The 72,089-nt window shown below is 34.6% G+C and overlaps 1 protein-coding gene across 5 annotated transcripts; it reads right to left on the bottom strand.

Annotated features, from left to right (window-relative positions):
- Nucleotides 1-832: 832 nt before the first annotated feature.
- On the bottom strand, nt 833-44,529 carry LOC120766784. 5 transcript variants are annotated; one of them, XM_040092480.1, is made up of 9 exons: nt 24,243-24,660; nt 5,157-5,517; nt 4,820-5,049; nt 4,275-4,753; nt 4,164-4,214; nt 3,902-4,094; nt 2,609-2,864; nt 2,217-2,497; nt 833-2,162 (listed from the first exon to the last, which is right to left on the bottom strand). In XM_040092480.1, the coding sequence occupies exons 1-9, from the start codon at nt 24,428-24,430 to the stop codon at nt 1,193-1,195; spliced, it is 3,009 nt and encodes a 1,002-aa protein (XP_039948414.1). In that variant the 5' UTR covers nt 24,431-24,660; the 3' UTR covers nt 833-1,192. The 5 variants fall into 5 exon arrangements, with proteins under 5 accessions (XP_039948414.1, XP_039948415.1, XP_039948413.1 ...); XM_040092481.1 differs by lacking the exon at nt 24,243-24,660 and adding an exon at nt 44,342-44,529 and having other exon boundaries at nt 4,164-4,753; XM_040092479.1 differs by having other exon boundaries at nt 2,609-2,846; nt 4,164-4,753.
- Nucleotides 44,530-72,089: the final 27,560 nt, after the last annotated feature.

Below are 72,089 nucleotides of genomic sequence, written 5' to 3' on the forward strand. Positions count from 1 at the left end.
TAGTAATACTTTGTTCATCATTTTAAAATTCTTAATATGTTCTTCAAAGTCTATGTCGTCCCCTCAAAGTAATCTCCCTTGTCCCCAATCTTCGAAACAGGAGTTGAAGTCACTTTTCGGAATAGTCTTCATTGCGCGTATCGATTAACGTTTAATGTCTTCAATTGACTCAAAACTGTTTACCCGGTGCGGTCGTTTGAGTTTGCTGAACAGCCAGAAGTCACACGGAGCTAAATCAGACGAATACGGTGGTTGCGGCACGATAGTGATTGAAAATTTGGCGAAAAACTCACGAAGAACCAATGCAGTATGCGACAAAGAGTTGTCGACCTACAATTCCGACCTCTTTTTACAAATAGCTACGTGCAAACGACGCAAAACACTCAAATAGAATTCCTTGTTGACAGTTTGGCCGGTTGGAAGGAATTCGGAGTGCATCACACCACGATAATCGATGAAAACTGGCAAAATAACCTTGATTTTTTACCTTTTTCTTGACAGCCTGGTAGTCGGAAAACATTGTTTCCCAAACGTTAACGAGACGCGGTTTTCGAAAAAATTTAGGAACTATTAATCGTCGATGCTCAAGCAACAATTCTTTTATTTTATTGAGGTGTTGATCATCAGTTTATGGTGATGGCCGTGCTGGACGTGGTTCGTCGTCAACGACACTTGAGCTTCTTTGAATAATTTATATCAATCAAAAACTCTTGCTAGTGACTAACAATTATCACCAAAGGTCTTTTCCAACATTTTGAACATTTCGGCACCAGAAATTTAATTCTGAACACAAAATTTAAGGGAAATTCTTTGTTGAATAATTTCACTCATCGTAAAAGTCTCCTAGTGAACTTTATGTACTTCAGAAAGACTAACACTAGTGATTATTACGTTGTGAAAGTGTGCACGGATGTCATAGTCATACGAGCCTAGGAAAAAAATATTTCGACAAATGGTTTTCACGCGAAATTTAAATTTAAAAGCCTTACTATTTTTGCTCACAGTAACAATTTAAACACATATTTTTATGTGACAAAATTAAGAAGCCAATTGTTTGAACCTCGCGCAATCGTTCCTTCTTAGAGGTGTCGAGCGAAATTCAAAGAAGTTGAATTTTTCCATTACATAAGTATATATGTACAATGAATATTAATATACGTAGAAGTTTATTTAAATACATCATAACTTCGATTTATGGCAAATACCCTAAAGTGTCTTCCAAAGAGGCATTCACAGCTTGCATCGACTGATAATTACAATGCAAACTGCCATGTTTTTCAAACTCTGTAAGCAAAGTTTGACCTTTGTCGCGAGCACTCTTCAACGATTCTGATTTTGAGTTTTTTTCCATTGCTCTCAATTTTCCCAATAAATCTTCAGCGCTATGAGATTTTTGGGATGAACTCGACGATAAAACACCGGTACTATGATGTTTGTGCCGTCGATCGATACTAGAGGAATCACGCTTCTTTACGGACTGAACAAACTTCTTTCCTTGCTCGCTGTGCGCACTTCTTACCGATAAACTAGTCTTAGACTTAATCGAAGGTGGTGGACACATGCTTTTAATGTCAGTTGTTTGACTAAGTTTCATATCGGCAAAAATAGCAGCTGCTTCTACACTTTTTTTTACACTTAAAGCTTCATGTGGTTGGACCGACTTTCCATTACTGCTTATCGTAAAGAGCTCGTAATCCAAAGCTAGCTTCTCTGCGGTGGTTCGACTTTTAGTCCTACTTTTGTGCGAAAAACGAGTGCTCGTGTCACCACGAATAGATCTTTGCTGACGATCACGCTGGCTGCGTTGGCAATAACATTTGCTAGTGCTGACACAACTATCAGTATCACACCACGTAGTATCCGAATGTGTGTTTGTAAAATCACACACGGGCAAAGCACTCTCTTCTTCCACCATGGAACAGTAGCATTTTTCATCCGACTTGCAAGATATTAAGGAATCCCTATTAATATTACCTCCGGAAGAGTTATTTGTATTTCGTCTGCTGATGCTAGTTGTATTATTTGACGTAATAATGTTTCGTTCACTTTTGTGGCGTAATCTGCTGTCGACGTGATCCGTTCGTAGACTGCAGTAACATCGGTCCGCTGATGTACACGTGCATGATTCTGAATCATAGCTGCACTCGGAACAAGACACGTAGCTGCAATTGCAATCATTGTAATCTGATAAGTAACTTCTAGGACCTGCTACGTACCCGCTGCTGCTGTTTCTATTTAGCCCACGAAGGGTGTTGTCTTTGCGCACCACCGATACGTCCGAACCACTGGTTGCTACTCGCATCCGCTGATGGTCATTTGACTGCCCTGTGACGGATGGTTTAACTGCATGCGCTCTACTCTTACTGAGATTTTGGACTTCTTCTTTTTTATTCGGGGGAAATTTTGACATTGGTTTGCCGCGACAAGATCTAAATTGGCCTAAGTGGAGAACTTTTTTTAAACTCCTCGTTCCAAACATAAACGTTTTGGATTTTTTCTAAAATAGATAAGCATAAATGATATTTACATATGTATCTGTAAACAAATGTAAACTAATGCACGAATATAATCAATGTTTCTTTGATATTTTAAAGTACTTTGTAATCACCTGTGTTACTGGAGCGTTACTTCGATGCTTCAACTTTTTTTTCCTTTGTCGCCGCATAATATTCTTTGATCGCTGGAAGAGTTCATCCTTTGTGAGAGTTACCGCCAATTTCATAAGGAATTCTTTGTAGATTGGCTTAAGATCGTTGAATGACATACCATCGGCGTCAATTATGGCATAAAGAATTTCGTCCAATGAATGAAGGTTTTCATGCAAGCGGAATTCATTAAACAGTTCGCTGAAACCAAGTGGTGAACTAGAAATAAAATTCAAACAATTCGAATACTAAGGGAGTTGATCAAGAATTATACACCACATATGCCCAAAACAGTAGACATTAGAGAAAGAAATGAGAAAATAATGGGTTGGTCCTAAATTGAGGGATGCAAGTTTGTATGCATCTAACATACAGATGCTCGTACTATTTTATTCAATAGTAAATTTAAATGGATCCTAGATTTTGTGCACATGTTTTAACAACATTTAAAACCTTTTCATCAATACTAATTCATAATGACCGAATCGTTTCTGATAAGCCATAAAATGGACAAATGCGTAAAAACTGCCATAGTCTAAAGGAAATCAAATAACTCCCCAGTTTTGAGGTTATATGTATAGTAGGATAAAAGTAACCGCATTCGATGGAACGATGAGCTGTACGAGATATACGACGAGATCGACATAGTTCAGCGAATTAAAAGACAGCGGCTACGCTGGCTAGGTCATGTTGTCCGGATGGACGAAAATACTCCAGCTCTTAAAGTATTCGACGCAGTACCCGCCGAGGGAAGCAGAGGAAGAGGAAGACCTCCACTCCGTTGGAAGGACCAAGTGGAGAAGGACCTGGCTTCGCTTGGAATATCCAATTGGCGCCACGTAGCGAAAAGAAGAAACGACTGGCGCGCTGTTGTTAACTCGGCTATAATCGCGTAAGCGGTGAAGAAGGATAAAAGTAAGAAAATATTAATCTACAGAGTCAATTGTGGAATTATAAAACTTTTGTTTGATTTTCGTGCACAAAATATATATGTATATGATTATCCCACCTTCTGTGCCAATTACTGCGGTAAAAGTAGATAAAAGGAAGGAGTTTAAGAATCTAATAACATTTGAAACAGCGACGGTGAAAATGAGTGGCACGAACTTTATAATGACTTTGCCATAGTTTTATGAAATTTTGTTACTTTGAACAGGTGTTAAGTTGAGAAAGAAACAATCACATAATAGAATGGTTTAGGTTGATATTCTAAAAAGCGGTGTAATTACTTGAGTAGAAAATGAAATGGCACTTACCCACCACCTCCGCCTAGTTTACCAGAATGTCTACGCGCAGCTCTTGATTTATACCGCGTAAGTCCTCCCGTGTTTAGGAAGCTACCGGATCGAGGTATTGCCACGCGCGTTAGTATATCTCCATTATTATCGTTACGTAGGACGCTGTTAGAGTTACTACCCAATGAATCCGCAACCGATAAGAAGCCGCCACCTAAAATTTCGGAATAGTAAGCACTCGCTATCGAATTTACAAGTAAAAAAAAGTTACTAATATTATTACCTCCACAACCATCACAAAATGCGTCTTTGAGAGCAATGCCAGCTTGATTACCTATGTTACGTACAGAGTTATTAGAGTGTAAACTGTTAGGAACCGGAGGGGCACGTTTACTTTTTTGAGATTTACGTCTTCGTTCTTCAGTTGTAGTTTCCGTCTCGTTAATAACATTATTGCTAGAAGTAAGAAAGCTGTTGGAACCACGCTTTTTCCGCCCAGATCTAGGAGGTGTAGCAATTTCTGCGGCGCCCATGCTTTCACTAGAACTACGCAGGGAACTTTTCCGACCATTAGATAAGGCTTGGGATTGTGATAAATAATTTGACCCCGTTCGAGCCGAACTACTAGCAATACTTATACAACTAACGCCGTTTTGATTACGTGGTGTACGTCGTTTAGTGCTTCGATGCGAACTAGAATTTACGTGGGCCATTAAGCTCTGGTACAATGTGGCAGCGATAACAATTGCATCTTCGGTACTTTTACAAATGAATGCATGGCATTTTAGAACCTTTGGCAAACCGGGGGCCCGCATAACGACTGCAAAAATTGGAGAATGCCCATTATTTGGAACATGATTTTTTTCATTGCCACTGCAAAATAAATAATATTTTTTTAATTAAGTCAAAAACGCTGAATTAAATTTTCTATTCTCTTACTCCAATGGACGAAATAAGGACGTTTTGTCAATATTGTCCGGATCTGTAATCAACGGTAAAAAAGCAGCACCGCCATCACTATCTGAGACAACGAATTTCACTGCGGACCAAACTGCTATGTTGTGAAATGGAGTGATATTCTCTTCACTTTGAGTGTTGGTGTTATAATTAGCATTAATTTTAACTCGCAATCCAGTTGTACAGATTTCCAGAAAACCAAAGCACTTTTTCTAAATGATTTGTATAAAATGAATTCTCGCTTAGTCTATTTCATTCACTAATATATTATATACATATTTAACTACATATATGTATGTACATATATGTATTCAAATACCTTAGTATTCAACTCCTTTAAATAAAGTTCACGAAGAGGTGGCTGAAGCCCTTGAAGGCTAGTTACTTTATCTTTTAGCGGTAATGAGCCCAAGTATATAACTGTAAAGCTGCTGGTGGCATCTTTAGCCACATCAGTAAAAAGCTGCTCGATTTGTTCCTGAACACTATTACTCATACGTTGCACATCTTTTTTAGTGGAAGTTGCAAGGTTTTTCGTCGACTCGGTAGATTCCTGCAGCAAACTTGTAATGGATCGAGCACTCTGCCCTGTGCTTGCCAACTCACTTCGTCCATACATGATTATGGAACGAGTTCGATGTGATCCTCTGGTGTCATCAAGTCGATTGCTGCGTAGAGATCTACAGAAAGTGGTATAAAGAGACAAATCAATATTTGAATTTAATCATAAGATTTATGGTATTTCGTATTAACACAAATGTAAGTAAGTTAACACAAATCAAGTAAAGAAGGTCTAAGTTTAAATGTAATCGAACGTTTTATACTATCGCAATTTGATAATGTTGGGGAAATACTTTCAGGTGTAGCAAAACTTTATATTAAACAAGCAAGAGAGGGCTAAGTCCGGCTGTAACCGAACATTTTATACTCTTGCAGAGTTCAAATCCAGAGAAATACTGGTGGCAAAACTGTATAATAAAAATTGTTGCGAAGAGAATAAGTTTAAGGAATCTCAATAAACATTCTCTAAAATTTTTAAATCGAAATTCAAATTATTACGGTCGATACTTTTTTTCAAACCGCCGCCATTTTGTCAAATTTCAAACAAAAAAAATAAAACTTCCATATCGCGATAGCGACTTTTCTACAGCTTAACAAAATTTTTGAAATTTTTGCTTTAGAACAAAAATGGGGCCGCAATCGCGGACATCGTACAGGACCTTTTCTGTCTTTGCGTGTCATTTTAACCATTATTTAACTATTATACATCCAATAAATAAACATAAAAAAATCATTTTGTATTCGTCAAGAATGTATAAAACAAAATCGGTCCGATTAGTCACACTAAGCCGATCCCTTAATAAATTGAGTAGATGCGGTAAACGTCTACCAGAGGATCGAAATTCATTATATTAGGGATTTAAGATAAACACAAAGTTCTCAGGTATACTCGAAAACATGCCCTGAAAACGAACGAAAATGATTATATGTAATTTATGGGAGTGGAGGTAATTCGTTATGGCCAACCGGAAGTTCGAAAATTGTATTTTAGGTATGTAAATGCAGACCAATGGACGTATTGACCAATTTTAACCATTTTGCAATACCATATGCTACTAACATGTCACATATAAATAATTAGCTTCCTTAGTTTCATTAAGGTACACTTACCATCACCAATATATTAATTATATGGGGGTCAGGGCAAGTTTTTATTCGATTTTATCCATTTTAGGCCCTAATATACGTATACACAGTTATTAGTAAAACACACTTACTGATTTTCATTTAAAAACACCACATATTGGTCGATATATGCGGTATAAAGTAAACAGAAAGTTCGAAAATTTTTGAATTAGGTATATGGCGGCTAGGAGAAGAATTCATTCGATTCAATCCCTTTTTGACATACTGGAAATAATTTGCTATGAGTTTCTGTAACATATCTCACATATTAACCGATATTTTCGATAAAAAGTTCGCTCTAAAGACTAAGATCCACATTATCTTTATGTGGTGGCAGTTATGGTCCGATTTTGAGACCGTTATATTGCGAGTGGGCGTGACTATGGTCTGATTTCACTTTTCTTGGCGATTTTTACTTAATGTACAGCTTGCACAGACGGACTCCTACCGATAGTTTGCAAATGGATGAAATCGGATGAAAACCACCTTCACCCCCCATATAACGGTACTGTTCAAAACTGCAAAAAGTGCGATAAATCAATAACTAAATGCAGACGTTAAAACTTATTGCCGGGATGGTATGACAAGGCTTTATAGGCACCGTGATAAAAATTGGACGATGGGCGTGGCCTACGTTTTGGTGAAATTCCATATCTCGGGACTCGACTTACCCATTTACCAAACTTGGTACGTACCATTGTTTTCATATTCCTATGTTATGTTGTGAAAATGAGCAACATCGGACAACAACTACGCCTACTTCCCATATATTACACTTTTAAATTCCACTTGATTATTTTACTTACCAGTACACGAATCAAGAAGCAATTAATAAAACGGGACTAAACTTCCTAATAATGCTTTTAAAATATGCCACCTTATGACCAAAAATTGGCCACATCCAACCAAACCTATTCAAGCCCATAGGAACCGGATATGTGGACCGCAGTACCTATAGTTGACTTTCGTTTGAAAATATGGGTCAATGTCTGAGATATTTAATTGAAATTCAGGTCAAAAATAGGTTGAATCTGACCAATACTTCCCTGAGCCCCCATATACCTAATATACTAAAGATTTTCGAACTTCCAGGTGACTTTAGGCTGCATATATCGGCCAATATTTGAGTTATCTCAATAAAAATTACAAAGTGTGTTTTGCTCATAACAGTGTTCTTAGTGCTTAAAATGGATATTTTTGAGCGAAAACTTGACCCAATGCCCTTATAATAATTACAAAAATTTTCGAATATCCGGCTGACTTTACTCCATATGATTGCTGATTGTATGTGAGGTACTTTCGTTTTTCTAACAGATCTTATGCCGAATTTTTGGGCAGTGTATTAGTTATATAGAGTATATGTATATGTACAATTTCTTAGATTCCGATCCCCTGGTTGACGTTTTACATCTACAGGTATTTCCCTGGTTTTAATTCTTGCAAGCTGCAAGAGTATAAAATGTTCAATTGCACCCGAACTTAGCCCTTCCTTGCACTTGCACTTGCACTGTTCGGCGACACGAGAGAAATGAGATTTTGTGCGCCGACAACGCCATACACGATAAACATGTTCGCGCACCGATCGTAAAAAATCAAACATTTTCGCGAACATGGATTGGTACGCGAACAAGCCCATACACGATAAACCGCAAGCGCACACATACCGATCGAACGCACTTGCGTGCTCGTGTATGCGCGCTTGTACACGTGGTCGAAACTCTACACACAGCACCACACAATCAATCCAGCATCAAACAACAATTATCTGAGATCACAAAAGAGATAGCTTCCATCGTCGGTCTAGAAGACGAAGCAGAAATCGTCTTCCGTCACGCTCCAGCATACAAAACAACAACTCGAATGGTTTGATTTGCTGATACAACAAAATTTGGTAACGATTTAGAAAAATTTCGAAGTCCCTGCGCTCAACAACAAAAACTCCGCTTAATTGTTCGAGACAAAGAATCCGCAATGAACTTTCTTATCGACATGGGAGTTGAAGTTAATGTAATTTCACTGACGCAACAACATCGCAGACGCCCCGACAAAAAGAACAGCAGGTCCATCATAACAACTTACGAAAAAGTTATGTTTCTTAATCTGGATCTACGTCGCCAATATTCCTGGAATGTTATGATTGCCGCGTGTCACATGCCATCATAGTAGCAAATTTTCTATCGCATTTTAACTTAGAAGTCAACCTACTACAACTCAAACTCATTACAAACATCAGCAGACTTTGTTCAATATCAACAAATAAAAAGGTAGTTTTGAGTTTACCATGCCTTAACAAAAATCAGCCATTCCAGGATTTGTTGAGAGATTTCAAAGACATCACCGTAGAAAATTTTTCTGTCAAAAAACCATAACACACTGTCACGCATCACATCGTCACCAAATGACCACCAGTTTTTTCCAAACCGAAACGCTTATCTTCAGAGAAATGTAAATTGGCAAAAGTCAAGATACAAATTTTGCTGAACGCAGGCATCTGTTGACCATCGCGCAGCCATAGGCAAGCCCATTACACATAGCAAAAGAGGAAAACGGCGAGTGGAGGCCATGTGAGGATTTCAGGCAACTAAACGCTGCCACCGAGCCTGACAGGTACCCCCTTCCACATCTGCACTATTTCACTCATTCATTGCAAGGATGCGAAATTTTTTCCACACTTCATCTGTGGCGGCCCATAGGCAAGCCCATTACACATAGCGAAGGAGAAAAACGGCGAGTGGAGGCCATGTGAGGATTTCAGGCAACTAAACGCTGCCCCCGAGCTTGAAAGGTACCCCCTTCCACATCTGCACTATTTCACTCATTCATTGCAAGATTGCGAAATTTTTTCAACACATGATCTGCATCGGGCCTACCACCAGATTCCTGTGGAATCAAACGACATACCAAAAACAGCAATCACAACGTCATTTGGCATGTTTGAATTCCCGTTAATGTGCCAGTTAAACGTTTCAAAGATTCATAGATCACATATTCCGTGAATACCACTTCTCTTGTCCGTATCTCGATGCTATTTTGATATCATCGGAGAACATGAATCAACATCGACATCTTCTACAGTTAGTATTTGAAAATCTACGCGAGTACGGCCTTGCTATCAACCGTTCAAGTTGTATAGTATACTAGATCAGCCATAAGTTAAATTTTTAGGGTTCGAATTAAATAGCAGTGGAATCTTACTCCCAGAAGAACGAGTACAGGCAATTCAAAATTTCAACATTCCTTCCAGGGCATGTCATTTGCGACATTTTCTCGGTATGGTAAACGTTTTCGCAGATTCTTGCCTTGCGCTGCAGAAAGGCAAATGACCTTATTCAGCTCAATAAAAGGTAGCAAGAAAAACGACAGTTGAAGCAAAATAGGTATTTCAACAATGTAAAAACGACCTACATATGTAAAGCAACTCTACTTACCTAAAATCCAGGGCGCAACTCAGTTTGACGGTGGACGGCCTTACCGAAACACAAACAGGATGCAGCACTTACGATCGGATATGTACAACATATGTACATATGTATGTATGCTAGAAGGAAGAGAATTTTTCATCCTCAATAACACAAGCCATTGCAATATATGTCATTCTGATTTTATCGCACAATTTACAATAGACATTCGATACATCCCCGGTGAAGAAAACATAGTAGCAGATACAATGCCTCATATTGACTACATACTTACATACTCCTAGCACTATCGACTTCGCCAAACTTACGGAGACTCAGAGCTCAAAGATTTACTAGATTCGAATTCCAGCCTATTAATTAAACCTTTTACGATTCCAAGCACCGATATAGAAATCTTTTATGATATAAGCACCAGTCAATTCCCTTACTTAACTCCTTCGTTTCGTAAAATAGCTTTCGACCTCATATGTATACAACATGGCACTACCGGCGCCGGTAAAATAATAAAATTGATCGCAGAGAAATTCGTGTGGCCTAATTTCAGTAAAGATTGCCGCTTAGCCGGCAGTGCATTCCGTAGCAAAGCTCTAAGGAGCAGTGCCGCAATAGAGCACCATTATCAAAATTTACGTTACCGGAGCAACAATTTGACCACATCAATATGGATATTGTTGGACCATTACAGACTGGCAAGTGTTATCCATACTGTTGGGGCATCTCCGCCCCGATGGTAGGAGACATCCCCGCTCGAAGACATGACGATAGAGACTATAGATTTCAATTGCTACAGACATTGGATCGCTAGATTTGGAGTACCGAGTAGAGTAACAACGGATCAAGGTAGACAATTTGAATCTACACCTTTCCGAGAACTTATCAGACTTTTAGGCATCAAGCACTTACGTATCACCGCGTATCACCCAGCGTCAAATAGGATTATCGAGCGATGGCATAAATCATAAAAAACAACCATAAAATGCTACATAACTAACAACTGGGTCGAAGTTCTCCCACTAATCCTTCTAGGTTTTTGTTCCTCATGAAGAAATGATTTAAGAGCGATACCCGCAGAAATGATTTACGGAAATACTCTTCGATTACCTGGTTAGTTCTTTTCCGAAAAACATACATATTCACAATGTCAACGAATGTGAGTTTGTCGAAAATTTACGCATACGCATACAGTCACTAAAGCTGTCACAACAAATAACTTGGCGCACATACAACAAATAACTTAGGGCACATACAATTTGTGGAAAAGAACTTGCGCTCAACACCATCAGTTTACTTGCGAAATTGCACAATTCGTCAACCTCTTCTACCACTATACGAGGAACCATTTCCCGTAGTCCAGGGATGGGCAAATTTTTAGCCCGCAAAGTGCAAATGAGGGCTAGATGAGAGGAATAGCAGTTTACGGAAGGAAGGGCATAAAAAGTTGTGAAAAATACAATGACATTCCTCCGAAACTTGATGTTCATCGCAGAATGCAGAGATAAAAAGATGTCCAACTTATCTCTCATTGGAAGTGAGAGAGCAATTGCTAAACGTCAGAACCTCCTGAACTCGATCAGCTGTCAAAGTTCAGGAGGTTTTGATGTTTAACAATTGGAAGCGTGGGATGGCCAGGTTGAAATCTTAAAAAAAAATATGCAAACGGAGGGATTTTTTGCCTCGCTCTAGACCACTACATAAAATGTAAAGCAACGATAATTAAAGTAAACACGAAATATAAATGTATTTGATGAAATATTTTGCCATGTGATGCGTCATAATATTAGTTTTCAATGGAAAATTAATAAAAACTTTTATTAATAGAGAGCTAACAATCATAATGTCCTTATTAAGTATTTAATGTGCAAAAGTCAGTTATTATAATATAGCATAAAAACATTTAAATAGTTTCTCCATATAATAAATGACCCCTATATAGTAATTTTCAATCGTAATAAATGTTGGGTATTATAATTTAAATACCGAAAAATTATTATTTTGTCCGATCTGGTTATAATGGGAAATGTTATAAAAACGCAAATTTCGAGGCGCTATCACACTGGAATAAGTTGGAGATCCCTTTATCCCTAGTAGAACGGTTGCGGCAATACTGACATTGTACACAAATTAAAGAGCGGAAATTTCATATAGGAATTATACAGTTGTGTCAACAAAAAGAGGCAAACCTATTTTGCAGGTTTTAGAGTTTCGCATTAATATTTATTTTTATTTACCTTTGTTGGGTGGCAATAGTTATACTTGTATCTAAAAAAATTTTATTTAATAAGAAAACAGTACATTTTAAAACTTTACAATACCAGACTGCTGCTCCTATTTTGTTCACACCAATGTATATGTGATAAAAGTAATAGTGATGATACCAGTTTAAAAAATTCATTTTAGTTACAATTGGGAAATCTTTTGTCAAGTAGGTGGTTTTTATACGTACATATGCAAGGCAGTTTTATATATCTACATATGTATATAAAAAAATAAAAGCAAAGTAAACAGGACTTTTTGAATCTAGCGCCTCCTGATGGCGCCATCTATATATCGGTTTGTTCCGCACAAATTGGCTGACAACCAAAAATTTTTAAGAATTTAACATTCGAAGGACATCATTGTGACCGATTATTTGACCAAAAATCACATTTTACCCATTAACCCATATTCACCTTGTATGGCAACGTGAGACTTTTTCCTCTTCGGAAAAATGCATTTTCCCATGAAAAGAAAGCGATATGCAGACGTAGAGGCCATTCAATAGACTTGCACTGGCATACTGGCGGCCATACCGGCCAACGAGCTAAAACACTCGTTCGACATGCTTTTGAACGGTGCAAAAAGCTGTATTGAAGCAGATGGAGACTATTTTGAATAAAATAAACTGATTTTGCCGAAAAAACCATTTGTTCCTTTTTTTTAAGTCCTGTTTGCTTTGGAACACACATTGTAATATGCTTGACATCTCTAAACACTGGTCGGAATCATCAACTCACCGTTGTTTTAAGTAAAAAGAGAGCTCGCGCGGACCTCACTTTGCACAGATGGTTTTCATGCCCAAACAGACGTTAATGATATGATATCTTTAGAGTGCCTACTATCTGGAATAACTTCCCTTCTCCTCCATCAATCATGCACCACGCCTAAGCGTACCAATCCTTGATGGTTGATTTTCCTGCGGCAGTGTCCAGAAACAAGTCATCAAGCCATCAAGCTTTTGTTTCAACCGTATTTTTCAGCTAAATAGAAAACGCGGGAGATTGGAGCAAGTATTGAATAAACGCCAGTTATTAAAAAAACACTATATGTATTTTATATAATTACAACATTTTCCTCCAATAAACGCAACCTACATTATAGAAAAACGTTATTTTTTTAACGCACTTTATCACACATATCGACCAACATAAGGGTTTAAAGTCAGGCGGATATTATCTTTTTTTGGCACAAGGACACATTGTTAGTAGAAAGAGGCGCTCTGAATTTCATTTCGATATTTCACATATGTACATATGTATTGACCAATGTGTGGGACTCCAGCTTCTAGCTGCAAAATCTTTATTTAAGATACATACATATGTATGAGGGCATTTTTGACACACAAGCTACTACATATTATCCGAGTGGTATATACATACATATGTACATATGTACATAGTTCGTTTCACCGTGAATGGGAAATCGATTTTTTGAACTATGAACAAATTAAAAAAAATCATAATTGACAACATACTATGTACATATAAAATCACTAAATCTTGCCTCTTAACAATTATAAAAAACTTTTACAAGATAATGTTTGCCGATGTTGTTGACATATGTAAATACATTTATTGACAACGCCACCAATTCTAATTGTATAACATTTCACTTTTTCCCAGACATATGCTATACATATTTAAATATTTACTTTCTAAAAATGTATGCATTCTTACGTTCTACTAACTATAGAGTATATATCTATATATGTATGTACCTGTACCCAGTGCTCCTTTAGACAAAAATTCATACCAAATTTCCTATAGATACTTTATTAAATAAATAAATAAAAATTTTTTCTTACAAGTAATATAATATTACACTTAATATTGATCGTTCAGCTTATAATACAGTTATGCAATATTGGTCCCATCTCGGCTTAGCAGCTTCTTAAAGAAAAAATAACGTGTGCTAAATTTCAGATTGATACATATCTGAAAACCCTAGTCCCTCAGGCGTATATACGGGCTGACAGACAGACGGAAATTTCTAAATCGACTAAGCTCAACATACATTCTACATACTTGTACATATATGTACCTACATATGTAAGTACATATTTATAGGAACTCCGACGTTTTCTTTTGGGTGTTACAAACTTCGTGGCAAAATTAAAAAAAGTATGTTCAGGGTATAATTTTTACACTTGATACTATTCGCATAGATCTTATTGAAAAGTTTTATTGTGCCTCCACTTTTTATTTGTTCCTCTCTCTGCGAGCACTTTTGCTTTCTTTAACTTTTACCGAGAGAATAATACATGTTCATGTATATGTAGGTGTATTAAAACTCAATGTTCTACGATTATTTTACCGTTTGTTGACACCAAAATGTACAAATATGTTTGTTGTTAGTATGTACATATGTATGTTTTCGGAGTTTTCATTAATCGAAAAAATCTGTTTTGCATAATAATGACCTTAGCTGCGGATACAGCGTGTGAGAGTCAACTGATTGGGGACTGTTTGAAGCTTTGGTTAATAAATTGGGTTAAATTCAGCGGTTATTCCCACACAATACATCATTTCACCAAATACTAGATTTCTATAGATTTGTATGCACATACATATGTATATTCGAGAGAGCTTTTACGTTTAACAGTTAAATATTTCAGTCCATTGTTTATTTTCTTTGAAACGGTTTTACGAACAAAGCAATGCAAGATAATAAAATATTGAAAGTTTTCGCATTAGCACGATTGAAGTAAATTAAATACATACACATGTGCATTAATGATCATATTTGTATGTATACCTTTCGACCAAACAGTCGGGAACTAAAGTTCGAATATGGCATTCGAATTTAATTTATTTGTGAGCCCAGAGAGACGTACTCAGAGGGCTACACATAAACACATAGACAATTTAAATTGTTATGTAATAGTAGTTCTTTAATCAAATCACAATTTATGTCGATCTAAGTAGAAACAACTTTATGGCGGTGATTGCCTATCCCGTAGCAGAGTGCACGAGTGGTTTCAACGTTTTCAAAATGGTCGTGAAGATATACATAAATGACGGACGAGCCGAAACCCAAAAAATCGCGCATGGAGAAGTCAAAAGTGGAGACAATGCTGATTTGTTTTTATAATTCCAAGGGCATTGCCCACAAAGAATTTGTTCCACCCGGCCAAAACGTTAATATGGTATTCTACCTTGGAGTTTTGCAGCATTTGGTGCGTCTTATTCGACGTGTTCGGTTTGTTGCACGATGCTTGTGACGGATTATTTGACCAAAAATCACATTTCAACCAATAACCATTCCCCGTATTCACCTGATATGACACCGTGTGACTTCTTCCTTTTCGGAAAAATGAATTTACCCATGAAAGGAAAGCGTTATTAAGACGTAGAGGCCATTTAGAAGGCTTGCACCGGCATACTGGCGGCCATACCGGCCAACGAGGTTAAACACTTGTTCGACATGCTTTTGGACAGTGCAAAAAGCTGCATTGAAGCAGAAGGAGACTATTTTGAATAAAATAAATTGATTTTGCGGAAAAAAACATTTGTTCCATTTTTTTTTTTAAGTCCTGTTTTCTTTGATTTTTTGAATCGAAATATGGCTTTAATTCCCGACATAATCTCGATCCAGAGTAATACACATGATGTAATACATTTTCACAGTCTTCCAACACATCTATAGTACGAAGCTTCGATGCCTTCAAAATTAAATATTTTTCCAGCGAGCCACTTTTGGAGTTTTGGGAAAGAGAATACCACTCAATGCAAATCTGTTACATACTGTTAGTGCGGACCAGTTATTAACTCTTTATTTCTTTATTTCTTAGTTACTGGTTGTAGCATAAACTGAATGAGCCGGAACATTGCCTTGATGAAAAGTTAACCAAAGTTAACAAATTTCCTTGTTTAAATATAATCTAATAATGGGCATGGAAAATTCCCTTGAAATTGAAGCAAATACAATTTCTTAAAAATTTTGCTAATTTTACAAAATTCATTGCTAATTTTTAGCTTTGCTTTACGTCTTATTAATATCTCGGTAAAACAGTTTCCCAAATACTGTCGCAATTATTTTATATTTAGCCGAGTTTAGCCCTCGGCAATACAATAGTGATACAATTTTGAAAGGAGGGTATTAAAATATATGTATACCTGTATACCAATGGTTAGATATACTCGTACAATGTGTACTTGCATATGAATTTAACTGGCTTTCGTATGTTAACAAACTTCATAACCAGATGTCCACCAACACATATTTGATTATTATACATATGTAGAAAACAAATACATATTTTATGAAAAACTCACCGAGAGCCAATAGGTGGGTAACAGTATTCATTCCAATTTGGTGGTGCAATTCATCTCTACTTTGTTCAGAAATTAAGTAACTGTAACAGTAAGTTCGAAAACTGTTGTTGTTGTGTTTACCTGTCTTTACGAAGACATAACTGCTACACATACATATATCTGTACATGAATACCGACATACATATGCATGTATGTATACATACATTCATACCAACGCTGCTCACATTCATTTATTTGGGCTTTTCAATTCATATCTGTATAAACAAATCATTGCAGTTATCATTTATTGAGAAAGTACATACGTATGTATATGTGTGTGTATTAACGAATATGTATGAATTCATATAATACCCATATATGTACGTATGTATATAAGTTTGTAGAGTAAGATATATAAATTTCATAAATATGCTTTCAATAATTCCAATCTGTATGATATTCATTATCCGATATTTCAGTACCATTTAAGAAAACGAGTGAGAACAGCAAAAGCAAAATTATGGCAATAATTTCCTTCAGAAGACGATTGCGTATTCAATTTATTTGAATTGAAAGATGTACCTTGTTATGTAGGCTTAACTATTTACTACTTCTGCTAAGAACTTTGGTAGAATTTTGGCATTCTTCATATGTCTATTAATTCACTGATTGTTTGCAAAAACTAGCACTTCACATTAAATATGTAACTCCGTGCAAAAGGACAAACAAACAACCAAATAATGTGTATCGTAAGACATCCACTCTGACCGTTTAATATATGGGGAAACTAAGTATTTGAACTCTTTTTTGGGATTTTCTGATAAATTAAGCTTTAACCACTTAATAAACAGGGATCTCACTTGGGCAGCTTAGAACACCGGTCTGCTGTGTGATCTAAAATCATAAAAATAAATAATGTTAAATATTTAGGGGACTCACATTTTGTCATAACGTATACATAAATAAATTTACGCAATTACAATTCTCAACGATATGTTTTCGGATCGTTATAACTAATAACTCTACGAGACTATTAGAATTCTCTAGTTATAATTTTTCTTACGCTATATAATATCAACATTTTCATTTTTTTCCAACATGCTACAGATTATAATAGTTTTGGTCATCTGACGGTGGTTGGTATCAACTAAAACTAAACGATAGATATAGGTAGGTAGGAGTGCAGCCCTATCGGGCTCAATTAGCACTTGATGTGCCATTTAGATATAGAGTTATATATAAATATATAAATGATCAGGTGACGAGACTAGTTAAAATCACTGTATGTATAGTATAATGATTTTCGTTATCCTAAGAAATCGTATGCCGAATTGTAATGCCGGTGTGTAAGTTATTTATTTATAAATTGATATGTACATACATACATGTATATGATATTAACTCGACCGAAGAGGCTAAATTTAATATATTGAGTTAATGTGGAAAACGTCAACCAGTGAATCGTAATTCTATATATTAGGGATATGAGGTTTAGACCCAGGTAAGGACCAATTCTATTCTAATTCAACGCTAAATTACATACTTTAGAAAATTAGTCCATTTAGTTTCATTAAAATATCACATTTTAACCAACTTGAACGAATTAAATCAGGAGGAGAAACGAAAATCATTACATGGGGTTTTTTGGGGACACAGAAAGAGACCAGTTAATTTCATTAATTTTTACCATACTCAGGTGTACTTCAAAACGTATTTTTACACAATTTGTTAAATATACAACTCACACACTGACTGACGTATTCTTCATAAGGTTTGTTATGAAAACGAAAATCATTATAGGTAGGTAGTATATGGGAGTTGTGGTAGCATATCATCTATTTTTACAGTGTCGGTAGGAATACTTAAGGGATTTGTCTTGAGTGAATTTTATTATTGTACCTTAACTCTTTAAGCGACAAAAGATTTCAGAAATTTTCTATCTCAAAGGTCAAGAACGTTTTTTTCGTTACAAACAAATTCATTTAATTTAATATAAACAATTAAAAAACAAAACCAAAAATTTTTGTGAAGACAGCAATAATAGCGTTATTTTAGAAAATTGGTGTGGTTCAAATTGCAGACCACCATCGCTGCTGCCAACTTTATAATACTCTTGGAAAGATGCTTTATCTTCGATAGACATAGTGGAATGTTGCCTGTTCCGCATATCCATAGTTACGTCTGTTTCTGATAGGAACCCTTCAACTACAAGTATTTCAAGCCAAAATCTTTTATGCTTTAGGGAGTGTTGTTCCGTTAAATTACACAAAATATATGAATTGACTATGCAAATTTCCAAAAAGTAGAAACAAAATAATTCAATCGGGTGGCTCCATATTTTTAACTATTTTCTAAAGCTGATTGAGGAAATAAATTGGACAATGGTATATCCTCCTCGGAATCAAATGCATCGGAAATGGAATGAGCAGAATCTTCGGTATCACCCTCAATTGATTCTAAGTCGGAGGGGATTTCAGCACAATCCTGATTTCCTCATCACTTAGGTCTTTTCAGCACTTGTCCATATTACTTGATCGCAAAATAAATATTATATTTTTCAATACAAAACTCCCGATGGTATAAAATGAGTACCACTAACGATAAAACGGGTAGAAACAGAGAAACTGCACCTGGAAATTTGACATGATGGCGCCATTAAACCTTTGTAATATTTGATACCCATTTTAAACCTGTGAGTCATTTGGAATAAATGAAAATGTTTGTGGTTCAAAAATGTACCACCTGCGCGTAAGTTACCAAAAGTAAGTGGTACAAATTTAAGTTAAGTGGTTTAGGAGATGTGAACATTAAACAAACTTGAGGGCGGTGCCATACCCTTTTTTTTAATTTTTAGCCCACACATGCCCCTTGCTACTGCATTCTCCCTTGCCAAATTACAGTTCTATATCTTAATTTAGTGCTTAGTTATGGCACTTATAGGCTTATAAACTTTCGCTTAACGGCTCCCCCTCCTATACCTCCTAGAACTTTCAAGAAATTGAAAATTTTTTTCGCTCTAGTCAATTGAAAAACTATTCAATAATGTAGTCCCGAAGTTTCAAATTAGTATACTCCGAATATTTTCTAAAAAATAGGCCCCAGAACCACTGTTAGTCTAGACTTTGGCCTTAATCGCATATCCCTAACATTATGAATTCCGATCCTCTGATTGATGTTTTGCACTTCAATACATTAAATTTAGCCGTTTCGGTTAAGCTTAGGACAGAAATACATCATTTGAGAACAGGGGGATTCTCTTGCTCTGGCAAGATTGCACAATGACACAAAATGCAAAAATCTTATACCGAAATAGGCAAGGTGAAGAGAACACCGATTGCAGAATCTAGTGATATATGAACGGCTGATTCGGTCAATTTATTGAGAATGACTATTGTGAATTGGCGCACCCTAAATTAAAATGACAGCTAAAACAAGGTTGCAACTATAATTTTACATGTCATGTGCTGAACACAATGAGCGCGACAGACTGCAGCAGCACGACAGTGAGTTGAAAATGGCGTTGTGAATCCTTCTACATGAACATTTGTGAGAAGGCAGCAACAGAACAATGGCCGCATATACACAAGACAACACAACTCTCCATTTTGCATGTACACAATTTCGTTGTGGCCATACTAATACCTTGCACTTCAATGAAATTTTAATATTTTGTTCAAAGTGAAATTTTTTATGCAAAAAATAAGTAAATAGGTAAATTTATAACTTTAAATTATCAATTTTTATAACAAATGATATACTCGTAATAGAGCTATTTTATGTTTTTATTTGTAAAATAACGTCAGGTTTATTAGAGCTTTGAATAATTTTACATTTTACATATTAGTGGCATCACCTACCTCATCTCTCTACTGTCAACTCTACTGCCGCCCTACTGTCGTTGGCAAATATAAAAATATATTGAAGTTAGCGAGAGCGACAACTGTCGGCCTGCAGCCGTGTAGTCGTGCATTGTCAAAATAACTGTGTCCATAAGAACGTGTGTATTTTAGTATTTGATAGATGTCGTTTGCAGTATGTCGCGCTCATTGTGTTCAGCACATCATTGCACGAAAATAAACATGGGTTTTGGTCTGACATATTTTACAGCCATTCCAAATAATTTTCTGCGTGTGTTTGTTGTTTTGTCGTTGCACCAAGTGGAAAATTCTGCAATTCGTGCACGGTTCGTAGACAGGAATAAACTATAATTACAAAATTAATTGAGTCTACATATGACCTACCATATAATGCAACTTATTAAATACCAAATTTGATTGTATTTATTTTACGAGTAATGTACAAGTATGTGGAATTATTTCGCAACATTTATATACATATGTACATTAGGGTGTTTTTTTTTTGAACTATTAATTTTTTTCAATCCCGTCACGAAATTTCCTTGGAAATACCCTAAATAAAATTCCCTGAAAATTTTAGCCCTTAATATTAACATTAAGAACTGGACCAAGGCCTGTACAAATTTTCCATAGAAAGTACACTACAATCGTGAGTTTTTATCTTTAAATTCCTACAGATCAGAGGTATTTTATGGCATCGCTTTGACTTTAGACGCATATTTCTCAGAATTGTTCACTCTATAAGAGTGCCCAGTGCAACAAAGTCGTAACTCACACCGGCGAGGTGGTACGGTGCTCTAAGCCCGATTTTTCCAAGAATTTTGCATTTTTGTACCCTGAACAGGGTATATTAAGTTTGTCACGATGTTTGTAACACCCAGAAAGAAGCGTCGGAGACCCTATAAAGTATATATATATCTGATCAGTATGTCTAGCTGAGTCGATTTAACCATGTGCGTCTGCCTGTCTGTCCGTCCGTCCGTCTGTATATATGTATACAAACTAGTCCCTCAGTTTTTAAGATATCCTTGTGAAATTTTGCAAACTTCATTTTCTCTTCAAGAAGCTGATCATTTGTCAGAACAGCCGATATCGGACCACTATAACATATAGCTGCCATATAAACTGAACGATCGGAATCAAGTTCTTGTATGGAAAACTTTCACATTTGACAATGTATCTTCACCAAATTTGGTATAGATTATTTTCTAAGGCACCAATGTAATCTCCGAAAAAATTGTTCAGGTCGGATTACTATAGCATATAGCTTCCACGCAAACTGAACACATACATAGTAACTAAAATAAATGCACCTGTGAAGGGTATATTAGCTTCGGTGCAGCCGAAGTTAACATTTTTTCTTGTTTTGTATATATCTCGTAAATGACAGGGGCAATAGAAGAAATGTACACGACAAATTTGTAGGAAATTTTATGTGCTATAAAAAAGTTTCGAAGTGAAAATCGCTAACATTTATACTTCTCGAGATATTCAGCTTTTTAAGTAAGGTCTGTCCTCTACTAGGTTTAATATACATATTTCCTAAATCCTTAGAGCTACGACAACAAAATTTGCATAGAGGAAATATTACAAGTTTTCCTAAGAACAATGTGAACGAAAACAAGTAAGGAAGGGCTAAGTTCGGGTGTCACCGAACATTTTATACTCTCGCATGATAAAGTGATAATCGAGATTTCATTATCCGTCATTAACATATTTTTCAAATACCGTATTTGTGTAAAGCTTTTTTCCGCTATCATCATTGGTTCCTAATGTATATATTATACAGAGAAGGCATCAGATGGAATTCAAAATAGCGTTATATTGGAAGAAGGCATGGTTGAGAACCGAAAAGAAAATGTTAAGAAAATATTATATACCGAATTTCATTGAAATCGGTATAGTAGTTCCTGAGATATGGTTTTTGGTCCATAAGTGGGCGACGCCACGCCCATTTTCAATTTAAAAAAAAGCCTGGGTGCAGCTTCCTTCTGCCATTTCTTCCGTAAAATTTAGTGTTTCTGACGTTTTTTGTTAGTCGGTTAACCCACTTTTAGTGATTTTCAACATAACCTTTGTATGGGAGGTGGGCGAGGTTATTATCCGATTTCTTCCAGTTTTGAACTGTATATGGAAATGCCTGAAGGAAACGGCTCTATAGAGTTTGGTTGACATAGCTATAGTAGTTTCCGAGATATGTACAAAAAACTTAGTAGAGGGCGGGGCCATGCCCACTTTTCCAAAAAAATTACGTCCAAATATGCCCCTCCCTAATGCGATCCTTTGTGCCAAATTTCACTTTAATATTTTCATTTATGGCTTAGTTAGCTTTATAGGTTTTCGGTTTCCGCCATTTTGTGGGCGTGGCAGTGGGCCGATTTTGCCCATCTTCGAACTTAACCTTCGTATGGAGCCAAGAAATACGTGTACCAAGTTTCATCATGATATCTCAATATTTACTTACTAGTTACAGCTTGCACGGACGGACGGACAGACGGACGGACGGACAGACAGACATTCGGATTTCACTCTACTCGTCACCCTGATCACTTTGGTATATATAACCCTATATCTGACTCTTTTAGTTTTAGGACTTACAAACAACCGTTATGTGAACAAAACTATAATACTCTCCTTAGCAACTTTGTTGCGAGAGTGGGTATTTTTATAAATAATAGCATTCGACTGTGATTTAGAGTTATTTTAAGAAAACTTCAAACATATTGAAGACAACTTTTATAATTACTACAGTATATCGAGATTGGCAACCCTACGTTGTGAGAGAGCAATCAGCCGACACGTTGCTATGCCAAAAATCCAAATGCCGTGGAAATCTACGGCATCCTACGGCAAAGAGAGAAGGGAGTAGCGTTTTTCGCTGTTCACTTACATTGCGCGCCCATAAGATGGGTCACCTGACACGGGCCATGGGTCTACGTTTTTGGCTGTAATAGAGAAGTACAACAAATGTCTTACTAAAAATTAAGAACAATTGCAATATTTATTGCAAGTTGTTAAAATCACCGACAAAAATTTCCCGATTGTAACAAAAAGATCTTAGTTTAATTTTGAAATAATCAATATGTAAGAGATACGAAAAAAAAGTTGTCTTGCATTCGAAAAATTACTAAAAAATGGCTCTTATTAATTTACAATTCCCGAGAGTCAGGAGCAAATAGGACACACTTTTTTTCAGGCAACGATTAATGTTTCTAAGTCATCACTCACACAGAGTAGAGTTCAAAGTTTTTGTTTCAATTAAGTACTTAAAAAATTAATTTTATTAAAATTCTATGGTTACATCGCTAAACACTCGATAAGTTTTACGAAAAATATGATTTGTAATGTTTATTAGCCATTAATTTGTAATATAAGATAAAAAATTGTGGAAATAATTTTTTACAATTTTCTGTTGGACTTTAACTACGAACAACTTTGAATGAGTTGACTCAGCCAAAAAATATTCTAGACCTTTTTGGTAGATCGGTAAATTTCCTATAAGAATAAGTGTTGATTCTCGCTTTCCAATTATTTGTTTGTGTACATTAAAAATCCAAACAAACAAAACAAAATTTCCTGTGTTATTTATATGGGAAATCAAAAATGTCGATGAGGCACCTTTTAATATTAATATTAAGAGCTTAGGTCTTACCAGAACTTGTTTTTAGTCATGAAGGATGAGATTTTCATGGTAACTAAGAGAAAAAAAAATAAAAACTATTTTCGGCCCACCTTAATGTATACCAAATGTGAAAAACCGGATAAAGGACGGAATCACACTTAAACATTTCCAGGTCATGGTACATTCTACGAAGCTGCAGTGTTAAGGCTATTGAACGATTACCATCTAACGCTAGCTGGAATATTCTTATTTTATATGGAACTTTTAATTTATTTAACTTATATTGAAATCTTATATTTAGTTTGCACATACCTGGTGTCATCGAACATCAGGTCAATTTTTAATTTGTAAACAGAATTTTTGCTGACGCTTGAGGCTGTTTCCAAGTGATCGGCGTCCAAAAGCCGGAAACCGGAAGAATTGCTGCTTAGTGGCTTTCGAGCATGCGCGGTATTCATTTTCGAAATGGGCACAGTGTCCACCATGCTGCAAGTTACCATCGTTGGTAGTATCGACAAGAGGAGATTATTGCACTCTATGTTGCGTTAATTTGTGTGTATTAACTGAAGCACTAGCCTTGCAGCTTTGTATTTTCACTCAACATGTTGTGCATTTCTTTAGTTTTTGTATGTGGTCTGTATCGATTTATGTATGTTGTTTGCCGTTGTTTATTGCGGATTTATTTTTGTAGTACTATTTATGTGTAGCAAATTGTTTTACTGATGTGTCTACAAGGCGCGCGACCATGTGCTTGTTGCACTTATGTACATGCTTATTTATGTAAACTTTATATACTTCACAAACATGGTTATGCATCTGTGAGTGCAGTAATATTTCAGACTGTAATTTACATATGTTTCGGAATTTTATATGTGCCTATCAGAGAGCTGCAACGAGTTTGATTAAATCAGAACAAAGACTTGTGCCAAAAACACAATCAAATCAATTTACTTCATCATAGACAACATTGTTGATCAATTCGAGTGCCCGCCAGCGTTCACTGATTTGATGCAACACGAACAATCTGTTCTTCGCCAATCACGATCGAGTAAACGGTATGGCTGGCTTCGGCTCAAATCGTATCATGTCAGTTCATAGCGTTGCGACGATTGTTTGAATCGATGAGAAACTGCGAGTAAACTACGAGTAATTCTACGAGTACAGCAAACAACAACAATTTTCTGCTGAATTGATTTGAATCATGTGTAACAAAAAATGTATCAGCTTTGAAAATGTTCGCATGTTACAAATTTTCGATGTTTAAACAATGGAAATTCCGTCGAGTACGTACATAATATATACATATATTTATTGTATGTATGTACTCAATGGAATTTCCATTATACATATAACATATATATATACATACATACATGTATATATGTACATACGTATGTATTTGAAATAGAACAGAAGTGCACGAGTAAATCAGTGTTTAGGCAATGATATACAAACCGAACGCTGTCGATAATTTCAATTATTGAAGCATGAGTATGCATCACTTCGGGTATTTTCTGCTGATGCGAACGTTCATAAAAAAATCAGGTATAAGCTGATCGCTAGTGATTCCAAGTTGTTCTCTATCGCTGATTTGAAGACGAACGGTACGATTCGTGTACACGAACAGAACTGACAAAATCAGACAGAGTAACAGATCAATACCCGGTTATGAACAATAATTTATTACTCGTTGCAGTTCTCTGGTGCCTATATTATTTATTCATACATACTTGTATCGCTTTATCTCATGTCTGCTTATGATTTGGAAGAGTTATTAAAATTATTGAACAAATAATCCGATATTTTTGTCTTAAATTATATTTAGTTCGAACCACATTAACTGAGAGTTTAAAAAATATGAAATTATTGAAACTTGACATTTTTATCATGTTTAACGAAAATATTCTATAAGATTGTAAAAAAATTTCGGAATTTTATTGGATCATTATAAAGATCTTAAAAATTGTAAAAACCTAAATGTTATAATTTAAATAGATAATTATTTAAGCCAAAACGCTTTCTCCATCCAAAAATATTATGCAATATTGGGGCAGTATGTATTTATTTCACCCTCATACAATTTTGAAAAGTATATATTTTTAAAAATAAATACCCTGCAATCGAGGTTATGATTTTTTTAATTTAAATATTTTAGACTAAAAATTAAATTTTCATTTATTAAACATTTTTGGGAAAGTTAAATGTTACTTCAATTGTTAATTAATGCATTATTTGCAACACTGTCAGTTATACAATTCGCTATACAAAGGAAGGTAAATAAAAAATAGGAAAATTTATTATATTTTCCAAAAATAATGACATTAAATGTAGTATGATATTTATTAAATTTCCTGCCACATATGGACCCCTATTTAAGTACACAAACGGCAAGTGTACCTGATCCGAAAACAAAATATTTGTCAAAAATTATTTTAATTTTGCTTTAAAAATAAATGCTAAAACTTATTGACTTTTATTATATTTATGTATATAAAAATTTTAAGGGAATTTTATGGAAATGACTCAAAAGAGTTACAGTTTTGATAATAATAAATGACAATAAGGTAAATATAAAATATTTTTCAATTTGATCTAGAAAATACTCGAATATACCTGTTTAATGGTATATTGCTGTCAAACTTATTACATAAGTTAAGTTTTTATTGATAGACATTGAAAATCTTATTTTAGGGATTTTCAATTAAAACGATAAAAATAAACACTTAATAATTGCTAGTTAAAAAATTAGAAAATTGGAAAATAAAATAGACCAAAGCCAAATTAAATTTAAATTTCAAATTTTTACAATTCACATTTAATATTTTCTTGATTTATGCGCATAAAAAATAATTTAAAAGTTGTGTAATAAATACAATAATAAAAATTGTATACAATAGTTGAAATATGTTAAATTTCTGTATTTAATAATCATATTTGTTGGTAAACATATTTAGAGATACTTTCACTACGAAATATTAGCAAAATACAAGTATATATACATAACTGTGAACATTTGCAGCTATGCATATGTACATACATACATACGTCGTTCATACACATAATGTGCATCTGTGCGTAACTTTGTTCGCCCAAAAATACACATGAACGATTTGTGAGTGCACATTATGTTATTTAGTACACACATATGTACAAAGATGTATATGTTTTCTTATACATACAGTGACTTCACTGTACAGAGTGCATAAATTGCTTGGACCAAAACTTTTTTTGGCACAATTTCGATTTCTTTGGCGCCGCGATTTGAAGGTACCGTTGGAAAGAGGAAATCCTCCTGATTAAAAAATATACAGGGTTATATCTACCGCAAACGCTTAGTTTACGAGATAAAATTCGAACATTTCAACAAGCTATTTTACCACATTAAACACACTTTACTCACATTTTTCACTTCAAATTAATTAAATTAAACTATAAGCTTTTAAATAAATCCACATTTTACACTTTTAACAGCTCTTTTACCGAAGAAATCTTTATTTTAAAAATTACATTTTACACTCGTAGTGAACACCATGTGTGTGCTAAAAATTACGACGAAATGGAGCGCTGCCATGTGATAAAAAGGAAATTCGCTGAACTTCCTTTTTTCCCAAAAATTCCTCTATCCATTCATATGGATATGTTCTTTATTTAATTTAATAAAGAAATAAGTAATATTATATAGTAATATTATATAATAATATTACATATATGTATTGTCACCTTATATACAAAACAACGTATTATCAAAAATAAATGGAAAGCGCTGACAGATATAATAACCAAAATTTAACTAGTTTATAATGAAAACTCAAATTTTGTTTCAATATCTGTGCAAGAGAACCAAAAAATGTAACCACTTTATAACGAAACTAAATATATTTTTTTTCTTTTAACGCAGAAAGGAGTACTATGCGACTTCAGTCACCCCGGGTATTCGCTCGACCAGACTTGGCTTATTTTTTTAAAGCGCAGCCGAAGGCCGCCAACGCAGAAAGGAGTACTACGCGAAAGTACTTCAGTCACATAAATTACATATTACACATATGCATATGTATGTATGTACATATGTAGAAAGTATTTTTTCTTATAGTTAATAAAGAAAAAGAATCACGCGAAAAAGCAAACAAACAAGGCTCGTTTTCCTCATAATTGTAAACAATCTAACCTTTTCAACGATGAGTGTGCTAAGTGATTTTTAAATTAAAAATATAGGTAAAATATATCAAAATAAAAGGGAAATGTGAAATGAACTTATTTCAATGTTTAGAGTGTATATTTAAATATACAGAGTGGAAAACGTGAAAAAATTTAGTGAAACATAGAGAAATACCATGTGTTATTAGTGCGAAGTTTTGAACTTTAAATCGTGAATATTTTAAAAAATAAAAGTTATTTTTATATTATTTTTGGATATTTCTTCTCTGGAGAAGCTCCCCTATCCGCACATACCCAATTTATACGGAAATTCGGTTTTTTTACCCCTCCGCCAAAGTAATCGGAATCGTGCCCTTTTTTTTCAAAGTGCAAAAAGTAGTTCGAATTTTTATATTTATGTACGGATGTCTCACACACTCTACACTAACAGAATGGTGAAACTTTTAATATAAAATTTGTTTATTTATGATTTAACTATAATTTATTAACAAAAAAATAACACTTTTATTTTATTTTAATCGAAAGCGTAACAATATTTGAGTAAGTCCTGTATCAGGTTTGTTAATATCACCTATGAATGTATGTACAAAGTGTATGTATGTGCGCAGCTAATTAATTTGTGGATTTGCACTTACGGCATGTAAGCTCGTTGACTTAGTCAAGTGGGTATTACAGAGGTCATTATCAGCTATGACTCGGCGAACCTTATATGAAAATAAACTTTTAGCGCTTGCAGTCAACACCCACTGAAAATGTATCTCTTTTTCTTAAAACACTGTCAACTTTTCTTACAATCACTTTTGAAACTTGTCAGTTTTGTTACCATGTATTATCTTATTTGCCTTAATTTTAATGCCAACAATGTAATGTGCCTTTTTCTTTATTACAAACAATTTTTTATGCTTCAGAAACTATTTAAATGCAGATATCACAGACACCAAGCGAAAACCATTAAAGTATATTATTTTTGTAACGCACGAGACTCTATCGACACTGATTCCGACGTAGTGATGCGTTGTCGGGCATTGCTCCACTGCGAATGCGCGCACGATATCTGGCCGGTGAGTACCACAAGTTGAAAACAGCAAGTCAAGACTCAGGCTCACTCAGCTAACGCCTAAGAGATTTCTGCCGCTACAACTACAACAACAACGCAAAAGCACCAAGCACGTCAACAAGCAGTACATGTTTCTAGGTGTGTGCACACCAATGTAAAATAGTGTAAATACATACAAACTATGTATGTACATAACATACTTAAGATGATGTTCAAGCGCCTCTGAGTGGCAGCTAGGTGAATGGCTGAGCGTTGCGCAAAGAGCGGAATGGGCAGTGGTCATCAGAGTTTAAAGAACGGAGAAACATATAGCAACGGTAATACTCAAACCGATATTTTTCATTTGTGGTATGGACAATGGCTGAGAATAGCACTCATAACTTCAAATTCAAAGAAACGAGCCAAAGGTCATAGTCGCATTGGAAAGAAGTTCTGAAATATTAAAAGGTTAGGTGTATTTCAGAGTTTCAAATAAACGCTAGTTTCTCTTTTTTAAAATATATGCAATCATATATGTATGTATTTTAGTTATGCAATTCATCATATAAAATATTCATTTTTAAATATATTGTGAAATATGTATTTAAAATTACGAAAACTCTCAAAGCAGCGCGTGCTTTTCGCAAAAAAAAAGAACAAAAAAAATCACACATTCTTCGGTCAATTTCACTGTTAGTTAATTAAGAATTATTTCTAACTTTTCACTTTAAAATGCTTTAAAAGCGTGTATTTTAGTTTATTTATTATTATTTAGCCACATGAGGAATACATACATACATATAAACTGACAGGTGAAGCTAATAAAATTTTACAAAGTTAACCAAATGCACTGGGGTCCAGATATTTGGTGTCTGCGTCCTTGAAAAGTTTTAGCTCAATTTCGACAATTTGTGGGCAGAATATCAAAACCTGAAGGGCATTACTTGTGCAAAGTCTTATCCGATATATTCATTGGTGTTTGTATACTGGAAGTAAAAGAAGCAAGTGGAATTATAGTATCCCACTAGCAAAAGGTAATAGGTAGTGTATGAGTTGGTAAGAGCCAAAGTGAGGGTCTTACTGCGGAATTCATTGCTGAATTTTAACACAGCGATGTCCTAAGAATTTCAGAACAGATCAACTCACATACCCAGGGATACAAATCGATCAGCTGTACGCATTACCAAGCTATAGCTATAAGCTATATCTGAAGACATGAATTAGTCAGTTGTAAGCATTACCGGCTCACATACCTGTGTATACGAATCTATTAGTTGTGCGAATTACCGGCTCACATACCTTAATATGTATTGTGCGCATTTCCTACTAAAACGAATCCAAAATAAATATCTTATAGTTTTGTATTTTTTAATTCAATTAGAAATAATAAAGAAATCCATTTCAGTACAAATTACTATAATTAAGATTTTACATCTAAAAATAATGTCAATGTTAATTGTTTTCATACTTTAATTTATTATATTTGTTTATCTTTTTGCTTTTTCAAAGAGCCCGCTTTGTCATATCGGTTTTTACCCATCTTGAAAGCTCTTTTGAGCTCCCGCTCATAATCGCCTTTAGTGAAACCTTCCACTTGCATTGCTTCTAAAAAAAATAAACAAAGTGTATCAAAACAAAGACTTATTAATTACGGAAAAGTAAAATTTACCATATATGGCATTATTTAGGCACTCAAACTTCTTGAATGCCACCTTGTCTTGCAGTCCATCATAATTTAACTGCACCATGACGCTATAGCTGAGAATTTTTTTCGACTCCTAAATGCAAATATGTTCCAGGCGAAACACTTGTTATAATTGAATCCTGCCTAATAATCAGAGACTCTGCGCAAGTTGGGACATTTAAATGCCATTTATTTAAAAGTTTCAATAAACCATCAAAAGCCACACGAGTTACGTTATTTTTCACTGTCAACTACCAAACTACATACTTTCATTCACATTTTCAGTTCTAAAATTTTCATTGTTAATTTCAACCACATTTTCATTATCATTGTCACATTCACTAAGATTATAATTATTGTCATTTGAATTATTTATATTTAGAATTTCATTTATTTCGGCATTAATTAATCTTCTTTGATGACGTTTGCTGTACATACTTAAATAACTTTTAATAGTACTTCACACGCGATCGCTTTCAACCGATACTTAAAATTTACTAAAAACGACAATCATTAAAATTGAAAGACAACAATTGTCGGCGTCGTGGCAGGACTAACGGTTACCAATTATTTTCAGAAAAGAACAACAACAAAAGAGCATCGGTTTTGTCACACAACTTTCCTATGAAATTTAGTACTGAAGCGCTCACATACCCAGAGGGCTGGGTCGATCAGTTGTGCGGATGACCAATTCATATCAATAAAATTCGCACATTTCTTGAAGATAACAACAACCATTTTAAAGCGAATTTTTTTTCGTTTCTTGCCCCGCAACCCATTACCAACTCGCTTACTTTTTTCAGTAGTGAATTATTTTGCTACTGGGATGGAGTGTTATATGGAAAGTAGACGCGTTTGTCAGATCTTTTTATTTCTTTGTATACTATATGATAGAAATTCCGGGTAACCTCACATACCCAATTTGGTTGAAACTGGTTCCTGAGATATAAGATTTTACCTAAAGGTGGGCGGGGCCAATTTTTATAACTTTTCTTATATCCTAAACTATTTTGAGGATGCAGTTCGGTATCTTAATTTTAGTGCTTAGTTATGGCACTTTATAGGTTTTCGTTTAATGACGTTTAGTGGGTGTGGAAGTGGCCCGAGTATGATACGAATCTCTTTTGGGTGTCAAGAAATATATAGTATGAAGCAAGTTTCATCTCAATTACTCAAGTTATCGCTTGCACAAACTGGATTTTTACACATACAGGTGAAGCTGATAAAAACAAAATATTGGGTAATCGAAAAAGTTTTTTCGTAATTCTAATCAAACTTCAACTTATTTTTTTATATTTAAATAAATAAACAAATATGTACCATTTTGGCCGATCATTTTTTGCCATTTGCCGAATAAAAAAACAAATATTTCGTTAGTTCATAGATAAATCAATTAACTGAACCCATTAAAGGCAAATGAACTTAATGATTTCAAAACTAACTTCCTTCCTTTTAAAGTTCCAGTTTTGGAATTTCTGTATTCAAGCGAATCAAGTAATTGCGAAAATGTGTGCACAGGCTGCCGGAGATCGTAAATTAAAATAAATTAATAAACCTTATTTAATTTATTAAATAAACCATAAATTTCTAAGAAGAACTCAGCTAAAAATTTTAAGGAAAAAATAATAAGAAAAATGTGAATTCTGTTAAATTATGAAGTGCAGCTGGTATTTTTTGAATATCTGATAAGAAAGAATGAGTCTTGGTTAAGTTAATCAGAACTTAGCTGACAGATAGTTGCTAACCAGGCGTTGAGAAAACGGTACATTAAAGACCGTCACGTTGGAAAATAAGACATATCAGCGATCAGTATATGAAACGTTTTAACGCAGCTTTTCTAACGAAGCATACTAAATGTTGTTTGGCTAAGAAAAGTACAAACAATTAACAAGAAAATCATATTGTTTCTTTAAATTGCCCATCATTGTCATCCGAGTACATATCAATAGAGAATGTTTGGGCTTTAAGGAAAGCCAAAATATAAAAAAAAACTTTTAACGGCAACAAAAGATTTCATTCGGCTTCTCCAACATACCTGGAGGTCGCTTCCTGATATTTACATTTCGCGTTAGTTTTTGAATGCACTGTACATAAAATACATATACATAAGTATGTATACATAACTATGCCTCATCGTTAATACTAATTTCTGGCCAATTTTGAAAATTACACTATATTTTGGCTAATTAAGTTTGAATTTTACTTTCATTGGTACTGTTAGTTCATTTTATTAAAATAAATTGAATATTTGCAAAAAGGTGATAAAATAATTAGTTTTTGCAAGCATTAACGGTTTTACAATGTATGCGGTATTTGGCGAAAACCATTAAAAACTATTGTAAATGAAATGTTTCGCTACATATGCTGCTTCATAATGATACATAATCGCTTGACGGACGAAAGTTGAAAATGTTAATTAAATTTGTATTGTCAACGGGCAAAGTGTGAACTTCCAAGTATATAAAATAAAGCTGTCCATTAGACATATGCTTCGACATAAGGTTAAACTTTAGTATTGCAAAGGAGGAGTACGATTATTGACCTTATATATGTACGTAGAATTCAAACCTGTTTTTTTGTTTTGACATTACTTTAAGTATCTTAGATTTCAATTGTAATTTTTATAATCTTGTAACATGCAAAAAAATTTTTGCCACCTATGGGTTGTTTGTATCACCCCAAACAAACTAACTCCGTCCGTGCAGGCTGTAAATAAAAATTTAGGTATCTTCATGAAACTTGGCACATACATACATATGTTTCACGCATCATCATGCGGTTATTGTAGGTGGGCGTAATCTGATCACTGCCACGTCCTCAAATTATTATCATGCGAAAACCTATAAAGTGCCGTAAATAAGTACAAAATTAAGATAAAGAATTAAGTAAGTGGGACAGGGAATTGCGGTGACATGTTAATATTTTGTAGAACTGCCAAAAATAGATAACATCTGGTCGATACTACATGTATGATTTTCGCTTTTTTAACAAACCTTAAGTCGAATATGTCGGTCAGTGCATGAGTGTGCTTGGGTTCCGGTCCTCTGGTTGATGTTTTGCACGTTAAGATACATATTTTCATGATTATTGCAAGTTGCCAGAGTATAAAATATTCGGTTAGCCCTTCCTTACTTGTTTATCACTATATTTCCTGTGTATCTATTGGGTGAAAAATAGTTATAACAATATATTTAGTAGTACTGTGGAAATAAGACGTTCATCATGTTTGACTCTTCCAATTGCGTTCGCTTGGCACTTAAAAATAGTATGTGTAAGTAAGTGAATACTGAGTGTGTCTATAAAAAGTGTTTAACTACGGGTGTATCACAAATGGCTATTGTTCGGCGCGGGAATTTGTTAAAAAGTAACCAATTTCCAGAGCACACACCGGCGTACAATCATGCTCATTAATTCTTTCTTTGTTAACTGAAGACATGCTCTTATTTGCTAATAGCTTCATTCATAAACGCAACCATTTTTCAATTGAAATGGAATTACTGTCAATCAGTGTTACGCAATATTTTGGTACGTTGTATAAGATTCTCTTCGGTACTCATTGCTACAATTAGATTGTTTTGGTTAAGCCCTTGAAGTTATTACTTAATGAGTGACATATAATTGGAGAAGTTGTATAGCTATCAATTAGATATGATATGTACATATGTACATATGTAAGCGTACCAAATATTTACACAACTTCCTCTTCCATTATGGGATATATGTACATACATATGTATATGTATATATTTAAGTGTGAAATATTTTCAAATCACCATAATGCCGTGGACGTAAACTAGTATTAAACGAATCTATGCGACAAAGAAGACTAAAATCGTCGGGTTCTGTTCATTGCTGTTGTGTGCTTGAAACGATAAAAGATTTAATTTTGATATTGAGCAGCAAAATTCAAATAGGGACACCGCTTTTTAGTTGTAAACATTGGTTAACTTTACATTGAAAAACCAAAAACATTTTTTGCACCCTGAACGGAATATAATATATAAACTTTTCAATTGACGAGATATCTTCACGAAATTTGTCTCTTGAAAAATGCAATATCTGAAGACATTTTTTTAGATCGGTTCACCTTATCATACAGCTGTTAGGAAAACTGAACGATCGGAATAAAATATAAGTTATTATACTATTATCTCGTAAGTTATATTTAAAGAATAATGTTTTCATTCGGCGTAAAATCCGGTTTTAATATTTCTATCCATATTCTTTTGGTTGATATCCTTAAGGGGTCAGTAGGATAATCTTTTTTCAAAAAGTTGTTTTTTTTTTTGCATTTTCTGTTTCCTTATACCCACTTTACCATTGGAAGGTTTCGAAAAAGGCCAAAAAATAATAATACCGCTCGACGTTCGGAGCGCTCGGAGTGCACACCTCAACTTTAAGCGCGTTTTTCACAAAAGACACTTTTTTAAACTGGCAGACATGATTCCCGTCGAACCGATTTTCTTAATATTTTTATATTAGGGTTTTCACAAGTCTCATAAAGTTATAAGTTATAACGATTCGAAAACATAGCATTGAGAATTGTAAATGTGTAAAATCATTTTTGTATGAAATCCAACAACAATTTTTTTAAACAAGTGTAAAAATGTATAATTTTACGATTTTACGATTCTTTACGACGGGTTGTGAGTACCCAATTATAATTTTTGACAATGTTATGACAAAATTTATGTAAAAAAAACTTAGGAAAAATTCTAAAAAAAAACGTTAATTACTTTTTTATGTATCAACATTTTTTCTTGATTCTAGTAGGGACGATAACCATTCACGTAATTTTTAAAAATAAATTGATTTTTGTGTTTCAGATGATCCAAACATGAGAAATCGTATCCGCCAGTGAAAAAACGCATCTCATTCACCCAGCCATTTCTCCGACAAATATCATCAAAAAATTCCGAAAAAATTTGTTTATACACTCCACGATATACCTCATGATATGTGAAATCGTGTGTGTGTGAATCCAGTTTTAGACCCACAGCCCTTAGGCATAGTTTTTCAGAATTATCTATAGAACATTTTTCGCATACGTTATTTTCTTAAAAAAAAATCAACCCGCTCGAATGTAGTACATACTTGTGTATAGTACAGTAGAGGCCCGCTAATCCGGACACGGCCTAATCCGGATTCCACTGTAATCCGGACAGGGTTAAAAAATTCAAAATTTCTATTATGTCCCTTGTAATCCGGACCGACATTCTCTATCCGTATTCTCTAATCCAGATCACATATTTATTATTCACTATATTCGCTTTTATGCTTCATTGTTTTAAGTTTTTTTTTTTTGGAACATGTGTATTATTTGTTATAATAAACAAACAGAAATTTATAAATATTTTTTCTTAATACATAGTTCTGATATGTCTTTGGTAATCCGGATTCCCTTATATTCCGGATAGGGGCCGGTTTTAATTGATCCGGATTAGCGGGCCTCTACTGTATGTACATGCACAGGGTGCGATAAAAAGAAATATTATTTTGTTTAAGACAAACATTCCAGTTTTAACGAAATTTGAAGTATACACTTTCATTTGCTTGGCTAGTTAAATACAGTTTTACGTTTCGGGCCACTGCTATTCTGGTCAAGTGGGCACCCACACTCGGTTACACAGTTACATTTGAATTTTTGGAAACACAGTGCTACAAAGAACGGCAAAAAACGTAATTATGAGGTGCTTATGCACATTAACACTATCAGATGATTACGGTATTATTATATTAGCCATGCGAAACAGTGGATATTATACACAAACATTCGCACGCACATCTAATTGCAGTGCTGAATGAGTTAAACTGCCTGACCATATCTGCAACTTCTATGTTTTCTCTATGACTATTTTTGTTTAGAAGTGAAAGCTATCTTATCAAGTATTTGATGAGTCCAAACTCAAATTATAAAAAAATGCTGTTTATTATGGCGGTAGAATTATACATGTCTATATGTATGCAAATATGCATGGATTCAAACCTACCTGTGGTTTTGCCTTTGTATAAAATACACGAGTGTTTTCAAATATTAGCAGATTAATACATATGTATGTGCATATGTACCAAAAAGACTATAATAGATATTGTACTTACATAAGTTTTTCTTCTTTATTGGCGTAGACTTCGCTTACTTGGTTATAGCGCCAGTTATTCCTGCTTTAAGCTGATTCCAAGCGAAGTCAGGTCCTTCTCCACTTGGTCCTTCCAACGGAGTGGAGGTCTTCCTCTTCCTCTGCTTCCCCCGGCGGGTACTACGTCAAATACTTTCACAGCTGGGGTGATTTCATCCATTCGGACGACATAACCGCTGTCTCTTAATTCGCTGAACTACATACATATGTATGTATGTCAATGTGGTCGTATAACTCACATCAGCTCATCGTTAAATCGAATGCGATACTCGTTACAATAAAATACTCGCAGTTGCGAATGCGCAACTCTCGGAACTCGTAACGTCGAATTATGTTGTCATCGTCCATGCCTCTGCACTATATAGCAGGACGGGAATAATGAGTGACTTATACTTGTAGAGTTTGGTCTTTGTTCGTAGAGAGAGAACTTTACTTTTCTATTGCCTACTCAGTAGCACCTGTTGGCAAAAGTTATTCTGCGTTGGATTTCGAAGCTGACAATGTTGTTGGTGCTAATACTGGTTCCAAGATAGACGAAATTATCCAGGAGCTTAATGTTATGACTGCCAACAGTAACGTGGGAGCCAAATGGAAAGTGCGACGATTGACGACAGTCAGTAGACCACATGTGGAGGAGGTTCTACATGAGTACGCTCCGATCTTGAATACATAAATTTATTTTTAACATGTTCCAGGATATAAGGAAAGATTTGCTCTCGATGCTCAAGATCACTGATAAAACGTTCTGATCCGGCTACCATTTAAATATTATCAAAACCGTTCAATTTGAGTCGCTCTCTCACTGGGAAGAATGTGCCATTCTTTTATCCCTGCTTCTTTCTTGCTAAACAAGTTCTTCTTTCTGCGATAAAACACATTTTTGCAAACCGTTAGTTTCGTTTTTTATAAATAATTACAACTGATTTGAAGTCTTCAGATTTTAAATAAAAAAAAAATTTTCTATCATTTAGAAATATCGTAGTAGGTTTGATAGTGCTTTAGCGAAGCGAGTGATCGGTGTGCGCTTATCTAAACGCCACCACGGACAGCAGTGTAAAATATTGAAAAGAACACCTTTATTTTTTCGTTTAAATTAGGAAAATTTAGAAATAGAAAATCAAAATATGTATTGTTATTTCTAAAAACAGTGTAAAAACTTTCTGTGAAAAAATGTATCGGAAAAATAATTCGATCATACCATATACATATACATACATAAATAAATTTAACTTTAATATATTGTCAAAATAATTGCGTATAAATGGGATGATAATTTAGTTTTACAATAAAATGTAGTATATATTCTTATATTAACAATAGTTTTGATGTTTCTGTTTTACTTCGACTATTTTGAAGCCGTAATACCCTTCACAGGTGTTTAGCAAAATTTGATCTGATCTGGGGTCTCCGACGCTTCCTTCTGACAAACTTATAAAGGCCATTCCATCAATTGGCGACATGGTTTTGTGTCCGTGGTTCTCCGATTTTGACGAAACTTTAGAATATCATAATATAGACCAAAATAAGAATATCTGTAGACTTTTTAGTGGTCAAAGTTGCTCCATTGTTTTTTGGCGCGCAATTCAAATTGAGATCAAACAAAAAAATTGCTATTTCTTTTATTTTTTAACGACCTCAAAATTTAGTGAAAAAAATTTTGCAGTTATTCAATTTTATGTAAAAAAATCTCAACTTTCTGATAAAAATACAAAAAAAATACAAATACAAAAAAATTTTCAAAATCCAAAAAAAAACATTATTTTCCAAAAATCCCGTTTTTTTCTGCTTTTCCCCCAATTTTTTTTTTCAAAATTGAATTCGATTCCTCGTTCAATTTTACATAAGAATCAGTGTTCAAAAATATGGGACTCTGATCCCATGAACAGCAAAAAAAAATGCAAAGTTGTCGCTCAAAATCCAAAAAAAAACATTTTTTTTCCAAAGATCCCGTTTTTTGTGCTTTTCCACCAACAAAAAAAAATGCAAAGTTGTCACTATACGGCGCAGTCTGTTCGCTTAGAAGGTTGTGTAAAGGAGGTAAATATGTAAATTGTATTCTTAGACTTGAATTAATGAAGAAATCAGTGTCTTCATTCATAAAAATATGCGATAGCATTGATCAACTTATGTTAGTTGTTGTCTTAACTAAGGTTACCTATTCCCCTCTTCGACGGAGTACCGCATTTTTTACATTGGAGCTTTGCTGAGCATATGTTGAAGAGGTGACAAATGGTTTAGTTGCTTAATTGCTTGGCTTAAGCTTTACAAAACTTTTAGCTTATTTTTGCTAAATATAACAAATTCAAATTAAAATAAACAATAATTAAATTTTTACTTAAGATTATCGTGATAATTTAAAAAACTAACAAGCGGTTTATTTACGTAAATATTTTTCAAATAATTCAGCGTCTCTCATGTTTAGTTTTATATCTTTACTAGAGGACACGTACACGCATCACTGTGACTGATACATAGATAAAACTACTACTACCATCTATATGATTTCTATTAGTTGGATTATAACTATTAGTTAATGAGATATAGCATTTTTGTAAAGCAACTTGTGTTAGTTTGCAAAAAAAATAAATCATAAAGCATTTCGTGTGTTAATAAAGCATTGCGTTTTTGGGGAAAATACTGTTGAATTTGGGCTGAGGGAAATCCACCGTTAAAAATATATTTGCTAAGCTGGAAACAGGCGAAATGAGCAAAGTAGGTGCCTCGCAAGTTCATAATCCAGCAAAAACAACGAATAACTGATTCTGAGAAGTGTTTAAGTGCTCTCTAATCGGAAGAAAGCCGAAATTTTTCGTCGGTGATAGAAACATAGCTCCATCATTTCCCACTGGAGTCCAATCGACCATCATTCTAGCGGACTTCACATAATGAACCGGTTCTCAGACGTGGAATAACGAAAAAGGCGGCTGGAAAGGTTATCACATCAGTCTTTTGGGATGCACGTGGTATAATACAAACTCAACGACTTATTACTGAGCCAATTATAATTTATTTCACTGCGTATTTGGTTGCAGTTCTTTTCCTCTATTTCAAATATTTAGCAATTGTATTATTTTTGAGCAGACTCTGTTTAAAATTGTACGCATATATTCAAATGATTGTTACAAACATGAATTTTGAACAAATGCTTTTTATTTGAAATATAATTTTTGTATTTATGAGTTGTATTAAACTTTAACATAGAGAGATAAAAGGTATCCTATGTCCTTACCCTAGGTCTAAGCTACCTGTCCACCAATTTTCAGCCAAATCGGTTCAGCCGTCCGTTATAAATGGTGTAACTAACAACAAACTTCTTTTATATACATATATAGATAATTGTTTTTTTGCAAGATACATTCTAGATATGAACATTTATGTTTAACGAAGATTACTTTTATGTATTTTCCTACCATTAATAAGTACTGTAGTACCAAGATCTCTTTCGACTATCTTTTCAGTAAACACTTTATCAAATTTATTTCCAAGCCTTTTGTTTCGCCGTATGAAAACCTTTTCTCCACAGACATATATTTTAGCAGTTTTCTTTGGTATTTATTCTCCAAACATATCTTGCAATTTGCTATTGTTGATTTCAATAATTTTTTTATATTTGGAAAATATCGATTGTGCTCCATCGATATCAATTCCATTTGGTCATCATTATTATTTAAATCAATTAAGAGAAGCTGAGTGTGAATAAACTTAACGCCAGGAAAAGCTGATATTATTTTATTTTGTATCTGTGCTAGAGTGTGGAGATCGCAATAAATTCCGTTGGTGACGTTAGGGTTGATATGATTTTTTAGGCATTCTATAAGATTCTTAAGAGTATCGAAAGTGATTGTGTGACGTATCAGTTTTTTAAAAACAATTTTTGTATTTTTGCTAAAAGAATTAGATTTAGAAATCATTAATTGGTATCTGAATTGGTTAATAGGACAATTGACGGTTTTGATAATGTTAGTTAAGGATTCTTCGCTGTGCACAGTTTCGTTTGAGGTGGCTTCACTTAAATTGTTGCAGAATTGTCTAGAAAGCGCATCGGCAACTTTGTTGTCTTTCCCGGCTCTTCAATGAACGCTTGCCAACTTTTCAGTTTTGCATTTGGATTTTTTTCAGACATTGCGAAAATGAGCGGCTGATGGTCGGTAAAAATGTTTATATTTGTCACTCCATACAAATAATGACGAAGCTTTTCTAATGCCCATACAATCGCAAGTAGCTCTCGTTCGTTTGTAGCATAATTTTGTTCGGTAGCTGACAGTGTTCGTGAAATCATGGTAATTGGACGACCTTTTTGCGACAAAACTGCACCTAAAGCAGTAGAAGAGGCATCTGCTGTAAGCTCGAAAGGTTGATTATAATTAGGGTATTGAAGTAAAACATCATCTGAAGCTAATATTTGTTTTATTTGTTCAAAAGCTTGAAGGGCTTGAGGGCTAAAGTCAACTCTCACATTTCTTGAATATCGTGAACCTACTTGTCCGTTTTCTCCGCGAAGGTAAGCTGTCAAAGGCTTGACTATGGCAGCATAGTCTTTAATAAAACGCCTATAATATCCTGATAGTCCCAGAAATGAGCGCAATGCTCGAAGAGTTTGCGGAGGTTCGTAGTTAACAATATCACGAATTTTATCTGGGCAAGTTCTAATACCTGCGTTAGAGACAAGAAACCCTAGAAAGTCCACTTGAGTTTTAAAAAACTTCGATTTTTCAGGTGAGACTCTCATTCCTGCGTTTTCAAGGGTTTGAAGTATGTGGTTGATGTGCTTTAAATGTGATTGTTCATTTGAAGAATAGATAATTATGTCGTCGACATAAACGTGACAATATTTCCCTATGACTTCGCGTAAAACATCGTCAATGGCCCTTTGAAAAATACTGGGTACATTTCTTAACCCAAAGGGTAATCTACAGAATTCATATTTTCCGTTGTTTATACTAAACGCTGTCTTTTGGCTGTCTTTTTCACACATAACGATTTGGTGAATAGGGTATCGATCTAGAATAGTTTTTTCATTGAGCTTCCGAAAATCATCACCATTCGCAGTTTTGGCTTTCCATCTTCATCAAATCCCTTTTTAGATACTACGTGGACAGGAGAATTGTAAGGCGAACAAGATGACCTTATTATTCCATCTTTAAGAAGTCTTTTTATTTATTTATTAATAAATGGGTCTACAGACATGGGAAATGGATAACTCTTGCTGTATATCGGTTCATCTGTATTTGTGCGAATTCTCCCCTTAAGGGTTGTGTTGTAAGGCAAGGCACTATCTGGGTCAGCAAATGCATTAATATTTTTACTTATTATTTGCCGAAATTGTACTTGGAGTTTGAGTGGAACTGAATTTTCTTCTATTGTTTTTAAATTTACTTGCTCACATGGAAAAAAATGTAATTTTTCTTTACCATTTCGGTAAAGTAATTACCCTTCAACAGTATCAATTTTAGCATCAATATGTTTTAAAAAGTCATAACCTATAATACCGTCAAATGTACTTAAAGTTGAAAGCAGAAAGAACGTTGAGGTATTGCCTGACACATTAACTAAACACTTTTTATTTATTAGATTTTTACCGTGAATGGATTTAAAATTAAAAGGTTTCCCCAAACATTTAATTCCCTGAAGAAATGAAAAGTATTTTATATAATTTTTTAATGTGCCTGTATCAATTAAAATGCGAAGCTTCCGGCCGTTTTTGCACTTTTTCGTAATAAACGGTAGGAGCGATTTTAGATTAAATAGTTAATTTCGTCCCCATATTCCGCTACAGCATCGTTAATTATGAAGGCCAATGCCGGAGTTGTTGTAATAATATTCATCTTCAAAATTGGTATCCTGATTGAAATTTTCCTCAACATTTTGAAAGGATTCTAATTCTTTCGGCATAAAATTTACCTTTTGCAGTTTGTGAAAGGGTGCACGATCAGAATGGAACTGTTCGCGATTTCGTTTATAGGTTGATTACATATTCTGATTTTGATGCTGTGGTTTAGGAATGTACTTGGGTGTAGGTTGAGTCTGCTGAGAGGATAGTTTCGGAATACTGTTAGGCTGTCGGTAGTAACTTGTACCTATGTTATCGAATTCCATTGGGGTTGGTTTATTAGGTTTTGAATTGAAGCTAATTCCTGCATTCGGTCTATTATTGTAATCTATTTGTTTAAATTGAGACGTTACCGGCTTATTGAATTTATAAGTATTTCCAACAGCAAAGGCTTCTGCAAAACTATGATTCGTTTGCAGCTCCTGAGCCACTGCAAGAGCAGTTGGAAGGTCTTTGGGCTTGGAGGAAAAAAGGATATTGCACAATGGAAGTCGAAGTCCTGATATGAAGACGCGTAAGACGTTTTCTCTAGCGCGCTTATTTAAAGTGGCAATAATATTTTTATTTCCGCTATACGTCATGATTTGTTTACTTATGATAAGGCATAGTTTTTTGTCCACCTTATTATAATAATCAGTAATAGAAAGACTAACTTGTCTAATGATATTTAGCTCGTTCTCCAAAACATAGAGAGGCCTTTTATCGGCATATTCCTGATCTAGTCTAGCTAAAATTGCCTTGAAATTAAGCACTGTATTAAAAGACGCGAGTGTGGTATTTGCGGAACCAATAATTTTGTTTCGGAAAATACCCATAGCGATGTAATATTTTTCCGAACCCTCCGAGTAGTAATTAATGGCGAATTCAGCTGCAGTTCGCCAAACGGGATAAGAAACAGAATCTCCACTAAATTCAGGTAGAGATTTTATTAAGTCTAAACTTGCGTTGCTTTCTGCTACTAATTGATTAATTGAAACGGGTAAATGTTCTTCAAAGCCACATGGTTGCAACTGATTAATTGCCCAGGTCAAGTTACTTAACTGCGCAAAAAACTCTCGTTTTAGATTTTCATTGGCTTTATTAACAATTTCTTCTATTTGCTCTCTATTCAAAGACATTTTTATCTATTTATAATTTTTTTCCAAAGGCTTGGTAAAGAAAATTTGTTAGGTTTCGTTTCTAGTTGTTGAAATTATTTAAGATCTTGTTTTTTTTTAATATACCTATTATAAAAGTATTTTTAATAATATTTATTTAATAATTAATACAAACTTTTTATCAGTTTTATGATTGGCACTAAGTTAATTCAAATATCAGAAGAAATATTCTTTTTGGAACACTATATTTAATACGTGTACATTTTTAAGGTTATTTCATTGAATGCTAACCTTTTATTCGAAAAAAAAAAAATTTATAACACAAAAGAGTTTTATGCAAAACTACGATTTACTTTAATTGGAAATTAGATTCCTTTGAAAGCACTCATATAGTACTCTAATAAACTGTAGATTTTTTATAATTAATATATTTTTAAATAACCACTTGGAAATTGTTTAAATAATCACTTACACTTTTAAATATATTTAGTAATGATGCATTTGTTGTTTAGCAGTCCTTCAGGATTCCTTACGTCCTTTCGGTATTTGTGGGTTTCTGGTCCGTTAGAACTCCTAATTTCTTTCTCGGTCCTCGGTACCTCAGAATTCCTATGTTCTTTTTACAAGTCCTTGGCCCCACGTTGGGCGCCAGTTAAAAACGTAATTATTTTATTTAGAAACTTTATTTGTAATGTTAATAGTTTCACGTTTACATTACGTCTGTCTTAACTAAGTTAAAGCCCAAGCATACATATATTTCGCTGCTTTTCCATATTGGTGCAGCAACAACTTACTTGCGGTTCCCTTTACCAAAGGTAAAATATCGTTGTTGCTACATATGAGATCTACTCTACAATTACAACTTCTGAAGGTACCGTAACACTTCAGTGTTTTACGCATCACCTTCCGAATGTCACCCATCAAAGAGTTATGCTGTTGCTGTGCGCTCTTATTGGTGATAATAATGATAAGAGTATTGATATGCAAATAAACGTAGTAAGCATTCCAGCATGAAGAGCCCAGTAGGAACGTGCGTAGCATTGAAAGCAACTTATGTTATGTTAGCTGACCAATTCATCTTATGTTAGTTGTTGTCTTAACTAAGGTTAACTTATATGAGCCCATCATGTTAGTATATGTAGAGTTGTAATCTCTATTTCTACCATTATTTATGTTGACAATGTAATCAAATTAATTCTAGCAAAAGGTGACTCCAGGAATACTTTGTCGTTTTCAAGCCACGATTTTTGTCAATCACAGCTATATACATATATATATATATATATACATATATAAAGTTTTGCAGTCAGATTTCAATTATCATAAGTTATAAAATTGGCATAAAATAGGATATTTATGTATAAAATTGAGGTACATACACATATGATATATTTGGATTTCAAATGACATAACGGCAATTCAAAGATAATACTTATTTCCATTACCAACATTAACCCAGTTCCTCCATTTACGGAGTCGATATTATAGCCTTATTGACTTAATATATTAACTCGAAAGACTTGAGTTTACTCTGTCTAACGGTTCGTTAATATCATATGTATATAAATATACACGCATCTAAAGTTGCATTGCAAGCATATCTTTTACTGAGGCCGACGTACATACATATATACTTGTATGTACATATACACATAAGTTTAATAAATGATTCTATGCTAGAATGATACTCGTATATACATATTTGCGATTGCTGCCAACTCACATTCAAAATGCATTCAAACATCTATACATCCACTTTCTGTACTATCTGGTTTTGCCCACAGCTTGAATGACCCAAATAGCAGCAGGATTGGATTGATGCGATGACCTACTTGGCTAAGAATGCACAGTTATTGTTACTGCATTAAGAAGAACGTCTGTGAACCTGTTTTTCTAATGGACAATTTTCAATGGAGTACATACCCTGTAGTGAAACTTTTATTATTTAGGAAAAATAATAGTTTACAACTATCAAAACTAATGAATCAGAAAACGAAAAAAATAAAGAAAAGTCTGGTCAACAATGGTTTTGTTGATATAAGATCGTTTTTAGATACTTATATGTATTTGTGCTCACAGTTCATGAAACTATCAATAATTTTATAAGATTTGATCTCCTTTATTTTTAAATCTATATTTCCATTGTAAATTACAAAAATCAGAAAACATGAGATAAATGTCGAACACATACTATGTTATATTTCAATAAAACTAATTTTATGATTTTTTTATAAATTTTCTTTTAGCAATTTCTTTTTAAGGATAAACCACTCTTTAGATCCTGATTGAACTTCTCTCTCTGTTCCTGTTTACAAAATTATCCAGATGCTTAACAAGTTGATAATTATAAAAATATAAAATATGTAATTATCTTAAAAACAAGAGCGCAATCAATATTTTCAAATATGAGGTCATAATGTGGATACTTGAAAGTAACCAAATTGGCTAAGGGAGCCTGCAGAATGGACGTTGAAAGCCGAGCCGAGCACAATGCTTATTTTGATTAGCGCTGATTGCTTTTAGGTAACGCAGAGCGGTTGTAAATGTAGATGACAAATATTTTGCTTATGTTAAATATTTGTAAAAAAAAAAACTTTCGACAAGCATCCCATAAATACAAATTACATTAAAATAAAAATGTGCTATTACATTTTTGATAAGCTTGAATCCAAATTAACTAAATATTGGAGTAATTTTATAAAATACCAATATCTATAAGGTGAGATTTTAAAATTTTATTCAAATTATTATATTACTTCAGATTCTAATCGCATTTACAATAATTCAAATAATATTTATTATATAAAACAAGAAATGTAATTAATTAAATAATGTTTTGTAAGAAAAATAAAAAATAGGACACAGTTTTGAAGCTGATTTCTCCCATTCGTCAGCTCGGCTCGACTTAGAGCGTCCCCTCAGCAGGCGCCCTAAGATATCCAGAGCAACAAACAAATTTGTTTTTGTAGAGCTCTGTTATCTTTTCCACCTTGGATTTAAGCCATTTTTGATTCAAAGTTTTTCATCAGTATGAGTCTGGTTTAGAAAACTATTTCCTAATGTCTCAATTCATAAAACTATTAATACTCCTTTTATGGGCAAAAGAGAGTCGGCAGACCTGGTGGTTTGGAGTTCTACTCTAGTTTAAAGGTATAATTTTGAACAATTAAACCGGGTTACTGGAGAATATATTTATCACATATAATATGGCTGAAATATGGAACTTTTTCATGGCTTTCCACTACGAATATATTCCTTTTGCACAGATGAAGCAAATCGATTCTGTTCTTTGAGAAGATTGACTGCGATTAAGTTTTCCGTTTCACAGAAAGATCTGTTAGCTGTTCCTTCTTTTAAAAACTGTTTTAAACATATTTATGTACAACATTGAATTCGTATTAGCTTCTAATAGTTCTAAGAATTTATCCTCAGATGTTCTCTGACAAAGATCGAGCGGCAGGTGTGCCAATTTATAATTTATTTCTCGATTGATCATTTGCACTACAAGTATTTACACGCACACATGTAAACAAGTAACCGATGAACCTGTAAAATCCGGTATGCAAGTGCATAGCTGTGCTACATTTTCAATGGCATCAGTAATGCCTGCAAAACTAACAGACTAACAGAAGTGATGCGGCATAATCTAAGTCTGATATCGTATGCCATATTACCGTTAAACAGAGCATTGCAGTATCAAAGTAGTGAAAATTGTTTCATACTCACGTATTTGCCATCGGAAAATTCGAGTGTACGCATATGAGAGTATGCTTTGGCCGGTAAATGCTTCTCTTATGTATTGGTGGAATAGAGATGTAAAAGAAACAAGTAAGGAAGGGCTAAGTTCGGGTGTCACCGAACATTTTATACTCTCGCATGATAAAGTGATAATAATTTACATATTTTTTTATTTTGCTGTAAAATTAATTAGATTAGATCAATTTGTGTACTTTGAGTATTGAATTGTATTTTCATTTCCTAATGTACATATATACATATTATGCAGAGAAGGCTTCAGATGGAATTTAAAATAGCGTTATATTGGAAGAAGGCGTGGTTGTGAACCGATTTCACCAATATTTCGTACATGTCATCAGGGTGTTAAGAAAATATTATGTACCGAATTTCATTGAAATCGGTATAGTAGTTCCTGAGATATGGTTTTTGGTCCATAAGTAGGCGGCGCCACGAACATTTTCAATTTAAAAAAAAAAAGCCTGGGTGCAGCTTCCTTCTGCACTTCTTCTGTAAAATTTAGTGTTTCTGACGTTTTTTGTTGGTCGGTTAACGCACTTTTAGTGATTTTCAACATAACCTTTGTATGGGAGGTGGGCGTGGTTATTATCCGATTTCTTCCATTTTTGAACTGTATATGGAAATGCCTGAAGGAAACGACTCTTTATAGTTTGGTTGACATAGCTATAGTATTTTCCGAGATATATATAAAAAACTTAGTAGGGGGCGGGGCCACGCCCACTTTTCCAAAAAAAAACTACGTCCAAATATGCCCCTCCCTATCGCGATCCTTTGTGCCACATTTCACTTTAATATCTTTATCTATGGCTTAGTTATGACACTTTATAGGTTTTCGGTTTCCGCCATTTTGTGGGCGTGGCAGTGGGCCGATTTTGCCCATCTTCGAACTTAAGCTTCTTATGGAGCCTAGAAATACGTGTACCAAGTTTCATTATGATATCTCAATTTTTACTCAAGTTTCAGCTTGCACGGACGGACGGACGGTCGGACAGACAGACATCCGGATTTCAACTCTACTCGTCACCCTGATCACTTTGGTATATATAACCCTATATCTGACTCTTTTAGTTTTAGGACTTACAAACAACCGTTATGTGAACAAAACTATAATACTCTCCTTAGCAACTTTGTTGCGAGAGTATAAAAACGATCGGAGCAGCTGAACCGGTTTTATCTGGTCATGGCGACCTTTTGATGCAGTTGAACAGAACAAACCAATGCAACTAAATTATGCTCTGCTGAACGAGTTACCTTGATCGGTTATTTAAATGCATACTGGTGCACATGAGGAAATAAATGCATACATCTCCCTACATATAAGGCACACAATACACCCTTAAACTATTACTTTGGCATCATGATCTTCAAAAATATACTGAGTGTATATGATTCGCAGAAAGCATAAAATGAAAATTAAAAACCTGACCGTATAGATTTTTTTAATACTAGTAATATTACAGTATTTTTTATAATATTTAATGGTATTATTGGTAGTCTGGTGAAGTGGGCAACATGTTATGAAATTTTTAGAACAATAGTGAAATGTCGAATTTGCCCAGAGCTTTTGTAAGTTACATATTATATATTTAAGTTTCAGTCCTTAATTCTAAGGTTCTCTACAGACATATGCACACTCCTTTGGTCAGTATCAACAAGCTATGGTATGTTGGCCTAGATCGCACCTTAACCAACTTTGTTAAGTTTCTGATAAGAATTCTTCTCAAACCAAAAAATTGGGGGAAATGAACGAAATTCAAGAGCGTAAGAAAGAAGGAGAGGTGCTATGTTCTGCCTCATACTATGAAGGAAATGTAGCAAACAGCTCTTATCGGATTTGTGTTTACTTCTTCTAGTATTGAATGTTCGCATATAAAGACAAGAAAAATCGTTAATTTTGGTTGTACCGAAATTGCAACACCCTTGGCAGGTGTATTTCTTATAACAAATATGTACATATACTACTGTGATTAAATAGAAAGGTGAATTTTGTCCATTTCATCTCTTTCAAAGTAATCCCCTCCCTCTGCAATACACATATGCCAACGAATTTTCCAGTCATCATAGCACTTGGAAAAATCCTCCGTCGTGATGGCCAGCAGAGCCTTCTTCGATTCAGCTTTTACATATGTATATGCTCAATTCAGTCAAAACGGTGTCCTCGGAGTGGTCATATGAGTTTGCTGAATAATCCGAAGTTACACAAAGGTAAATTAGGCGAATACGGTGGTTGCGGCACGATATGAGATGGTGCATTTCTTTGTTCAATAAATTCAGACATAGTAAAAATTGATGAATTCACTTTCAAATACTAATGAATATTTTGACGTGAAATTTGCCATAGATGTAACTTACAGTACTACCAACTTACAGAAAAAAAAATTAACGATTCGAAAAACGCGCAAAGTATAAATTAAAAATTCACCTTTGATCACAATAGTACATATATGTATATAACTACTTCTCAAAACATAAAAGACCTTCAAGTCGAATAGTTAATAACAAGAAATTACGATCTTTATCTTGCTTTTGAGCGGCCAGTTTGAGTAGCAGCTATAACCACTAGTTATCGGAGATAATAGTATTGCCTTGACGAATAGTGTACAGAAAACAGTCTTCAAATTTCTTCTGTACTGTGTGAGTTCACGTTTGACTCTGATCTTCTTTATTAAAATTTCTTTCCTCGATACATTTCTTAATTCTAATCTCTTAACTATGTACATATGTATGTATAAGTGTTTATGCTTAGTGTACATATTATGTGTAAATAAGTATTCTATTTTTATTGTATACCTCAGATACCAACGCATTGATATTTTACAACTGTTTAGAATCACTGTGTGACTTAATGCATCTAACGCATTTATACACATACATACGTACACACCATAGATATTCTGTTATCAGTTGCTGCTTGTATGCATTAGTATTTGGAGTATATATGTTTGTATGTTTGTATTAGTTTAATGTAAGTATATACTAATTTATGAGATTTATTCAAAATGCAATGATTTTCACATTTTTATGAGCAAGTTTCATACATATTACAATTTTGTTGCTTACCATTGCACTTGACATTTAGTGGACTGTATTTTCTTTTTATTTCATTTATTGTTTACATGTGTATATTAAGGAATAAAGTGTCATGTTTATATATTTATGAACATTCTGCCAGGGGTCAAAGTTGTGTTTCAACTTAACTTATATATTCTGTTTTATTATAACTATTTTTTTTTAATTACGTCTAACTGGAAGTTCAAATGGAACAGTCACAGTTCTTGTTTCACATTTTGATTTATATATGTATATAATAGTAATAATTAACGCTATTATTAAAACTAAAGTTATCAAAACGTGACCACTTATGTGATGAAAATTTATACCTTTTAATTTAATATTTTCTTTTTTAAGGAGTTATATTTCCTGTTTCAGATGAACAATAGCTTGGGTATTGTTTATTGATGTTGAATCAAAAGGTTTTATTTGTAGTTCTGGAATATCTTCAATATCTTTAACCCAAGAAGAGGATAGCAATTCTTTATTAATTTCTGATTGTACGTGATGAGTTGCTGTTACAGTTACTCCTTCTTGTCGGGCTGTACATCCTTCTCTTATTATCATTATACCTTGACTAGGGATTTCAATATGCATTTGTTGATTGTTATCACATTCTAGATATATCATTGCTTTGCTAAATAATTTGTAAAGTCAACGATTTTGAGGTAACAATTTTATCCAAACATTTTCATTTGTAGAAGGTTTGAATTCACATGCTTCATTTTCTAAATGTTTCAAGGCTGCTACTTCACATGAATTATCAGTCGCAGATTTCCAAGCCCAATTTTCAGGACATTGGTAATGATTTTCCGAGTTAGCCAGTACATATTTTTAGTTTTAAATTTGAGCCGCTTCGTATTTTTATTTATGTGTCTTCCAAGTGAGTCTTCTGTCCAAATAAAGACCAAGGTATTTCACAGTTTCACTTTCAGGTATTATGGAGCCATTTAATGTTACGGGGGGACATGTCTCAGTCCTTAACGTAAACGTTATTTGAACGCATTTCTGTGTATTTACTTCTATCTTCCAATTCTTTAGCCATTTTTCGACAATATTAAGTTGTTCTTGTAAGAGAAGTGAGGCATCACTAGGATTAAAACTGGTGGCGATAAATGCCGTATCATCAGCATAAGTTGCCACCTCTAAGCCATTAGCGATCGGTAGGTCAGCTATAAATATTGTATATAACACGGGGCCCAAGACGCTCCCTTGGGGAACTCCAGCGTCAATCGAATACAGCTGGGAAAATGCATCTTTTTCCTGGACATTTTTTTTTAAATTTATTTATAAAAATAGTTTTATAAATAGGTAGTAAGGCGCTGGAAGCCATTTCTTTATTTTATAAAGTAACCCTGTGTGCCATACTTTATCAAATGCTTGTTTAACATCTAAAAAGACCACTGCGTAGTATTGGTTACATTCGAAAGCACTCGTGATAATTTTAACAATTCGATGACATTGCTCAGGAGTTCCATGCCGCCTTCTAAACCCAAACTGGTGTTCAGGTAATATGTTTTGGTCCTCTAAAACAGGTAACATTCTCTTTAAAAATATATTTTCAAATATCTTAGAGAAGGTCACCAGTAAACTAATTGAACGGTATGAAGAAGGGCAGTTCTCCGGTTTATTGGGTTTTGGAATCATTATTATTTCAGCGCATTTCCATTGACTTGAATAGTGGTCGAGTCTGAGCATAGCAGGTGTCTAACAGTAAAACCAAAACCAGGCGATTTTTTAAGTTTAATTTTCTTTATCTCAGTCGTTACTTCCTTGATAGAAATTCTTCGAATAGGCAGGCTCATCTGGCAAGGCGATTCTAGGAAGTTTTGTACCTCAGTAGTGTTTTCATTATCTGGAATTACGTTTGGTCTAAAAACTGAATGTAAATGGTAAGCAAAAGCTTCGGCTTTCTCTTGATTATCTCTGCACCTGTGACCATAACTATTTTCTATAATCGTGTTTCTCCTAGTAGGCCTCTTTAGATATTTTGTGCCTTCCACAGGTTATATTCAGAGTTGTTTGCATGGGGATCTAAATTCCTTAGATACTCTGATGTCTCTTGATCTTTTATTTCCCGCAGTTCGGATTTCAAATCAATGGTTGCCTTGTTCAAAATTCTTTTGTCAAGAGGACTCCGACTAATTTGCCATCTTTTCCTCAGTAATCTTTTCTCTTTTATTAGTCGTCTTAATTCAAGGGGAAGAAAGGGTTTTTTAACCTCGTTAACACTTGATTGTGAAGGGAAAAGAAATCCCGCTTCATGAATAGCATTTGTAAGATTTTCATTGCTAAGTCAATCTCATCGCTAGATTTTAAGGGTATATCTAAACTAGTTCGATTCACAAGTCAGTTTCGAAATGCTGCTATATCCGTATTTTGCGTAATAATCTTGTATGGTTTTTCCATACTTGACACAGTTACAAAAGTTACAATTATAGGTGAATGATCAGAGTTTAAATCAAAGCTCTCCTTAATGTGGAGTTGGTGTTGTAATGTACCTTTGTACACAACAAAATCTAACAGGTACGGTCTTTTTTGAGGGTCACTAGGCCAGAATGTAGGTTTTCCGGTAGAAATAGTTGAGTAATTGAACTTTGTTATACATTTAAATAGCTCAGTTCCTTTGGGGTTACTCAGTCTATATTCCCCTCAAGCATTAAAGTGCTTACCGAGACTTTGAAAAAATATTTTATAGTCATCTAATTTAAACGCGAACCGTGGAGGTAGGTACACCGCTGCTATAGATACATCAATATGCATACATTTAATTTAAATGACTGCAGCTTGTATATTTACTACGTTTACGTTATCAAGTTTTTTAAATTTAAGAGTGTTTTTAACAATTACTGCTGCACCTCCATGTGCCTTATCAGACGGATGGTTAGCATTTATGACTTCAAACCCTTTTTATATATATGTATATGATTTTCCAGTTAAGTGAGTCTCAGAAATTAGCATTATAAAAATGTTATGAGATTTTAGGAATAAATTTATTTCATCATAGTGATTTGAAAGTCCATTAGCATTCCATATACTTAGCTATACCAATATCTACATACATAATTTGTTTACAAGGAGCTTTATCATATTAAGTAAATTGCTTATTTGCTCAGCTTGTTTTTCTAGATGTTTTTCAATTCTTGATAATACATCGCCTTAATTGTTTATATTATCATTTTCCACTACCTGAGCATAAGTTGGCTGATTGTTGTTGTGGTTTAAGTTATTTAATTGACTACTGGGCCTTATGAAGTTTGGCTGGCTATAATTGGACCGGCTATTTTGATCCAAAACATTGGTAGCAGACTTTTTGTTGGACATAATTTTTTGATAAATTATGCAGCCTTTATTACTGGCAGCATGGTTCTCAAAACAATTACCACATTTAGCTGGAATGTTTTTGTCTCTTGGACAGTTGCCACTTGGATGTTGTAGCGAACATTTAACACATTTAAATTTTTCATTGCAAAATAATTTTGTGTGGCCAAATTCCTGGCATCGAAAACATTGAACGATATCGCTTACCTTCTTTGGTGATTCTATATTAACAACAGCGTTCCCAATATATTTTACGTAGAAAATTTCCGCGTCAGTATTATCTGGCTCAAGATCTAAGAAAAACATATTTAGTGACTCCTTAGTAATGCGATTTTTTATGTTATTAACACCTCGAACAGCATGCCCAAGCAGCTCAACCTCGGCTTTAATTGTTTCCAATGGCGTAGTGTAATGAAGATTTTTGATTACTACACGAAAGGCTCTGTCTTGCTTTAGTTGAAACGTATGAAATTTAATATTATCATTTCTCATCACTTTGATGAGTTCTCTATATTTATCCACCGTCTTAACCATGATTCTTACATTACCATCACGTTGTGATTCATAGCTGAATTCTTTGACATTAATTTTAGATTTAAGATAACTTAATATACCACTAATTTCACAGAAGTCGCCTATAAAAATTGGTGGGGGTTTTGGAGTTTCCAGTATTTCACTTCTCTCACGCTCTTGTTCAACTGCATTTTTATCATTCACTAGCTGACCCGACGAACTTCGCACCGCCTAATTATTGGAAGCATATTTAGTAAGTCACAAACACACGACACAATACTTTTTTAATTTTATTAAAATTTGCTGTTTTTAGATTTTTAGGAATATTAAAGAATTATAGTATAGATGCACAGCAAAGAGACGTTAACATTTCAAGTGGCATTTTACAATAGATAATTTTTTTTTGAGTGAATACTGACAAATATTTACACTATAACTATCAAACTACATCTGTCGTTTTTTTTTTTTGACGATGGCCATGGTTATGAAAAGAAGAAGAACTACATCTGTCATCGAGAAAATAAACAATTCAAACAACTATAATATAGTTATAGTGAAGCTATATATCCCTCAATGTGCTCGTTTCTGGACTGTGAACATGATAAACAAATCTTTGCTTAAATTAAATACAACACAGTTATGATCATATACAGTTAATTAATATAGTGCTTTCTGGCAGACAATATTTTTAGTTTTTTTTTGCGGTGCGTAAATAAATAAGGATGTTGGTTTTCCGACACGCGAACACGCAACGTATAATTGTCCATGTGCGAAACAGGGAAACTCTAAGTTTATTCCTCAAACTTGCAACGATTGGCCTTGCGATTTATTTATGGTCATCGCAAACGCCAGACGCACGGGAAATTGCAACCTCTTAAAATCAAATGGCAAATCCGTTGGAATCATAGGTATTCGTGGGATTAAGACATCCTCTCCTTTGTATTTTCCTTTGATTATTTTAGCTTCGATGATGTTATTCATGAGTTTCTTCACAACCAATCTCGTTCCATTGCAAAGTCGAGGTTGATTAATATTACGCAGCATGATGACAACTGACCCTACTTTTAATTTCAAATTATATGGTGGTAGTCCAGGCAAGTCCAATGAATTTAAAAATTCTGTAGGATAGTTGACTACGTCATCCTGGTTTGTGGCCGTGTCAACTGATTTGTACGTAAACATCTCCCCTGGAAGGAAATTCTGAATGGTAGCATTGAGATCATCGACATCTTTGTTTTTTGCTGCCAATATTGCTCGTTCACTTAGCCAATCGTAGTTATTATATTGTTGTTTAATGTCCGGAAAAACACGCTGAATAAGCTCCTTTTTCGATTCTGTGAAGTGACAGAAATCTGTGGGAAAAGTCATTAATCCGGTCGAGCTGTCAACTGCGACCTTACCATTGCCAATATCCAGCAGCTGCTTCGAAAACACAGTCGCAATTATATTGTTGCAGAAACACTCGCATGTTAGTAGTTAATTGTAGTGTCTTTACGTGCCGCTACAAATTTGATGATTTTAGACATGCGTTTATTTCGTCAGCAACAGTCGATCGAGCAATTACTGGAAGAGTCTGACAAAAATCACTTGACAACAGTATCATAGCTCCACCAAAAATGTTTTGGTTATCACGTAAATCTTTTAACGTCCTATCTAGTCCCTCCAGCGACCTCTTGTGGGCCATTGTGCATTTGTCCCAAATTATCAATTTGCATACTTGGAGAGTCTTCGCCATAGCGTTATTTTTGGCAATGTTGCAAACTGGCGTTTCGTTGATATGCTTGTTTAATGGTAATTTTAAGGCTGAATGTACAGTTCTTCCGCCTTCTAATAAAGTTGCTGCTATTCCAGATGAAGCCAACGCTAGGGCTACCTCATTTTGCGGTCGGATCTTTGCTAATAGCAATGAAATTAGGAACGTTTTCCCAGTACCCCCAGGAGAATCAAGAAAGTAAATCCCCCCAGACCCACTGTTTACAGCTTGTGTTAAACGATCGTACGCAATCCTTTGTTCTTCGTTCAATTGCGGAACAGTTGTGCGAACTGCTTCGGTCATAGCTTGAGTATCGTACTGGAGTTCTCTTTGCAACTCATGGTTTAATGCATCTTGCATAGCACGATTGGGTGCTATCAGGCCAAACACGATAATACTTTATTTGCCTTCAACAAACACATATCTTCTATTATGATCAATGTGTCATTGTAAATCTCTGCCGAAATTTCCAATGTAGGATTCAAAGTTTCACAACGCACGCGATGCAACACATCCTCAGACATGTCATCCCTATATTTCATCCACAAATCATTCGGATTTGAGGGGAAACATGTCGATATTATAATCGCAAACAGTGTGCGAATTTGATGCGGCGATGAAGATATCACCGAATCCTTGAGCGTATCATCCCAATGCGAATCGTTTTCAAGCAACCGTAATAATTTACACGCCTCACGGTAAGTCGCACACAGGTGTCCATCAACTGTTCGCAATTGTTGAAAAGATGTCGGACCAGGAACATTCACCAATAACAATCTAAGATAATAACATTCATCGGTATTAGAATGTACTGTATATATACGGCCTATAGCATCTGTGGCAAATACATTTTCATATCCTTAAAGTGGTGTTCCTTGTTTATGACGCTGAAAAGACTTTGATAATGCGTTCCATGTGTAGTAGCGTGGCAGTTGCATAAATTGAGAAGAAACCTGTCAATGTGGTCACAGGTGGACGTGCCGCTCTATCCACAGCGTTGTTTGGGTTGAAATACACTCGTTGTCCATTTTCTAAATGAACTGCCAAATGCAATACAGTGGGATGTCTTTCATGAATTGCAAACGAAAATATGCGCCAAATGAGGCTATTGCTGCTTACATAGCGACCCATCTGATAGTGAGACACTTCATCATTTGTGTTTGTTACTGCATGGCCATGTCGCTACCTTTGTTAACATATTTACATATGTACTTTATGGATTTCACAGAGTTACAAAATTCAACGTTGATGTGAGCTTCAAAAGTTTTGGACAATATGGGCGAGAACGGCACAATCCAACGATTGTCTACATGAAAATCTTGTCCTTTTATCTTGACATATACAGATCGTCCACCGTCCTCAACTGATCGCCGACGATACAATGGGTAACCATCGATTCCCGAGATGGTTTCAGCAAGCAAGTTTCTCGGGTACCGTTTGGAGCACTTACCGTCGATCATACAGGGTGAGTTGTTGTTGAAAACTCCGCAAGGTCCATGTATCATGTGTTTAGTTACTATCGTATGCAATTTTGGGTCAACCGTTTCATCAGGAATTTCGGCTGAAATAATGGAATCAATTTCTTCTGGCCTTATTTTGTCAACCAACCAGACTAATATATGAGCATGTGGCAAACCACGCTTTTGCCACTCAACAGAGTACATCCAACAACGTACTTGGCATGATGCTTTGTAATGAAATTCATTAAAGATTTTAATTTTTGCTTGTAAACTCTGGCTGTGATGTCATGCCTATCAAGTGCTGTTTGGTTGTGTAGCAGTTCTTTTTTTATTTCAATCCATTGTGGGTTACAGGTGAATGTAATAAATAGGTCTGGACGGCCATACTTTCGAACATAAGACATCGCATCTTGAGCGTACTCGTGCATGTGGCGCGGGCTTCCGATGTAAGTGGCCGGTAAAATTGTCATTCTTCCTACATTATTTACATTGCCGTCAGCATTGATTGCATCGCGAAGATGAATGTACTCTTCAGATCGAAGCTGCTGTTGGTTAAGACGGATGTATGTCAATCTTTCAGTCTCAATTTTGACGTACATGTCCACTGCATACTGATGAAAGAGCCGTTGACACATCAAAATGTGATTTACTTCACCTTCACGGATCATGAGTCTGTATGCATAATAATTCATGGCACTGACTTTTTTGTGTGTATCAGCACCTGGAAGTACATTAAAATTACAGTAAAAAACTACATTTATATATTGAACATATAAAATATTTTATTTTGTATAATCTAATTACCTGTTGTTGGATTAACCATTTTGATATTAAAATGGTACCCATCTTCTCCCTGCCAGAAAATTAATGGGTATTGTAAAGCATCATAAGCTCAATTCGTTTCATATACACGTTTCAATTCATTGTTCCGGCGATGAAGTACAATATCTCTTGATTGCAAATTCTCTCCAACAACGACAATAGCCACTTCATCTATTGACGGTGAATTAAACCTCTTTGCATGCTCTCCAGCAGGTGTTTTGTCGGCTCTTATTACAATATTATGGCTGTTTGATGGCATCCGATCCAGTGCCATTTTGAACATCTTCACTAATTCATTATTCACGTGAAGAAATGTTTGCAGTTGTTGGACAATGATTCGCTTGACGGTCGGATTATGACCACAACGTGTATCAACTTCCACATCTTGATTGCCCATAAAATAAATTTGCAAAAATTTATTATCTGCATCTGGCACTGGCAGCATTGCCCCCAGTAGGTGATGAATTTGTCCTTGTATCTGTAATTGTTTAAGAACTGGTTAAATTAATTGTGATACAAATACAAATTAGAATTTCACTAAAACAATTATGGTATACTACCATGCCAAGTAGGCATGAACCCGTCTTGTACTATATGCGTTGCACCAAACAATGTCATTTGGAAGCAATTATTATATTTTTGGATGTTAGCCAAGAAGTGTTTAGACTCACTTTCCATCCCATTAACTAATGAGTGTAAAGGTTCAGGTGGTGGAACCAATTGAGGCAATTGTACATTGCCACCAGCACAACATAATCCTGCAGGTTCACTACTGTACTTTAATGCTTTACAATGTTGACAAATGATTGACATTTCTCCAATCGTCACAGATTTGTCGGCACTATAATCAAATTCCGTATCGTAGGAAAATGCTCCTCGTTCGCGGTTTACAGGAGCATTGCGTCTGCGGAATCGATTAAATTCGTTATCCCGTGCTCGCTGCTGTTGTGATCGATGTGCACGAAATCGTTCCATTCTCCCCCTATCCACTTGATAGTTATTTACCCTTGAACGTAATTCTCCCATACTTGTACGACTGTTATCATTATCAGCATCTCGGTGGTCATTAGTGCGGTTGGAGCGTAAAGTAGCTCGTTGCACATTTACACGACTTCGACGACCTATGTCAGGTCGTTTTCTTTTCCTCGGCATTGGAAGCAGCGATAAGAAAATCACTTTTAGCAGTATTTCAATATTTCTCCAATTAAATGTTTCTTTTTTTTTAACATGATATGACAAAACCAAGGATGTTAAAGAAGGAGTGCAGCAAAAAGTCTCTAAATTTATGGACAAAACATTGTAACGTTCGGATACATGTGCTTTTTACATGAGATGACAAAACAATGGAACGTTCGGATACACTTATTACTTTCTTATTTCTCCAATTAAATGTTTCTTTTTTTTAACATGAGATGACAAAACCAAGGATGTTAAAGAAGGAGCGCAGCAAAAAGTCTCTAAATTTATGGACAAAACATTGTAACGTTCGGATACATGTGCTTTTTACATGAGATGACAAAACAATGGAACGTTCGGATACACTTATTACTTTCTTATTTCTCCAATTAAATGTTTCTTTTTTTTAACATGAGATGACAAAACCAAGGATGTTAAAGAAGGAGCGCAGCAAAAAGTCTCTAAATTTATGGACAAAACAATGTAACGTTCGGATACATGTGCTTTTTACATGAGATGACAAAACAATGGAACGTTCGGATACACTTATTACTTTCTTATTTCTCCAATTAAATGTTTCTTTTTTTTAACATGAGATGACAAAACCAAGGATGTTAGAGAAGGAGCGCAGCAAAAAGTCTCTAAATTTATGGACAAAACATTGTAACGTTCGGATACACTTATTACTTACTTATTACTTTTTTATTTCTCCAATTAAATGTTTCTTTTTTTTAACATGAGATGACAAAACCAAGGATGTTAAAGAAGGAGCGCAGCAAAAAGTCTCTAAATTTATGGACAAAACAATGGAACGTTCGGATAGACTTCTTACTTACTTATTACTTTCTTATTTCTCCAATTAAATGTTTCTTTTTTTTTAACATGAGATGACAAAACCAAGAATCTTTAAGAAGGAGCGCAGCAAAAAGTCTCTAAATTTATGGACAAAACAATGTAACATTCGGATACATGTGCTTTTTACATGAGATGACAAAACAATGGCACGTTCGGATACACTTATTACTTTCTTATTTCTCCAATTAAATGTTTCTTTTTTTTAACATGAGATGACAAAACCAAGGATGTTAAAGAAGGAGCGCAGCAAAAAGTCTCTAAATTTATGGACAAAACAATGGAACGTTCGGATACACTTATTACAGGGCATCTCGACAGGATAGAATACTAACTGTTATTGCCATTGCCAAATCTGTATGTGGGCATTTGCTATCATGATATAATCATTTGCGCAAAAACGTAGGGTAGGTAGGTTCGAGATGATATAGCGTATGCTTTGAGCTCTTGAAAAATTTATTTTATCATTTGCGAAATGCCGTCGGGTAGGTAGCTGATGTAGGGCACGTTTTGAGCTCTTGAACTCCTTAAATCTTTTGTGTGGACATAAAAAAAGGATAAATATCCTTTTGTTTACAAATGTATTTTTGGAAAAAATAAGATAATAACAAAGGATAAAGATCCTTTTTTTACAAATGTATTTCTGGGAAAAATAAGAATTTATATTTTTGGACTACTATATAATAATTGTGGCATAACTTTTATATACCAATTAAAATAATAAATTTAAAATGAGAAATGATATTTTGATTTATGCTTGTATAAGTTTATTAAATTTAAGACTTCCCAACCCAATTTGCATAATATTTTTTATAAATTAACAATATAATACTAAATATTAAATGTTATTTGAAAATGTACCTTATTTTTATAATATAACACAACCGTCTTAACTCGCTCTTCTAATTTTCATATTACCAAAATTAAAATGCCGTCGGCATATGTGGAAATGGGATATGTTGCCTCTTCGAAATTTTCATATAAATGAAAACTGCGCTGTTAAACTGCTTCTAGCTTACGATATATGGCAAACTATGTAGTATTCTATATCTAGTAAGCAATGAGCAATGTGGAGTCTGCACAGGCAGAGATGCCCCGTTATTATAATAAAAGTATTTTTGAGAGTTGGTAACACTGTAAGGTTGGCACCATCAAACAAGTCAACACATTAATTATATTTATATATTTTGAAATTTGAAATTGAAATTTAAATACACGATGTTATGAGCAAAGTTGATATTATGTTGTCGATTCAAAAGTCTTGTTTTAATGCGTTCTTCAATTCGAGTGGAACTGAGAGTACAAATACCGTCATATGTTTGACAGCAAGTAAGTGGTCAACTTTTATATGGGAAAATGGAATTGTCGTTTTACTCTATCTTACTCGTAATTTTTCCTTAGCGATGAGCAACGTTTAGACCCACCCTGGACTACGACAAACATTTTAAAACCAAAGTCAGCTCAATCGGCCCAGCCGTTCTCGAGTTTTAATCAGACTAACGAACAACAATTAATTTTTATTTATATAGAAGATTATATTATCAGGGTTTGTATTCTTCGTGAATGTTTCTTCCACATCGTTATTTAAAATATTGAATTGGTTAACATCATTTGAATTGCATGCGCCATAATCCAGTGACGGTTGTTTTCTAGTCACATTTGGTGAGTTCTGCATTGATCTTTTCGCTGGTCGTTTTCTTACTTTTTGCCATTCCATAACGGCATCATCATCGTCGTCATTCATATTGTTGCACTTTTCAGCGACCGCAATGCAGGTACTTATTATTGTAGTTATTGTTTGTAGCGAACAAACAGGTGTCCCAATTATTATTTTTATTATATTTTTTTCCTTTGCTTTGTAAAGAAGTAGTAATTGATCTATGGCCGTTCTGAATGAGAGATGTTTTGCTACTGTGACATCGATTTATAAATTTCTTTTAATTCATTACCCGAATGCTTTCCAGGTAGTATTAATTTGTGTGGTAGTTTGTTTCTAATAAATGTAATTTCTTCATTAAGTTGTGAAGGCTTTAATAGTTTTGGATTTATGCGACCATGATTTATGTCAATTAAGAGATTGATTATCGACATTTGCATTTCTTCCCATTCGGAATAGTTATTCCTATTGAAATAGTTAATATTTGAAACATCAGGGTCATTCGCTCAGCAATTTGATCTTTTATTAGTTCGCTATAAAATTTATTAAGTTGTCCATTCATTTTTTCAAAATTAGTGTTAACTTCATCTGTTGTCTTTTTTAATATATTTATGGTAGAATCAACTATTGATGTCTGCTTTTTCAATAATTTTGTTATATCCTTTTGGTTGTCGAAAATATTTATAATATTTGATTCCATATTTGTAGGTCATCAGCATACATAATTCAAAATAATATATGGTAAATTGAACCAACGAATTCGAATGGTGCTAGCCTTTTTCTATTTTGTTCTTTCATGAACAATTCATTATTTGCCCTAAGATTATTATATCTGTCTTTTAAAGTTGCAGTATCCACTATATAGGCATCTTTGTAATAGGTTAATATTTTGCATTGATTTTCTAATCTATAATTAAATTCTTGTACTTTATGCATCCGATCATAATAAGTACTTAATTCGTAGTATACTATTAAGTTCCATTTTGAATTTATTATGTCCATTTTACTAATCGGTTCCAAATATATTGCAGTGTTATTTTTTAGCGTAGTCACTGATGTATAATGTTTAGCTTGTGCTGCTAGCGTGAGCAACGTTAAAAACCACATCATCATTCTGCTTGTTCTACTCGACTGTTCTGAGTTGGCAATTATTCTTGAAGTAAATAAACTTGTAACATGATTTGGCTCCTCTGTTCTACTGCTGTTTGTTGCCTCCAGTGGGCACAATTTGTGAACGGGCCGTTTAAGTACGCCATTTTGTAATTTTAGAGTTACAACTCTAACTAACGTGCGAAAACTAGTTTTCTGGGAAAAGCTGTTAAAAATAATCGTCAGTTTCTCGTTATCTCATTAATTGTTCTCCTTTTTTTTGACACCTAAGCCCCCTTTCCGTAGACCAGGTCACATATTTACCTAATGGCCACTTGGCTGTATGAGCTTCTTCATCTTTAATAATTACTATAATATTTGTCCTTCTGTTAGATTGGTCTGTTTGGTTTTCCATTGCATTCGTTGTTGCAACATTACAACATATTCACATTCCCATCGTTTCCAAAAATCTCTTTTAATTTTTTGAATTATTTTCCACCTGTCTAATGAATCTATTTGTGCATCATTAATTGTCTCAGGACAATCTATTATTGGACATTCTATTAAAAAAATGACCAGGTGTTAAAACGTCTATATCGCTTTCAATATCTATTGCACATAGAGGTCGTGAATTCAGCACTGCTTCAATCTGTGATAGCAAAGTAATCACTTCTTCAAATGTCAATTTATTTTCGCCCATCCCTCTTTTTAAATGATATTTAACCGACTTGACTCCTGCCTCCCAAATTCCTCCGAAGTGAGGAGCTGGAGGCGGCTCAAAAGGACATTGAATTTTATCTGATTCTAATATTGGAGCTACGGTTGATTTTTTCTTGATTGTCATTTTGAAATCTAGGTCTAATCTTCTACAAGCTCCGACAAAATTTGTTCCATTGTCCGAGTATATACATATAGTATGCTGACTTTTACCTCTTCTAGCAAAAAATCTTTTCAAAGCAGCTAGGAACGCTGTGGTTGTTAAATCACTTACTGCTACTGCTTCTAAATGAATAGCTTTTGTTGCCATACAAACAAATCCATCTATGTATCCTTTAAATGTTTTTTGTCCTATTCCTTTTGAATATTTCATATGAATCGGTCCGGCATAGTCTATACCAACGAGTGTAAATAGAATTGACATAGATACTCGAAATTCTGGAAGATTTCCCCTAATTTGTTTTGCTACTTTGCGGTAAAGTATGCATCGACTACAAGTTCGAATTGTCTTTTTTATCGAATTCTTTAATCCAATAATCCAGTAATTCCTTCTAATCATTGCTTCCATTAACTTGTTTCCTCCATGCACGGTTATAAGTACATTTTCAATTATTAATGATGACAAATGTGACTTATTTAATATTATTGAGTGCTTTTGATTATATTTAAGATGTGCATTACCCAACCTACCTCCTACACGCAGGATTCCATTACTATCCAAAATTGGATTTAAGCATGCAATGCTACTTTTATTATTAATTTCTTTTTTGAATTATAAACTTTTAATTTCCTCTCTAAATTGTAATTTTTGCTGATATCTTATTAATCTCTTCAGCTTCTTTCATTTCTGACCTAACTAAGTATTCGGGACATTTTTATCCTCTTAATCTTTTTATAAATCGCAAGATATAAGCTACTACTCTTATTAGTTTGTTTAAACTAGAATATTTTAGTATTGCCTTATCCAGGAAATGTAATTCTTTGATGTTGTCACATACGTTGCATCGATTTTTATAATTTTTTGGGTTGGCCATTGATGTTCCTCTTCTCGAAACCATTTGGGACCCTTCCACCATATATCGTGATTTTTATTATTTGCAAGTACTCCTCTGGATGATACATCAGCTGGATTGTCTTTTGTTCCAACATGTTGCCATATCACAGTGGGAATAAGTAATTTGATTTCTTCTACTCTTATTCTGATAAATCTTTTTTTACTTCGGCAAATATTTATCCATGCTAACGTTATAGATGAATCGCTCCAAGCAAATATTTTTACTTCTCTGTTGATAACTGTTTTTATCCTTTGTAACAATTTAGCAAGTAGGTGAGCTGCGCATAGTTCTAGTTCTGGCAACGTTTTCTTATTTTTAATTGGATTTACTTTAGTTTTACCAGCAACTATTGTTATAACTGATCCAACTTTAGCATATTCAACTGCTGCATAAGCTTTCTCTGAAGCATCTGCGAATCCATGTAGTTCAAATTTAAAGTTGTTTTTTGTTTCAAACTATCTAGGAATTTTTATTCTTTTTATGTCTGGTATATGCTGCATAAACTCTTGCTATTCTTTTGTTAAATTCTCGTCAAGTAACTCCCCCCAGTCCCAGTTGAGATTCATCAACCAAAGTTTCTGTATAAACAACTTTGCTATTACTGTTATTGGTGAAAGCCATCCCATTGGGTCGAAAATTCGCGCTATATCAGATAAAGCTTGTCTTTTTGTAACTAGCTTTTGCGTTGAAAGATTCGTATTAAATCCAAACATGTCTTTGGCAGGATATTGTTTCGTCTTCTGCTATTTTTATTACTTCATTTGCGCCATTTATTGGAATTGTTGGTATGATCTCACTGTTGTTTGACATCCACTTCCTAAAGTGAAATCCATATTTTGTAGTGATTGTAGTTTGTATTCTTCTCTCGGCTCTCCTTTTGCTTCTCTCCACAACGTTGATAATCTTGATCTCTCTCTGTTATTTTAATTTGTCGAAACTTCTTTTCAATATCACTTGTTAATACATATTGCCAAAGTCTCCATTTGATTATAATGTCAAATATATCTTTTTGAAGTATCGGTACTATGAAGAGGATGTCATTTAAACTACTTTCATTTGTAGTTTTTGCAGACGCATCGAAAACTACTCGTAGTTTAGTTGTTAGACTGCCTTCTCGAATCACTGCTTGATGTGGCAAATAGTATTTTCCGCATCTATTTTCACTTGCTTTTTTCATGTGACCCATTTCTAAATATTCTCTCACAAATTGCACGTATTGTTTTCTTAACTCGTCATTCGTAGTGAACCTTTTTTCAAGATTAAGAAACCTCGCCATTGCTTGTTTGCGAGAGTCGCCGAATTATTTTTCTTTTTTAAAAGGTAGATTGCCGACAAATCGATTATTTTCATCTTTTACTGTAGTATTTTCAAAAATTTTTAGGCATTCATCATCATCTGCTTCATCTGCTGGAGTTGTGGCGTCTTCTATTTCCCAAAACTTCTCCAATGTTGTAGTAACCGCTGCTAAAATTGTATTGTTTTTTCTCGGTTGTTGTAAAACTCCCGACAATATCCAGCCCAATTTCGTAGCTTGACCTAGTATTCGATCCTTTTCAATTATGGCTTCTTCTAGTATGTCAGCATTTATCTATCACTTCCAATGACGACATCGATTCGACCTGATTTATTGAAATTGGGATCAGCTATACTTTAGTTTTTCCATTGTTCTACATCCCATTTAAACGATTTGTCTGGTTAAGCACTCGCTAACTTCGGCAAAATTAGTGCTTTGACATTGTATGCTTCTTTGCTTAGGACTTTCGGCTTGATTGTAATGCTGATTTTAAATTTGGACACTCCCACTGTGGTATTTCCTAAACCTTGTAGTTCAGTTACTTCTCTGATTTTAGGTAAATGAAGTATTTGAGCTGCTTCTTCGGAAATAGTAGTAGTAGTTTTGAGATCCTTGGTCGATTAGAGCTCGCAGTGTGACATACCCTCCATCTGCTGCCTTTACTTTTATTTGTGCTGTTGCTAGGAGTATCGATGTTTCCGAGTGTTTCGTCATCGTTGTGGAGGATTTTTTTGTGATATTTTCTTCATTTCCTTTTTGGAATACATTGTAATGCAATAAATTATGATGATTTCTTTTACATTTATTGCACTTTTTCTTATTACTACAATTGTCTTCATATACATGATCAAGGCAACTGTTGCATAACTTGTTGCCTGCAATGAATTTCCTTCGATTCATCGTAATCAATGCCTGGAACTATCTGCATTCAAAAATTTTATGCCCAGGAACCTTGCAGTGTACACAATTTTTTTGTGCAGCTGTATAAAATGTAGGTGTTCGCTGTGGCTGCTTTTGATGTTCCATTTAGCTGTTTTTCTGTCTCGTATTGCTTCTAGAGCTTGATATTGCTGCTCCAGAAAACAGAAAACATCATCTAGGCTTTGTATTTCTTTACTTTTTTTACGTACGCTTTCTGCTGACTTTCTTTGTCTAGTTTTCGAACCACTAAGCGAGCTATGACGGCTTGTTCGTCGTCTAAATTTTAATTGAGTGCTTTTAAAGCGTAAATACATTCCTTAGTTGTTGTTGGTGACGGTTGGTCCAGTAAGATCGCGGAATGACGACCATTGTTTCATTTCACCATAAAATATCGGCAGTTTTATATTAGAACACATTTTTTGTGTTGTATTGTTCTTCTTTAATTTTTCTGTAAGTTTTTCGGGGGTAATTGTATATTTTTCTCGAAATTCCTCTATGTGATCCCCAATAGAGTTTTCCGTTATTTCTTTTAGTTGGATATTTTGAGCTTCCAAATATGCTTCTTCTACATATTCAAATTGTATTTGAAGCTTGGTCTTGAATTCTCTCATTTGCTCGAGAGAATTCAGTTCGTTTTGCTCAATTTCGTCAAATGTATTTTTGAGCTTTTTTGCACGCCGTTGATATCTTTTTTCAACGTTAGAAACAGCATCAGTTGGTTCGAACTGATTAGCTTGTTGCAAAGATCCAATCAGCCACTTGCTGCTTACTGCTGAAGGACTTTCGGCAACATTTTGAACTTTTAAATTTTGAATGGAATTTTCCATTATTTGAATTACATGGTCGTAGTAGGTTTTCGCAATGTAATCTTTTGCTTCTTGAGTTTTCTTAGCTATAATCTTGTTATGATTTGCTGTAAATTCTTTCATAATAGTCTGAATATGCTCAATATATTTCAAACATGAAGCTTTTCTAATTTTTCCGCTCAGAATTTTTTGCTTCTCCAACGCAGCCAGACCGTTCAACTCCTTCTGTCTTTTTAGCAGATTCTCCATGGTTGCTTCTTTTGGTTGCGTTGATTTTTGTTGACGTTGATGATTCAATTTTATTTTTATTTATATAATTTTATTTATATAATTCATATTTATATAGTATATATGTTTGTATGTTTGCATTAGTTTTATGTATATACTAATTTATGAGATTTATTCAATATGCAATGATTTTCACATTTTTATGAGCAAGTTTCATACATATTACAATTTTGTTGCTTACCATTGCACTTGACATTTAGTGGACTGTATTTTCTTTTTATTTCATTTATTGTTTACATGTGTATATTTATGTATTAATGTACTTGTGCCACAAATATAATTTTGTATATATAATTCTATCTTAAGAAATAAAGTGTCATGTTCATATATTTATGAACAAATAGAATAAGATAAATTTCATGAATATATATTGTCTAATAAAAAAGTTTATTGAAGAACTTGATTTTTATCGGTTAGTTTGTACTTAAACGATAATAGATATAGATATACTTCTACATTAATTCAATCGTTATTGACAAGTAATTTATTGGAATATTTCATTAATTCCTTTGATAGTTGTCAAAAATAACATCAGTTATTTATTCGTTAGTTTCTGAGTTCTTTGTCTTTCATCTACCCAATTTTCTCGAGCCATACAGCCTCATAGATGACAATGAGAGCCACTCTTTAGACACGTTATTTGGCCTCCATGAAAGCTCCAGGCTCTTCACCTTGTCAACAGGAGCCTCTAAGTGAGAGGAGACGGATGACTAAGATTTAGAATTTAGCAACGTCGTCAGCGTAGGCTATAGGTAAAAAAGGCTTGGTGTTCATTTTTCCCTCTAATTTTTCGAGAAATGTGCTTTACCACATATTTTTTGAGCATAAACGGTCCCGCTAGCTATGACATCTCAGCGTGCAGAGCAGTGATTAACAGCATGCCTTTGCTGGAGACATACTGGGCCCTCAACAGTATTTTTCCGCTACCACAGAAGATTTTCCTTGAAGATCTTATTTTTTTTAACTCAGAGTATATACGGTCCTGTCTTATCCAACGCCCAACGTTCGCTAGAGTGTCTTCTACGGAGTATAAAATCAAAAAGAAACTCAACTCTAGTATTTATTACAGCGCTATCGCAGATAAGAGGCCGGTTTCGACCTTCCTTCTCTTTCCTCCGTTTTCAAGCCTTGTTTTTATTGCTATTCATGTTTGTACTAAGTTTGTATTGAGTTATAAAATTCATAAGAAATATAAAATTTTCCCAAAAATAATCAAACTTCAACCGTTAATATCTTTTAAACGGTTGGGTTTACGAAAAAATCATAATGGACCTTTTTTGTAGAGCATTCAATTTCCTACAAAATCGAAGGAACAACATATTTTTTCAAGTAGTTGGAAGCGAGATATAAATTTTTCTATCTGATAATAAGAAAAAATAGAAAACTGTATGTAGGAGGACCTTCCCGTTACAATTAAAAACTCATGTTTGGAAAGGTTTTCTTAGAGGTGTCTAGGAACCTATTTTTCCGAGTACCAAACGAAAAAAAAATTTTTTTTTTTTTGAATCACTCTAATGCACATATATGTATATGTATGTGCATAGTGTTTGTAAGAAAAACATGCTTTCTCAATTTTATTAAGATAACTCACATATTGGCCCATATACGCGGTATAAAATCAACCGGAAATCGAAAATATTTTTATTTGGTACATTGGGGCTAAGGGAAGACTTGACCCGATTTAACAAGTTTGTAGCACTACTATTATCAGGAAAGGATTCTCTCTGAATTACTAAGTTCGGGTGTATCCGAACATTTTATATTCTTGCAACTTGCAAAGATCTGGTAAAAACTTGCAAAGAATTAAACATCTATTATTCGATGAAATCGTTAATAAATTATAATAAAATTTGGCATTTTCTTGTCTTATATTGAAGGTACAATTAAATGCCACATACTAATAAAATGCTCCCACAGTTTCATCAAATAAAATACCTCACATGAAATAAAGTCAGCTGGTCAGTATTGACATGACATCCCAGTTTTGACTAACAGACAGCCTATTATCAGGAAAGGATTCTCTCTGAATTTCATTGAGCGATATTTTCGGTACTGGGGTCCGCATATTCGGTACCTAGGGGCTTGAACAGTTTTGGTCCGATTTGGATAATTTGTGGCCATAAGATTGTGGGCTCTGCTTCCTCTGGCCGAATACTTTCAGAGCTGGAATGTTCCTGACTAGGACGACATGACCTAGTCAGCGCAGCCGCTGTCTTTAAATTCACTGAACAAAGTCAATGTCGTCGTATATCTTATAAGTTCCATCGAATGCGATATTCGCTGTGCCCAACACGCAAAGGACTGTAAATCTTCCACAGAACCTTTCTCTCGAAAACTCGTAACGTCGACTCATCAGATGTTGCCATCGTCCATGTCTCTGCACCATATAGCAGGACGGGAAGAATGAGTGACTTATAGAGTTTTGTTTTAGTTCGCCGAGAGACGACTTAACTTCTCAATTGCCGTCTTAGTCCGAACTAGCACCTGTTGGCAAGAGATATTCTGCGTTGGATTTCGGTACCGATGTTGTTGTTGATGTTGGTTTCAAAATTGACGAAATTATCTACCACTTCGAAGTTATGACTGTCAACAGTGACGTGGGTGCCCAGTCGCGAGTGAGAGGACTGTTTGTTTGTTCATAGGGGTAATTGCTATTCGGACTTCTTAATGGTCGGGAATGGAACGTTTGCTCCATCTTCATGGATTGGGGACTCGGGTTCGCCATCTCATAACATCAGCCTTCACTGCTATTCAGCATTATGGAGAAGTATGTGTGTCTCTCATAATTTTAGTATGCTCTGGGCATCGGTTACTAAATCACCTCTGGGGGTTCTACAAGACTATGCTCCGGTCTTGAAACCTTCTGTTAGCCGCTGCATCTTTTTGTAGAATTTTTGAGCATTATCCATGTCGGGCAGCTTGTCAAGCTCTTCATACTGACGCATTTCGGCCTCTCTCTTTTTTATTTGCAAATGGGTATCGCTTCCCTCTTTAGCTTTCGGTATCTATCCCATCCCACACGTGTTGTGGTCATAATATTACATCGGTTGTTGTCCGATTTCACCAATTTTTGCACTGTTACATATATTATATACAATCCTGCGGGTCCTCACCCGGAGTTTGACTCCTCTGAGACCCTCAAGGGCTACAGGGTCATCAAGTGCGCGGACCAGGCCTCGCTAGATTTCCTGACGGGTAGTGTTGCTAAAATTAGCAACGCCTTCGTAGGCCTCCAATTGAGGCTTATACCCGCCAGGGACATTCCAAAGAGACCTCGTGCTCGCATTTGGTTACCCCCTCTAGAGGAGCCAGGCGAAAACTCCTGAGGTGCATTAAGCTGCAGAACAAATCTATACCAGGTATAGATGAGTGGCAGCTAATCAAGGAGGAAAAACCTAATAAAGCAAGCAAGCCAATACTAGTGGCCATTTGTGATGAGTCCATTGAGGCTCTGAAGAAGACTGACTACAAAATCAGCTTCGGAATCCGCAAGGCCAGACTAAAAATCTTCCAAGGCGACAAAGCGGCTGGCGAAGACGACACGGAAGAGGTCGACGACGCCAGCCAGTTGCTAAGGAATGTGGGCATCGAAGAAACCCGAGATGCCCAATAACATTAGATGCGTACAGATAAACCTGCAGCACTCGAAGAGTGCTACAGCGATTCTGACAACCCTCGTGAACGAGAGG

The sequence above is a fragment of the Bactrocera tryoni genome, chromosome 1, assembly GCF_016617805.1.
Source record: "Bactrocera tryoni isolate S06 chromosome 1, CSIRO_BtryS06_freeze2, whole genome shotgun sequence".
NCBI lineage: Eukaryota > Metazoa > Arthropoda > Insecta > Diptera > Tephritidae > Bactrocera > Bactrocera tryoni.

What these genes read in the sequence shown, in the direction of transcription:
- LOC120766784 (XM_040092477.1), bottom strand. Translation starts at nt 24,430, where the DNA reads ATGGTAACTTGCAGCATGGTGGACACTGTGCCCATTTCGAAAATGAAT. An exon ending in TCCTTATTTCGTCCATTGGA is followed by an intron (nt 4,754 to 4,819) that starts GTAAGAGAATAG and finishes TTTATTTTGCAG; the next exon opens with TGGCAATGAAAAAAATCATG. An exon ending in AAACTAGGCGGAGGTGGTGG is followed by an intron (nt 2,865 to 3,901) that starts GTAAGTGCCATT and finishes TTTTATTTCTAG; the next exon opens with TTCACCACTTGGTTTCAGCG.